The 72,089-nt window shown below is 40.5% G+C and overlaps 1 protein-coding gene across 1 annotated transcript; it reads left to right on the forward strand.

The window, feature by feature from the left end:
- The first annotated feature begins 20,384 nt into the window (after positions 1-20,384).
- On the forward strand, positions 20,385-36,316 carry LOC126439757 (uncharacterized). The gene is made up of 2 exons (XM_050090580.1): positions 20,385-20,978; positions 35,740-36,316. The coding sequence occupies exons 1-2, from the start codon at positions 20,392-20,394 to the stop codon at positions 36,269-36,271; spliced, it is 1,119 nt and encodes a 372-aa protein (XP_049946537.1). The 5' UTR covers positions 20,385-20,391; the 3' UTR covers positions 36,272-36,316.
- The last annotated feature ends 35,773 nt before the right edge of the window (positions 36,317-72,089 follow it).

Genomic DNA, 72,089 nt, shown 5'->3' on the forward strand with positions numbered 1-72,089 from the left:
GATTGTTTGTTAGAACGAGGAAGGAGAAGGAACGGGAACATCACACAAATTATGGAAGAAAAAGACGATTCCAAATTTATATAAAAATTTCGTAATACTACTTTTCGATCTCATGTTTGAGAGACTGGTGCGTATGAATGAAACGTGAAACTATTTCCTAACATAAAGCTTTTTGCTCGTAGTATGCCTAATAGGCATTTGATATTCGTAATTCGTGAATTATATTCTGTCTTGTTAAAAACATTTCCATTTGTGCCAAAACAGTTTCGTTTATTTGATGTGTTACAAAATTGTTGTAATATTAGAGAGGCCTATTTTGTTTTATCTAGCACAGTGATAAAATAGACGTAATCGGATCAGAAACCACACCAGTCTTGGGTATTACTTGTATTGACAGCTTATTCTAACAGCTTTTTCTGTATTAGATAACGACATTTCGATTTTTCATGTAGCAAAACGTTTGACGATTGTTTCGCAGAAAGGAAAGCACGCCATGTAAAGCTGTAGCAAGATTAGAGAGAAAAAATGCTGGGAGCTAAGGACTGAAGAAATGTGTAATGTCTTGCTTATCTCTTGTCTTCATTGGTTTCATGTATCTTATATTTAATTTTATATCACACAAAACAGCAAGTTATTAGCTAATAGGCAATAAAGAGTCCAAATTTTCTGAAAAGTTCTTGTTCTCCCGATTACAAATAATCCCGTCCGCTATTAATGAGTATTTTTTTAAGAGGGGCGGGCTGTCAAACCGACCGACTAGGAGCAGGAGAGGCACCACAGGACATCTCAATTTGCACTCTCCTGAATATAGTTTGATGACACGCATTACAAAATATACACGTTTCAATTCCACAGAGCGTATAATACGTCTTAACATTTCCTCGAAAACATGTTTTATGTTTCAGACTTTTCAGAAAGATATGCGCTACAAGATGAACATATTTTTGAAAGTTCGATTTTTTAGTAGTGACCCGGTTCGCAAATATCGTACATCCGGGGCTGATGTGCTGAGCAGTCAAGTTATAGTGGATAGTCTCCACGTGACCCGTGTTTACATTTAGTGATTCTGCTGTTTCCCCCTCGTTTACTCTCACGTCAAATGAAAACAAAACGGATATCTGTGGCCGGGAGCTATCAAGTGAATTATGATATAATACAGTACTGATGATGTTCCAAGAAAATTTTAATCCCGAAAACCACACTGAAATGCTTCATATCAAGTCGAGGTCTACTTCATTGGGGATCTGGACATTAAGTATGCACTTTAAATGTGCACAATTTAATATGGTTCACGAATTCCGATGCTCTTGCAGTATCCTCTCATGTCTTGTTCCTTTTATGACATAATGTGTGATCTTTTAATGTTTTACGTGTACGCACATACGGGCTTCCTACGTCATGATAGCTGCGCAAGCGCGGTGTCGCCTGTTACCTGCGCTCTCTGGCAACTGCAGGAACGAACCTCTTTCTAACAGGTCGCGGGAAAATATTCCGGATGGTGGTTTGAAAAGCGTTACTTTCAAAGTAAATATCCTTTTACTTAAGGTGAATTATGTGGAAGAATGTACCATGAATTTATTAAATCACAGAGCGTTTGACTCTCATTTATAGATAAACTCTTCGATGACGAGCCATTTAGAAGAATTTCGAACCCTGAAGATCAGACATTTATGTCATTATTAAAAATTTTACTGGCACATTTGTGTGACATATCTTAAAGTGTAACACGCGCAAAAAAGATCATTACATGCGAAAGCTTAACTTCTCTTGCAGCTTATTAACCTTAGAGACAAATATTACATGTGAAAGCTTTGCTTTTATTAGAGCAACACCATGTATATTAATTTAAACTATTAAATTTCGCTGTTTGTGTGTTCGTGCTACTTAACTGTGACGTTGTTGTTGGCTGACTACATCACGTGTCCTATGCTCTGAATATCTGCTGTCGTCTGGAGGCGAGATCACGTGACATGAGCCGTGACTGGCCTACAAAAGCACATCGCAATATCGATTTCAATGATTCGGAAAGTAGCATGCGGTGTTTGGTGGAATTCCAATGTATACTTCCGTAATACGAGAATACGCTGCGTACATGTTGCTGCACATCAAAGATATTTCCCAAAACGTGTGTTTTACCCCGAGTTTCGTTTTCTAAAGTGCCGGGAAATTCTACGCCCATGTATAAAACCATAACCATTAAAAGGATTGATTAGGGAAAATATACTCACTTAACACGGAAAACGCGTGTTTTCACCAGGGAGAAAGTGTATTTTTAACCGGGAAATCCGGGAAAATTCGGGAATTATTTTCCTTTAGATTAGATTAGTACTTGTTCCATAGATCATGAATACGACACTTCGTAATGTGGATCGTGTTAGGTTAATAAAAGGTGTCTATACAAGATATTACGTTTGACAAAATATTACATGACTGCATACGTTAAGGCAGTCGCCTTTCTCTGGGCCCCAGCTCATGCAGGCATCCCATGGCATGAGCTGGCTGACCGTTTGCCTGGAGAAGCAGATACTCAACACCCTCCCCCCCCCCCCCCCCCCCAACCAATTTCCTTTCACGATTCCAGCTGCGGATATGGGCATCTACGTCAAATCTCTCTTCGCCCAAAAGTGGAATGCCATTTGGAACACTACTACTCATAGTAATGAACTCCGCACAATCATGGGGCCTACTGCAGTTTGACGCTCTTCTTTCGACTCGTCTCGGACAGAGTCCACTATTTTACGCCGTTTACGCATTGGTCATACCAGGCTCACCCATTGTTCCCTCCATCACGACCCACACACGCAATGTGGTTGAGGAGCCAGACTGACGATATCCCACATACTGGTGGAATGTCCCCTTCTTTCGGCCCTTCGTCTCAAGTATAGTCTTCCTGATTCCTTAAATTTAATAGTAGCAGTCTATCGCCTGATGGGTGAACTAGTCATCAGTTTCCTCCGTGAAAATTGTTTTTATTTCCAGATATAAGGTTCTCTTTTAGTCTTGGAGCAGGGGCAGTTTGATGCTGGTTGGGGCTTCTTTTCGGTCTGTGACCCCGTGACCGCCCCTTTTTTCCAGTTTTTAGGTTTGGGACATGAACCCGTGGTCTAGGGGTAGCGTCTTCGATTCATAATCAAAACGTTTTCGGCCCCGGGTTCGATCCCCGCCACTGCCTAAATTCTGATAAATAATCAGCATTGGCGGCCGAAGACTTCCGGCATAAGAAGTCAGTCTCATTCTGCCAACGGCCTTGTCAAAGAGGGCGGAGGAGCGGATAGAGGTTCAGGGCACTATCTTGTCCTAGGGGTGGGAAATTGCCCCTAAAGGCGGAAGAATCAGCAATGATCAACGACATGAGGATGCAGAAGGCAATGGAAACCATTGCATTAAAGACACGTAACGTGTATCCACAGGACATTTGGCCTGTAATTGAAGAAGTGTCATGATTATCTCTCCATTGGCAAAAGATTCCGGAATAGTCCCCCATTCGGATCTCCGGGAGGGGACTGCCAAGGGGGATGTAACCATGAGAAAAAGATTGAATAATCAACGAAAGGATAACGTTCTACGAGTCGGGGCGTGGAATGTCAGAAGCTTGAACGTGGTAGGGAAACTAGAAAATCTGAAAAGGGAAATGCAAAGGCTCAATCTAGATGTAGTAGGGGTCAGTGAAGTGAAGTGAAGTGGAAGGAAGACAAGGATTTCTAGTCAGATGAGTATCGGGTAATATCAACAGCAGCAGAAAATGGTATAACAGGTGTAGGATTCGTTATGAATAGGAAGGTAGGGGAGAGGGTGTGTTACTGTGAACAGTTCAGTGACCGGGTTGTTCGAATCAGAATCGACAGCAGACCAACACCGACAACGATAGTTCAGGTATACATGCCGACGTCGCAAGCTGAAGATGAACAGATAGAGAAAGTGTATGAGGATATTGAAAGGGTAATGCAGTATGTAAAGGAGGACGAAAATCTAATAGTCATGGGCGACTGGAATGCAGTTGTAGGGGAAGGAGTAGAAGAAAAGGTTACAGGAGAATATGGGCTTCGGACGAGGAATGAAAGAGGAGAAAGACTAATTGAGTTATGTAACAACTTTCAGCTAGTAATAGCGAATACCCTTTTCAAGAATCACAAGAGGAGGTGGTATACGTGGAAAAGGCTGGGAGATACGGGAAGATTTCAATTAGATTACATCATGGTCAGACAGAGATTCCGAAATCAGATACTGGATTGTAAGGCGTACCCAGGAGCAGATATAGACTCGGATCACAATATAGTAGTGATGAAGAGTAGGCTGAAGTTCCTGACATTAGTCAGGAAGACTCAATACGCAAAGAAGTGGGATACAGAAGTACTAAGGAATGACGAGATACGGTTGAAGTTCTCTAACGCTATAGATACAGCAATAAGGAATAGCGCAGTAGGCAGTACAGTTGAAGAGGAATGGACGTCTCTAAAAAGGGCCATCACAGAAGTTGGAAAGGAAAACATAGGTACAGAGAAGGTAGCTGCGAAGAAACCATGGGTAACAAGAAATACTTCAGTTGATTGATGAAAGGAGGCAGTACAAACATGTTCCGGGAAAATCGGGAATACAGAAATACAAGTCGCTGAGGAATGAAATAAATAGGAAGTGCAGGGAAGCTAAGACGAATTGGCTGCAGGAAAAATGTGAAGACATCGAAAAAGATATGATCGTCGGAAGGACAGACTCAGCATACAGGAAAGTCAAAACACCCTTTGGTGACATTAAAAGCAACGGTGGTAACATTAAGAGTGCAACGGGAATTCCACTGTTAAATGCAGAGGAGAGAGCAGATAGGTGGAAAGAATACATTGAAAGCTTCTATGAGGGTGAAGATTTGTCTGATGTGATAGAAGAAGAAACAGGAGTCGGTTTAGAAGAGATAGGGGATCCAGTATTAGAATCGGAATTGAAAAGAGCTTTGGTGGACTTACGGTGAAATAAGGCAGAAGGGATAGATAACATTCCATCAGAATTTCTAAAATCATTGGGGGAAGTGGCAACAAAACGACTATTCACGTTGGTGTGTAGAATATGAGTCTGGCGACATATCATCTGACTTTCGGAAAAGCATCATCCACACAATTCCGAAGACGGCAAGAGCTGACAAGTGCGAGAATTATCGCACAATCAGCTTAACAGCTCATGCATCGAAGCTGCTTACAAGAATAATATACAGAAGAATGGAAAAGAAAATTCAGAATGCGCTAGGTGACGACAAGTTTGGCTTTAGGAAAAGTAAAGGGACGAGAGAGGCAGTTCTGACGTTACGGCTAATAATGGAAGCAAGGCTAAAGAAAAATCAAGACACTTTCATAGGATTTGTCGACCTGGAAAAAGCGTTAGACAATATAAAATGGTGCAAGCTGTTCGAGATTCTGAAAAAAGTTGGGGCAAGCTATAGGGAGAGACGGGTCATATACAATATGTACAACAACCAAGAGGGAATAATAAGAGTGGACGATCAAGAACGAAGTGCTCGTATTAAGAAGGTTGTAAGACAAGGCTGTAGCGTTTCGCCCCTACTCTTCAATCTGTACATCGAGGAAGCAATGATGGAAATAAAAGAAAGTTTCAGAAGTGGAATTAAAATACAAGGTGAAAGGATATCAATGACACGATTCGCTGATGACACTGCTATCCTTAGTGAAAGTGAAGAATTAAATGATCTGCTGAACGGAATTAACAGTCTAATGAGTATTCAGTATGGTTTGAGAGTAAATCGTAGAAAGACGAAGGTAATGAGAAGTAGTAGAAATGAGAACAGCGAGAAACTTATCAGGATTGATGGTCACGAAGTCAATGAAGTTAAGGAATTCTGCTGCCTAGGCAGTAAAATAACCAATGACGGACGGAGCTAGGAGGACATCAAAAGCAGACTCGCTATGGCAAAAAAGGCATTTCTGGTCAAGAGAAGTCTACTAATATCAAATACCGGCCTTAATTTGAGGAAGAAATTTGAGGATGTACGTCTGGAGTACAGCATTATATGGTAGTGAAACATAGACTGTGGGAAAAGCGGAACAGAAGATAATTGAAGCATTTGAGATGTGGTGCTATAGACGAATGTTGAAAATTAGGTGGACTGATTAGGTAAGGAATGAGGAGGTTCTACGCAGAATCGGTGAGGAAAGGAATATGTGGAAAACACTGATAAGGAGAAGGGACAGGATGATAGGACATCTGCTAAGACATGAGGAAATGACTTCCATGGTACTAGAGGGAGCTGTAGAGGGCAAAAACTGTAGAGGAAGACAGAGATTGGAATACGTCAAGCAAATAATTGAGGACGTAGGTTGCAAGTGCTACTCGGAGATGAAGAGGTTAGCACAGGAAAGGAATTCGTGGCGGGCCGCATCAAACCAGTCAGTTGACTGATGAACAAAAAAAAAAAAGATTTGGTCTCATCTTTTATGCATCTACTTTGTGTGCTTAATGTTGATTATTTTATAATTTGACTGGCTGACACGATCCCTCCACTTTTAGCAGACACTTTCTCCTGTTACTGACTGTGGAATCGCGGGACTGATGACCTCACAGTTTGGTCCCATAACCCCTCTGTCAGTCAATCAATCAGTGCTACTGTCCCTTAGTACGTGCTTTAATCCTCAACCACAAAATAAACAACTTTCTGTGAACACGTCCTTTCACATAAACCATTCAACGTAAAACCTCACAAAAACATTGAAACACGGTTCGCCCTCCATCTCGGGGCTATTAAGCAGCAGAAAGCACCATTAACCACAACTAGCATAAACTAATCTCACACTTCAGTAAGTCTGAGCTTTTCATGTACCAGGCGAGTCTACGCTCTACCAAAAGCGACGAAATAATCAATTTCTACACCAGCTGATAATCTTCTTCAAAAATCTTTTTAAACGACCAATAACTGCTTGGAACACATTTGAGTCCTGACCACATTGCAGACTAATTAACGTTTCCTACGAGGGAGCCGCCCTCATCACATCTCTCCCGAGGTTTACAACTCGAGTGATGTTCGGATACAACTACTGCTGAAATTCCCGAAGGACAAGCCAAGAACTACTGTCTGCGAACAGATATATCACGCTCTCGCTTTAACAATAAGTGTTTCTTCTATGCAGTCACCAGCAAGCGTTCGTTGCGGCCAGCTGCTTAGAAGTTACCTTTGACGAGTCATGTGAAGTTAGCACCCCTTTTTTTCGAGAAATATACATTTTTTTCACAGTTCTTTTTAGATGTGCCATAGTTCTAGAGTTCTTTCCATAAAATTTCAATAGTTCTGCAAAATGTAACGAAGAAAACAATACTCGAAAAAGTTTTCGTATCGAAAACATTCTCTGACAATTTCCGCAAAATGTAAAAAAGGACAAGAGTTCTGAGCACAGTTCTGAACAGAACTCCAAGAGTTCTATCGAAAACCCCAGTAACATTTTTTTGTGCAGCTAATAGCTTACGAGATAATTGCAATTTAAAGAGAAAATCTTCTCACTTACTGTGAAGTTCGCACCCTTTTTTTCAGAAATGTATACTTTTTTCAGATTTCTTGATAGATATGCCATAGTTCTAGAGTTCTTTGTACAAAATTTCAATAGTTATGCAGAATTTAGCGAAGAAAACAACATTGTATAACATAGCTGATTCAGGAACCCTTTCCTTCTGATACAATTCTTACTGTTGCCACAATAAATCACTTGTGCATAGATTCCAACTGTACTGATCATTACAAAAATACAACCATTGACCAGCGGCGCACTTTTCTTGCAGCGTTGTACAAAGCATTCGGCTTATCCGCTGTGAAAATACCACACTTAACGCAATTTTAAAATTTACGGTGGATGGCTTTCGTTTATCTACAATGTCAGCATCTATCGAATTATCTTCATGCAAACGTGATGCCTGGATCACTCACTTCCCCTTTTAGGTACGGAGGAAACTAGAGTTCAGTCTTGTGGAAGTCAAAAAAGGAAATGTGGGCATCCCTTCTTTTACTGATAGCAGACTCTAGAGAAATCTCCACGCTTGTTTTTCTTCATCATGCCAGCAAAAGAAAAATTCTCCGTTCATAGCTCTATTATCATTCCAGTACTAGTAAACCAGTTGTCCGCTTTCACATTTCGACCTGACTGATACATAGGTTTACACAGTCACAGAACAACATCAAAATGTTTATTGCTCAGTTGGTAAATCCTTCTGGTTGCAACACAGCGTATATTTCCAAATTGTACAGGTAAAATACTTAAGAATCCACACTTAAGAATCCATACTCGTTTGTTTTGATTGATACATATTGGCGAAAACTGTATCTTCCACAGAATCCTTCCAGCTTCTTGTCTACTGTAACATTTTCTCCAAGGGTGTAAGATTTGTGGTAGTTGCGTACAAACACAGTAAATATTTCCTGAATAGCTGTTAGCTTGTCTAATTGTCTCCTTTCATCACGAATAGCGCGACTGTAAAATCTAAGGCTCTCCAGAATAAATTTGAAACATTTTAAGTTCATTTGCGAGGTGAAATTTTTCAATGCCATCACCATCAGTTGCACACAGATCTTCCAGGCTTTATCTGCTACTTTTGTTAACAACAATTAAAAACAAGAGACTCATGAAGGCTTTCAGTTCAATATCATCTATTGATTTTACCCCTCTCTCACGCTGAAATGAGGCTTTGATGCTCTCAAAATTCTGATTGGAGTACAAAACTACAATAGACAAATATCGTTATCTATGAGGTAATTACAGCATCACAAATGCTGCTTTGGCTGCACTTATTGGTACAGGTAAATTTCGAATAATATTATGCTCTTCGAACAATATGCTTTGGATTTCTTCAACACTATCTAGTACTTCCCACTTACAATAATAAAATTCCTATAAAATAAAGCAACCACGCGCAGTGTATTAATCTGAAATTTGACGTTCAGACAGCGGACACTGACTATTAAACAGTTCAAACAGAATTTAAGTGCAGTTTACATTCTGGATTAGCTTTGTACTACTTACTACGTTGATAAACAAATTACTCGCTGAAATGAAATACGAAAGGGCACAGTGGATAAAAACGAGCAATCGGCTCATATCTCATCAAGAGAGCATTAGCGTCGATACTGAATCATACAACAATGAAACACACACATGATGTGTATACTTTTAGAATCAGGAAGAACCAGATGAATTATATTACGTAAAACAGTAATTGTTTTGAGCTCTCATGACATCCTGGACCCACTAACAGCTAAAAATATGCCCAGGACCCTCATGGATGACAGTTATGTGGCAACATCACCAGCCACTAGGATACATAAAAACATGTGCTGTGTGTAACGAATAAATTTGAAATTGCTGTCGTTAATATTGTTGGAAACATTTGTTCTAGTTAGAAAGGAAGTGTGGAAGTTTGATGAGTTACACTACAGCGAGAGTTAAAAGTCTTTACAATGTATAGAAATGTAAGTATATTTACTAAATATATCGTACAAACGAACTAAGTAGTATGTTTAAATCCTAATTCAATTCATGACTGATAGAGGTGTTATAATGTTGAGGGGATACAGTATTAAAGTTAATAAGAAGTTCGAAATTTGTAAATAAGAACCTCGTTTATTTGGTCCTCAGTAATCCGGATTTCCGGTTTATCCGGATTCATATTTTGTGTCCCTTGGTATTTTTCTCTTTTTTTCTTATAACACGAAGATGTGTAGTCGGTGAGGTACATAGGCTGCTTATCACTAGGCCGGTAATTTAGTCTAGTACTGAGTGATAAGGAACTCGGAGTGTGTGAATGACATTGTTTCTCAAGTATTGTACATTAATATAACGGTGTATTGATGCCCATCAAGTAAGTTGCATAGTAACCACGCCAACAGCACTCCACCACAGCTCATTGTACCTCTGGTGCGATTCTCGACAGGTGTGGCACCATCTGGTTAGTGGCGCATGTGAATGTATCTGCTCTTTCAGCCATCTGTTTGTTTTGCACTGACGAGCCTTCTCTCCTTGAATCATCTAAGCGTGCACATCCCAAGCTTCCACCTACAGTTACTACAGTCAGTCTTAAGAAGGTGTACTGGCATTTGTACAGTGCTGAACATTTAAACTTTTTGTATTTAGTAGAATATACATCCGGGTTTTCGATTTTCGGTTTTCCAAAATAAAAGTGAGAATTTACGATCGTACTCATAGCTGTACTTCCAGCAGTACTTTATCTCCTGCGTTCCCAATTTCGTAGAAGTTGTCCTACGAAAATTGCAGAAGAAGCACTCCTGGACGAAAGGATATTGTGACGATATTCTTTCGTCACAGCCTGGGGTTAGAGACCCGGTCCAGCACACAGTTTTTATCTGCCAGTAAGTTTCACATCGGCTCACACCCACTGCAGAGTGAACACACAATCTATTTCATAATCTACTGGCACCATAAAAATGTTATGAGGGTTTTTAAAAGAACTCTTTCGGTGCTATTCAGAACTGTCAGCAAAAGGGTTGTGCCAATTTATTATAATGTAGACCAAGTGGATCTCTCGAAAATGCTATTATCCCATTAACTGTTATCCCCACAAAAAATGTTATTACAGTTGTCGGTAGAACTCTTAGGGTCGTATTAAGAAATGCCATCAGATCTTTCGTACGAATTTATTACTTTTACATGACAAAAGTGAGTCCCACATTAATTATCTCATATAATGTCATCGTCACAAAGAATGTTATTATAGTTTCTGGTAGAACTCTGTGGGTGATATTCAGAACTGTCATCAGAACTATTCTACGAATTTTGCTATATTAGATAAAGTGAGTATCAGATTAAAACAATTATTGTATAAAGTATTATCGCCACAAAAATGTTCTTATCATTTTCAATGCAACTGTTCCGGTGCTATCCAGAACTGCCAACAGAACTGTTATACAAATTTATTTTTTCCAAACTGACAAATAATTTTTTACCATACCAAAATTTTGCCGAGTTAATGTTTTCTTCCCGAAATTCTGTAGAACTATTCGTGTTTTGAGCAGGGAAATCTAGAACTATTGCATATATATCAAGAACAGTGAAAAAAATTTATATTTATCGTAAAAGGGGTTCAAACTTCACGGGACATGCTCATAAGCATTCCTTAATAAAGGCAGTTACTACGTAACAAATTACCTGCACAGAATATGTTACTAGTATTTTCGATAGAACTCTCACAATGCTATCCAGAGCTGGCATCAGAGCATACGAACAGACATAATTTTTTTTTGAGTAAGTGTGCCCCACAATTAATCAATTACCATACAAACTATTATAACCACAAAAAATGTTATGATTATCGATAGAAGTCTTAAGGTGTTAACCAGAACTGTTCATCAAAACTGTTAAACGGATTTACTTTTTCTGTGGAGAAAGTGGGTCTAACATCAAAGCAGTTACCGTATAAACCATCATCGCCACAAAAAGATATTATTAGGATTTTCGATAGAGCTCTTGGTGTTCTGTTCAGAACTGTTGTACGAATTTACTTGTTGCGAAAATTGACAAAGAATGTATTCGATAAGAAAAATTTTTCGAGTATTGTTGTTTTTCACGCTAAATTCTGCAGGACTATTCCAATTCTGTACAAATAACTCTAGAACTATGACATTTCCATCAAGAACTCTGAAAAAATATATATTTCTGAAGAAAAGGATTCCAACTTCACAGTAAGTGAAGAGGTTCCCTCCTTAAATTGCAATTATCTTGTAACGTGTTAGCTGCACAAAAAATTGTAATTAGAATATTCGATAGAACTATTGGGGTTCTGTTCAGAACTGTTGTCCGAATTTACTGTTTGCGAAAATTAATAACGAATGTTTGCTACTCGAATTTTTTTGGGTATTGTTGTTTTCTTCGTTCAATTCTGCAGAACTATTCAAATTTTGTACAAAGAACTCTAGAACTATGCCATATCTATCAAGAGCTCTGAAAAAATATATATTTCTGAAAAAAAGGGCGCCAGCTTCACAGGAGGAGCTCTTATGGAATTCTTAATTAAGTTGCAATTACCTCTTAAACTATTACCTGCACAAAAAAATTTCTCTAGGATTTTCGATAGAACTCATCACGTGGTGTTCAGAACTGTTGTACGAATATATTTATATTTTCCGTAAAGAAAGTGTGTCCCATATTAAATCAATTTATCTCAAACCATTATCGCCATAGAAAAATGTTGTTGGGATTTTCGGTAGAGCTCTTGGGGTTCTGTTCAGAACTGTCCTCAGAACTGTTGTACAAGTTTAATTTTTGCGAAAATTGACAAAAAATGTTTTCGATACGAAAAATTTTTCGAATATTGTTTTCGTCGCTAAATTCTGCAGAACTATTGAAATTTTGTACAAAGAGCTCTGGAACTATGGCATATCTATCAAGAACTCTGAAGATAATATACATTTCTGAAAAAAGGGTGCCAACTTCACAGTAAGTGAAAAGATCTCCTCATTAAAATGCAATTATCTCGTAAACTATTAGCTGCACAAAAAAATGTTACTTGGATTTTCGAAAGAACTCTTGGAGCTTTATTCAGAACTGTGCTCAGAACTCTTGTACTTATTTACATTTTGCGGAAATTCAGATTATGTTTTCAATACGAAAATTTTTTCGAGTATTGTTGTTTTCTTCGTTACATCTTGCAGAACTATTGAAATTTTATGGAAAGAACTCTATAACTATGGCACATCTAACAAGAACTGTGAAAAAAAGTTATATTTCTCGAAAAAGGGGTGCTAACTTCACACGACTCCTTTGACGCACGCCGTAGTTCAGCCATCGGCTGGGCGTTGCAAGCTCGCCGACTTGACAGGAAACAACTTTCCTCGATCATAAGGTGTCAGACAACTGAAACATTTTAACACAAATATAAGAAACCTATATAAACAACTTAACAAACTCGTCATTTTCCTAGCACATAAACATACACTACTGGCCATTAAAATTGCTACACCACGAAGATAACGTGCTACAGACGCGAAATTTAACCGACAGGAAGAAGATGCTGTGATATGCAAATGATCAGCTTTCCAGAGCATTCACACAATGTTGGCGCCGGTGGCGACACCTACAACGCCCTGACGTGAGGAAAGTTTCCAACCGATTTCTCGCACACAGACAGCAGTTGAAACGTTGTTGTGATGCCTCGTGTAAGGAGGAGAAATGCGTACCATCACGTTTACGACTTTGATAAAGGTCCGATTGTAGGCTATCGCGATTGCGGTTTATCGTATCGCGTCATTGCTGCTCGCGTTGGTCGAGATCCAATGACTGTTAGCAGAATATTGAATCGGTGGGTTCAGGAGGGTAATACGGAACGCCGTGCTGGATCCCAACGGCCTCGTATCACTAGCAGTCGAGATGACAGCCATCTTATCCGCACGGCTGTAACGGATCGTGCAGCCACGTCTCGATCCCTGAGCCAACAGATGAGGACGTTTGCAAGACAACAACCATCTGCACGAACAGTTCGACGACGTTTGCAGCAGCATGGACTATCAACTCGGAGATCATGGCAGCGGTTACCCTTGACGCCGCATCACAGACAGGAGCGCCTGCGATGGTGTACTCGACGACGAGCCTGGGTGCACGAATGTCAACACGTTATTTTTTCGGGTGAATCCAGGTTCTGTTTATATCATGATGGTCGCATCCGTGTTTGGCGACATCACGGTGAACGCACATTGGAAGCGTGTATTCGTCATCGCCATCCTGGCGTATCACCCGGCGTGATGGTGTGGGGTGCCATTGGTTACACGCCTCGGTCACCTCTTGTTCGCATTGACGTTACATTTAAGATGTGTTACGACCTGTGGCTCTACCCTTCATTTGATCCCTGCAAAACCCTACAGTTCAGCAGGTTAATGCACGACCGCATGTAGCAGGTCCTGTACGGGCCTGTCTGGATACAGAAAATGTTCGACTGCTGCCCTGGCCAGCACATTCTCCAGATCTCTCACCAACTGAAAACGTCTGGTCAATGGTGGCCGAGCAACTGGCTCGTCACAATACGTCAGTCACTACTTTTTATGAACTGTGGTATCGTGTTGAAGCTGCATGGGTAGCTTTACCTGTGCACGCCAACCCAGCTGTGTTTGACTCAATGCCCAGGCGTATGGAGGCTGTTATTACGACCAGAGGTGGTTGATCTGGGTGCTGATTTCTCAGGATCTATGCACCCAAATTGCGTGAAAATATAATCATATGTCAGTTCTAGTATAATATATTTGTCCAATTCATCATCTGCATTTCTTCTTGGTGTAGCAATTTTAATGGCTAGTGGTGTAGATACCAAGTTGAGGTGGTACAATCAAGTGATGCGTTTTTTCCGGCATTAAGACGGTTTGGCGCATTACAACAAGCAGCTCTTTCCCGACATCAGCACTGATCGGAGCAAAAAACATCTACGTTCTAAAGCTGAGTGATCGTTTCCAATTATTTTAGATGACAAAACGGGCGGTAACTATGTTGAGATGCGTCTGTTGAGTGCTTTATGAAAACAGCTGTTATAACAACACACGGAACCAGATCAAGTTTGGCTTGAGGTACAAATACATACTGCGGAACCTGGATAAGTAAGAGTTAAAGTGACTGGGCAATGTTTTCCTCATTTGTAGATGTTCTGCATCCAATTTGTCACACGGGTTAAGATGGGACTTTCTTCGCTCTAGGGATTTCTTAATGGAGGTCTGCTACCTTCTCTCCATATTTACTTACATTTACTTAAATGTTGGCATACTTCTTCAACATCGATACTTCGAAAATTTTTCAAGCCCGTATTGTTTACAAAACCATTGACACAAATGTCCAAATGTGTGTGAAATCTTATGGGACTTAACTGCTAAGGTCATCAGTCCCTAAGCTTACACACTATTTAACCTAAATTATCCTGAGGACACACACACATACCCATGCCCGATGGAGGACTCCAGTCTCCGACGGGACCTGCCGCACAGTTCACGACTGCAGCGCCCCAGACCGCTCGGCTAATCCCGCGCGGCCCATTGACACATCTGAATCTTTCTAAAATATGAAAAAAAATGTTTTTATGCGTGTATTGACATCCAGCTAATTTGTCTTTATCCTTTCCTATACTGATATTCAAAAATCAGTGATTTTCCAAGATATATTTGAATGAACATTGGACATATCAAAAGATTAAAATCTATGTTAAAGATGGAATATAAAATTACACTCCAGTTACTTTTGAGTGCTGTTGGGCATTGTGTGGATGTCACTCAACCTGCAGGGAATGAGGAACTGGTGCGTTACCTGATACGTATCTGGACATCAAAGGGAATCCCTTGGTAGATCTCAACATGTTTACGAATGGAAGTTTTAGGGGCTGAAAATGAGTCTAGTGATTATTCAGAGGATTGTCATTTATTGTATGAACTATACAGGGTAGTCACATAAGACGTAACACCCCTTTTATTTCTTGAACTGATTACTCACATCGAAACGCAGTTTTCGGCAAATGTTTGATCGTCGAGGGGCGCACATATTTTTGTTTGGTTAATGTTTTTAGCGCTCGTATCAACGGAGATATTGAAGTGATACGTTTCTTTCAATGGAACTGTATACTTCTTGTTGTTAGTCTTCAGTCCTGAGACTGGTTTGATGCAGCTCTCCATGCTACTCTATCCTGTGCAAGCTGCTTCATCTCCCAGTACCAACTGCAGCCTACATCCTTTTGAATCTGCTTGGTGTATTCATCTCTTGGTCTCCCTCTACGATTTTTACCCTCCACGCTGCCCTCCAGTACTAAATTGGTGATCCCTTGATGCCTGAGAATGTCCTACCAATCGATCCCTTCTAGTCAAGTTAATGCCACAAACTCATATTCTCCCCAGTCATGTTCAATACCTCCTCATTAGTTATGTGATCTACCCACCTAAACCCACCATTCTTCTGTAGCACCACATTTCGAAAGCTTCTATTCTCTTCTTGTCCAAACTATTTATCGTCCACGTTGCACTTCCATACATGGCTATACTCCATACAAATACTTTCAGAAACGACTTCCTGACAAATCTATACTCGATGTTAACAAATTTCTCTTCTTCAGAAACGCTTTCCTTGCCATTGCCAGTCTCCATTTTGTATCGTCTCTACTTCGATCATCATCAGTTCTTTTGCTCCCCAAATAGCAAAACTCCTTTACTACTTTACGTGTCTCATTTCCTAATCTAATTCCCTCAGCATCACCCAACTTAATTCGACTACATTACATTATCCTCGTTTTGCTTTTGTTGATGTTCATCTTATACCTTCCTTTCAAGACACTGTCCATTCCGTTCAACTGCTCTTCCAAGTCCTTTGCTGTCTCTGATAGAATTACAATGTCGTCGGCGAATCTCTAAGTTTGTATTTCTTCTCCATGGATTTTATTACCTACTCCGAATTTTTCTTTTGTTTCTTCACTGCTTGCTCAATATACAGATTGAATAACATTGGGGAGAGGCTACAACCCTGTCTCACTTCCTTCCCAACCATTGCTTCCCTTTCGTGCCCCCCGACTCTTACAACTGCCATCTGGTTTCGGTACAAATTGTAAATAGCCTTTCGGTCCCTGTTTTTTACCCCTGCCACCTTTAGAATTTGAAAGAATATTCCAGTCAACATTGTCAAAAGCTTTCTCTAAGTCTACTAATGCTATAAACGTAGGTTTGCCTTTCCTTAATCTAGCTTCTAAGATAAGTCGTAGGGTATTGTCTCGCGTGTTCAAATATTTCTACGAAATCGAAACTGATCTTCCCCGATGTCGGCTTCTACCAGTTTTTCCATTCGTCTGTACAGAATTCGCGTTAGTATTTTGCAGCCGTGACTTATAAAACTGATAGTTCGGTAATTTTCACATCTGTCAACACCTGCTTTCTTTGGGATTGGATTTATTGTATTCTTCTTGAAGTATGAGGGTATTTCGCCTGTCTTATACATTTTGCTCACCAGATGGTAGAGTTTTGTTATACTTTTTATAACTGAATTTTATAACTGCATTGTCTTGAAGAGAATTACTGTGGTACAGAGTTTGTTAATAAAAAATTCGGTAAATTTTTTAGAATGTGTGAGCACAGTGGCCGGAATCGCCATTAGCGGTGCAAATAACGTCAAGCAGAGCTCTCGTGCTGCACCGTCAGAATGTCAACATGTTTACCAGTTTACTTGTCTGCCCTGGAGGACCATCATTTTTCCTTCAACATTCGTCACGTGTAGACATGTTACAATACGGAGAAGTTGGATATACTGCTTTTATATGGTCAATGTAAAATAATACGCTACAGCGGTAGAGAGCTGCCTATCCGGATCGCCAATGTCCCACGTCCCAAGCAATTGTACGAATTAAGACGCTAGTGCGGACAGGCTGTTTGAACGTCAAAAAGAGGACAAGAAAAAAGACTGCAGCTGCCGGAGAACAAGAAGAAGCTGGTATGGCTACGGCGCTAATGAATTCGCACAGTTGTACGAGACATAGGCTATTGCGAGGAATGTAGTCTCATTAGCATCCTGCATCGACGGAATTTCCATCCCAATCATCTGCCACATCAGCAGTTAATCGACCATGATGTCGAAAGTCGTACCGAATTTTGTCGGTTTGTCGTTCAGCAACTGGGTAAGGACTCTACGTTTTTCCAGCGCATGTTTTTTGGCCGATAAAGAAACATCTACTAACCACTCTCGTGTAAATTTGCGTCGACGGACGTGTAGCGTAAAAGTATGGCGTGGCATCATAGTAATTTACGTTGTGGGGCCTTAATTAATCTCAGGCGTTCTAAATGGGCTCTCGTACTCACTCTTTCTGACGAACATTCTGCCGGTTCCTGTAGAAGAGATACCGCTGTATACTCGACAGTGCGTGTGGGTGAAACCCGACGGTCGTGCAACTCACTCGTTCCGTGTTGCAACACAAATACTGAATGAGTACTTTCCTGGATGTTGGATGTGACGAAATTCTGTTGTCAAATCGTCTGCGAGGTCCCCTGATGAATCCTCTTTTTTTTTTTTTTTTTTTTTTTTATTGGGAGCACTCAAAGATGCAGTCTATGACAAAGCCCAAACTACGTCAGACAATTTGTATCGTCGAATGGCCAGTACATACTCTACCATAACATCCACTTCAATTACGCCTGTTCATCGTTCCTTCGAACGGCAACTGGCCTTGTGCTTTTCAGTCCATAGTCTACAGTTTGAACACATGCTTAAAGGATAAAGTTACTTCTCTGCAAGGTAAAATTTATGTGGTTTGGATGGTTACTAAATCATTGTTGGTTAATTATTTCATATACGTGTGTACGAAATTGCATTGCAGTGTCAAATAAGTCTACAGCGTGTACTGCACGTATCTGGTAACATTCATTAAGCGCTTCCGTTCAGCATGGAACCTTCCCTTAAGATTATTATTTATTTCGCGGCGTACACGTGGTCACGAAAGAATTTTTAATAGAATGCTTAGTTCAACGAATATATCCCCTAAGACATAATTTAGAGCAGTGTAGGTAGAGGCAGTTGTCAGGTAACGTGTAGCTTACCTCAAAGATGCGCACAGCCATGTACAGGAAAAGATTGGTCTAATATTCCTCTTCACATTTAGATACTGAAAGCAGTAGTTGGTTTTTGAAGCGCATAAGACCTCTTTATTTAAAAAAAAATGAAGTCGATTTCCTTGTTTCAGCTCCTGAAAATGTGGGAGGATGCATATATGCATAAATGTGAAATCATTTTCCCTCTGTGATACGCTAGAACCTAGCTTAAAACGTTTATATAAAACATCCGTAGGTGAACCAGTATCTAGGTCATATGTTGGTTGGAGGGGAAATAGTTTTATCCTCGGAGCGCTGGCTTGCCTTACGGTATCTCACATTTTAGGACATTTCTCGAATTTTTTTACGTCAGATTTCGACGTAAACATTAACAAACGCTGTATTACTGTAACTGCCTTTTCAAGCTATTAGACGCAGTTATAAAAAAATATAAGATTCGATTTAAAAAAGGAGACAGGTACCTAAAGTAATCCAAGGTTTCTAAGCAAACTGTTTGGTGTTAAATTCAGTAATTTTTTTGGGCGACAGTGTTCAAAAAGGGATATCAATTTATCAAGAAATATGTTGCATTTATCATTAGCATTTGGCTCGCGGTAAACATCTCCCCAATTAACATTTCTTAAACTTTCTCTGAAGTGCTCTAAAGATACCGGACTGACTAGCCTTACACTTTTACTTATTAGTTTCTGAACTGTAAACCGGGTGAAGTTGCGCATAATGATGTGATAATCCATTTATAACAGGGAATGCATGTGTTAGTTTGACATCCTCTTGCTGTCCAAATGCGTTATCTATTAGTGCTACTGTCTTGAGCTATATGTGTAGGGAAAATGATCACTAATTCTAAGTTATGTCATTAAAAATACTTCTAGTTCTTTTCCTATCAGAATTGCTCAGAAAGTTTACATTGACATCGCCACAGATTAATAAATTATTTTTGTCTGACAGACAGCATAATGAGTCGAAAATTTTTATGAATAGCTCCCAGACTCCTAATGGGGACCTACACAGATTTGTTATCAACACTACATTATCTAGCTATAGTTCACATGCACAAACGTCAAAGTGCTGACAGACATAAAATTTGATTACTTCTACAATTTTGTACATATTCGCTTGTTTTGTTTAATGGCAACTACTCCTTTATCTTTGTTAGATCTGCTAGCTTAAGATGCTAAATTATACCCACTGATAGTGACTCTTTCCTTCCTCAAAGTTATATGGTGTTGAGACAAATTGTCACTCTCACTCTTATTTTCGAAATCATTTAAACACACTGACGGCTCATCTACTTTATTTTTGATTCCCCTGACATTTTGGTGAAATAAATTGATACAGCCGTTAGCTTTATCCCTATTTTCTGTACAGGAAACTTCTTTTATTTTACTTTTTATTGATTATTGTGTCTGGACTTTGGCTTTAACCTATAAAACTTGTCTGCCTGATATCATTAACCACAGGGATCATACGTTGTGAGACTGTGGCCTCCTTACGGTATCTGCTAATAGAGAAGCTAACTTACCTTTCCCCTTCCTATTTAGGTGCAGGCCATGTGTAGTGTAACCCCACCCACCGATAGCATCAACTGGAACAGCACTCATGTGAGGTTTTGTCCAGTGTCTGGAGCATCCAGTTCAGCTCAGTGTAAACATGCCTTACATCAGTGTTTACCCAGGGCCGATCACAAACCCCCTAGATTTGTGTGCCCAGTATCTGCTATTTACCTGATCTTAGCTGCATAGCTGACCTACGTTTTCTGTGTGTTAGTAGAAGCAAACCACAATTTATTTCCTCTGCAGCGCGACTGGAAATTCCATAGATGTTCCGTGTGTGTTTCAGGCGTGGTAGTAATGGCAGAATCAAAGTCGAAGAAGGGCAGTTTTGGAAGCGACCTGTGCACACTGCTGGAATCTGGCAAAGGTGCAGATGTGACTCTCGTGGTGGGCGACTCTCACTTGCCGGCCCACAGTGTCATTCTGGCAGCGAGGAGTCCCGTCTTTGATGCCATGTTGCGGAACAACATGCTAGAAGCTACTAGTCGCCTTATCAAAATCACTGACGTGCAGGAGGCTGTGTTGCAGCAGATGCTATTGTTCATCTATACAGACACAGTTCCGGAACTGGAAAGATTTGCAGCGCAACTGTTGGCAGTCGCCGACAAGTACGACTTGCCCCTACTTAAACGGCGGTGCGCGTCGCGAATGGCGCTGGACTTGAGCGTAGAAAATGCTGCAGCTACTGCCTTGGTGGCCACCCTGCACCGCTGTCCAGAGTTGAGGAGCGCCGCTGTGGAGTTCATAGCGCGACACCCCGAGGTGATAACCGGCAGCGACTGGGCGCAACTGCTGCGGGAGAATGCAGAGGCTGCAGCAGACATCTCCAGTCTGGTGGCGGCAGCATTGCCACGGCCACCATCCACAGAGACATCGGGATACAGGTGTGTGTGTGTGTGTGTGTGTGTGTGTGTGTGTGTGTGTGTGTGTGTGTGTGTGCCCGTGCCGCCGTGCCCGCGCGCCCCCGCGCCCGTGCGTCCCCGCTTTAAAAAAGTTTACCATTTTGAAGGATAGTAGTATGGATCAAAACAAGGAACATATGTTCAGGAAGCATGAGCTAAGAAATGATTACCTTAAGAACTGTGGGGATTTGTTCCTCTTCGCTTTTGTGGAAAACATCCCTAGTGCAAGCTATTCGCTATTTCGAATGACTTATTGGAACAGAATGCAGTCGACAAATAAGAACACGTTCTCCTACTGTGGAACAGCGGAGTTGCTAATGTAATGTGCTTGTTATTGCATACGACTTGCAACTGTGAGCCATCGCCAAAGCAGGTGCTCACTAAGGCGTCCATTCACATTAGGGTGCTGTTCTTCGCGCCAGACGTCTTCGGGAATTATGCGCTCTCTGAAAAACTCCAGAGTTGGTCTAGCAGTACAGGAAAGTTATTCAATAGGAACTATACATTGCACCAGTCAACTCCTTCTGTAGATCGTGTTAGTCCAACTCCGGTCTGTACATTAATGGAAAATCTGCTCTGATATCTTGCCTCCGTTATAATTGTAACTGGAAAGATACTGCTACAGTGGAAAAACATTTGACAAACTTTAGAGATCCATGGATAATAAGAGGAATGTTTCCCTCATTGTGAAATGCATTTTGTAGGTCGATTGTAATAACAAAGAACGTGCTGTAGAATAGATGTTTCTTCATAGTAATGATGAAAAATTGCTCTCAGCTCTTAAAGTACGAATTTCAGAGCTTATGTTTATGGAGAAGGGTATACGTATCAATATCAGTTAAGAGACACTACTCCAGAAATAACGAAGTTGAAATGTACAAGCCAAAATGTACCTGAGTTCTGCCATGGCCTCGTGTAGCGCTCCGACTAAGAGCGCCCGCTTTCGAACCGTGATGACGTAAAATATTCCAACTGACTTCTCACCAGTACCCTGCCATAATTGCCTGTATTGGTGGACATGCAATGGTGCAATTAAATTTGATTCCAGGCGCCAAAAATCCTTTAGATGGTACAGTAATGAAGAATTCCATTTACGTACATGTTTTACAAGCTGCTACATTTACAACAGTTGTTCAAAATAGTGACCCCCCACCGTCACTGCAGGCATGGCATTGTTGCACAAAGCTCATGTCATACCACTTCTAATATCCTCTGTGTCGTTTCAACAGCGCTCTAGGCGTAAAGAATTGTCTGCATGGCGATCGTCTTCGGGCTCGGTAGGTGTCTACTATGAAAGACATTTCACATGGCCCCGCAGGAATAATTAAAGTGGAGTGAGGTCAGGTCAACATGCTTGCTGTGAAACAGTATCTTGTCTGCCTATCTCCTTTTTCCGGGAATGTCTGATCCAGATGTTCGTGGAAATGAGTGTTTGAAGGGAGGTGGGGCTCCGTCGTATTGTAACCACATCCATTGAAGAATAACAAGTGGGATATGTTCTGGGAACTGTGGTAACATGTCTGACAATACTGTGCACACTGGCCCATTAAGTGGGGAAGAAGAAGAAATGGCTCTAGTATGTAATCATCGACTCTAATTGGACACACGTAGATAGATAACCTGTGTTCATGGATTTTTACGAATGTAGTGTGGGATTCTCACCGGCACAGACATGATATTGCAACTTCTTCCATGAAAATCACACATAAATGAAGTGAGGATTGACTGTGATGAGCTAAAAGAACCATTGGCTGAATACGACATTAGGTCCGAAGTCAGCAGGAGTTAGAGCGTGCTCATTTTTCCTTAATACTGGAAATATAAAACTTTGAAACATTCGTTTCCCATTCAACTGGTAGTGCTGGCTGCAGGCGCCTCATCCACTCAAGATATGCTTCCTCTAAGTCTGTGTAGCTCATCCTCCTTGGTCGTTTTGTATTTTGGTACCAACTGCCCCGTTTCACTTTCAGGTTGAAACAATCTAGGAAACCTGATGCTAGCCTGAAATCGGCTTTGCTAATATTTGGTCCTGTACAACCTTTATGCTTCTTACATTTTCGTGAACTCTAGATTTTATCCTGTGGCTTTGTCCACGTACATGTTTTACATATTTGTTGCATCTCCTAAACCCTTACCTTAGTCTATCTCCATGTCCTCGTACTCTCTATTCATCTCCTCCTCACCCACACCTTCTCTACCCACTCCCCATATTCTCCCTTCTGTCTTCCTGTCTGCATCACGTCCTACTCCCTGCGATCTGTATATATTTCCTGCACCATCTCCCTATTCATATCCTCCTCCCATGTCTCCCCCCCCTTGTCCATTCCCCATTCCTTCCTACCCTCTCTCAGCCCATTATTCAACCTGCCTCCTTTCCTCTGTGCATACCCTCTGTCACACAGCCTTTCAGCAGGTGTGGCCATCTGTACATGGAGCCCCTGCTGAACATAGATAGAAAGGCAGATAACTTTTCACAACATGTCTATGGTGTCGTGCAGCATACACGTCAGGAGCTTGAAAACTGATTTTTTTTTTTTACCCACTGACGTGTAAGTTGCCCTACAAAAAATGTCAAGAAGGTATGCCGCATTTCCACACGATGAACCTGGCATCCAGGACAGCCTATATACGATGGGATAAACAAACATTTTTGCCAATAGCTTCACTCTATAAGGAAGTTATAAGCCCCCCAGTGCTTATACACATGAGGCCAACTATTGTTGCGCTACAGTAGGTTGGAATCGATCCAGGCGTTTGGGATTAGATTCCAGACATAAATAAATACACTTCGCAGTAGAATTTCCTGCTTCGCCGATGCTAGTTGTAACCTTCTGTCACTATAGGGCTGCAAATTGCAGTGCGTAACATGCAGTGTTCAACATAACTATGACGGTGCATGAGAAACAGCTTGTTGTAGTAGAGTTTCTAACCACAGTAGACGTGCCTGTAATTGAAATCCACACAAGAATGAAGGCTGTGAACAGTCGTGATCGTATAGACATCAGCAATTTGACATTGAGTCAAATTGGTAAAACCAGCTTTAAGGTACTCATCGCCCTCCCACTTAAAAGCCAAAGGAAGTTGTTGACAGGTTTCATGTCAGGAGTGAGCATTCAAGGGACTCACCATACATTAGTTTTCTGTGATATACCACACTTATCTAATAGCTGTGTCTGTATTATCCAGTAGTTCATCAAGCCAATTCTAAATAGTCTCAGCAGTTACCGCATGCGGTCGTCCACTCTCAGCTCCGCCACACATGCAAAACGCTTTACAGTGTGGGCAACCGCAAGCACAGTGTGGCATGTCAAGAAGTAAAACCACTTCAGCTGTAGGATTCTTTTAGTATTATGCACTATCAGTTTCACGGCACTTAAAGATGCATCTTCAGCTACAGCTGCGTCTTCAGGTGCAAACTAGTAAGTTCACGATACATAAAAAAAAGAAATTGAGACCCAGCGTTTGTAGCGAGTCCGTAATGCATTAGTGATGTCGATAATCATCACTGTCCACAGCTTCCATTTTTCTATGGATTTCAATTGTAGGTACGTTTTCTGTGGTTATAAACTAGATTGCAGCATGCTGTTTGTCACGAACAAACATAATTACGTTACACCCAGCAATGTTTAAAAAAATAAAATTTGGAACCCTGTAGTGGCAGAGGGTTGCAGCTTGCGTCAGTGAAGCTGGGAATTAGACGAGTAATATGCGTAACATGTAATACCTCAGATCAGCATAAAAATTCGGAGGCATTTCTGTTCACCATTTACAGTGATAATGTCAACCTTTAGGTTCTTAACCTGCTTTATCAGCTGCATCATAACACTTCTGAATTAGGTAGTCATAAAAACTTGTTTTAAGTGCTGAAATGTCTATCAATTCCAAGTGAAGGTGTAGTCTGTTGCACAGCTCGATTCCAGTTTGCAGTGGCCCATTTCGTTTTAATACTGTATTTGAATTTTGGACATTTATTTCCTTGTTTCTTGTGTTAGGTGAGTGAATGCCCTCTTCTCTAACTACAGGCTGCATATCACCAGAGTTACCAAAAGTACATTACTTGGCAAATTTATAAGCAGAGGGATGGAAGGCTATGGTTTTTTATAAATAGAGCCTCCAATGCACTTCTACGAACTGCATTCACCACAGCTCCTATAGTTCTCCTTTCGGCTCTGAAACGACACTTGCTAGCATTAGTTTCCCCCAAAAGATTGCAGCATGTTGCAATACAGATTCTGCTGCCACAGTACACAATTATTATTTTCTTTGATGTACAGCTTGAGAGGACTATTATACAGTAACAAATGGTATTAAGTTTATTGCTTATATTTACAACTGCCAAGATGAGAAACATAGTAGATACCATCGGTGTAACAAAGCAGCTTAAATCACTTAATAAAGGCAAGGTCTCCAGTCCAGATTGTAAACCAGTCAGGTTCCTCTCACTGTATGCTGATAAAATAACTGCATATTTAGCAGTTATATACAACCACTCGCTCACAGAAAGATCCGTACCTAAAGACTAGAAAACTGCTCAAAACACACCAATACCGAAAAAGGGAAGTTGGAGTAAGCCGCTGAATTACAGGCCTATATCACTAACGTCGATTTGCAGTAGGGTTTTAGAACATATACTGTATTCGAACATTATGAAGTACCTCGAAGAAAACGATTTGACACATAGTCAGCACGGTTTCGGAAAATATCGTTCTTGTGAAATACAACTAGCTCTTTACACTCATGAAGTAATAAGTGCTATCGACAGGGTATGTCAAATTATCGTATTTTTAGATTTGCAGAAGGCTTTCGACACCTTTCCTCACTCTGTGTGCCTACAGAGTATTGTGGATTCGTGATTTCCTGTCAGAAAGGTCACATGTCGTAGTAATAGACGTAAAGTTATCGAGTAAAACAGAAGTAATATCCGGCGTTCTGCGAGGAAGTGTTATAGGCCCTCTATTGTTCCAGATGTATATTAACGACATAGGAGACATTCTGAGTAGCCGTCTCAGACTGTTTTCAAATGATGCTGTCTTTTACCGTCTTGTGAAGTCATCAGATGATCAAAACGACCTGCAAAATGGTTTAGATATCTATATGGTGCGAAAAGTGGCAATTGACCCTGAATAAAGAAAAGTATGAAGTTATTCACATGAGTACTAAAAGAAATCGGCTAAACTTAGATTACGCGATAAGTCACACAAATCTGAAGGCTCTAAATTCAATTAAATACTTAGAGATTAAATTAAAAATAACCTAAACTGGAACCATCACATAAATAATATTGTGGGTAGAGCAAAACAAAGACTGCGATTCATTGGCAGGACACTTAGAAGGTGCAACTGGTCTACTAAAGAGAATGCTTACACTACGCTTGCCCGCCTTATTCTGGAGTATCGCTGTGCGGTGTGGGATCCGCATTGGGTGGGACTGACGGATGACATCGAAAAAGTACAACGAAGGACAGATCGTTTTGTATTATCGCGAAATAGGGGAGATAGTGTCACAGACGTGATACGTTAGAGTGGCAATCATTAAAACAGAGGCATTTTTCGTTGCGACGGGATCGTCTCATGAGATTTCAATCACCACTTTTCTCCTCCGATTGCGAAATATTCTGTTGGCACCCACCTACATAGGGAGAAATGATCACGATAAAATGAGAGATCAGGGCTTGCAGAGAATAATTATAAGTGCTCGTTTTTCCCCCGTGCTGCTCGAGAGTGGAACGGTAGAGAGACAGCATGAAGAAGGTTCATTGAACCCTCTGCCAGGCACTTCATTGTGAATAGCAGAGTAATCATGTAGATGTAGACGTAGATCTCTGTTGGACTTACCTAAATCTATCCTCCTCAATCTATTTCCAAGAAGTTTCATTGCACTTCAATTTTCTAGATTTCTGGGGAATAGATCCATAGGTTGGTCAACGGATACTTGCTCCAAATGTGTGCTAATTCGTAGTAACTGTTTTTTGTGTACCTGTTATCGGATTATTTGTACAGAATTAATCTGTAATATGTGAAGTGCATATCTTCTTTCTGTAATGCTTCTTTGGTCGCTACTTTTAAGAGCATGTTTGAATCGTCTGCTAAGATGGTGTATTTTTCAGCTGGCTGGTTGCAAGTCATTTACGAAGTCCCAAAACAGGACTAGTCCCAGAATGGAGCCTTGTGGTACACCATACTTAATATATTTGAATATAATTCGATAGATAAGCCTACTCACCAAGCGGTGGCAGGAGGAAAAATGTATAAAATTTAAGGAAATTTGCGAACTTCCAGAGCCAGTGGCTACTCCTTCTGGCAGAAGGCTTGAAGAGAAAGGAAGAGGAATGACAGATAAGGACTGACAAAGTTTAGGAAATAGGAAAACTTGAGCAAAGTCGCCCAGAACCTTGTCAGGGGAGACTCAGAGGGATGAGAAGGAAAGACTGTTGGGGACAGCACCATCCAAGGTTTGAAAACCTGAGAGCTTAAAGATGGAAGACTGGGTAATGAGGAACAAAGTACTGATAAAGCACTGTGCAAGAGTTAGTAAGAGTGGAAACCTAAGCACATTACAGGTGGCAGACAGATGGAGGAGGAGGAGGGGAGATAGCCAGGTCAGAAATTAAGTCATATAGAAGACTAAAAATGAAGAAAAGGAATAGCTGTTGAAAATAAATGCCGATACCAAAGAAATTTACTTAAAGGATAGATGGATGGTGAGAACCAAGCACATATTCTAACAGATCCTACCTACACAGTTCTGAGAATCTGGTATCATGAGGGGAAAGGGGGAAAATCCAGATGGCACATGTGGTGAAACAGGCATAGAGGTCACAACAGTTATATTGAAGAGAACGCTCTGCAGTAGGATATTGTATGCTGCCAGTATACACTCTGTTTGTGCCCATTCGTCGTAGCTGATAATCCTCTACCTTTTTCTGAACATCCACAAACCCAATCACCCTGGCTATCCCATCGTTGATGGCTTGAAAGCAACAACTGAACATATCTCTCTTGGTTGATAAACGACAGCAGCCTCCCTCCTGTGTTAGAGAGACCAACCATTTCCTAGATAATCTGAAATCTGTGTGTCCCATTCTCTCTAACCACCTTGTTTGTCACCACTGGTGCTACGACCCTCGTTACCAGTGTCCCCACTGTATGTGACCTGTCTGCTGCTGAATACTACCTCAACTACCTCTCATTTGATTCTGATCATATGACGTCCTTCCTGCTCACATTAATCAACTTTGTACTTACGAAGAACTAATTTATCTTTCAAGGGCAGATGTTCAAGCAGATCATGAGCGTGACTGTAGGGTCCAGGATAGCTTCTTTCTAGGATAACTTTTTCATGGTTGATAACAAAACGAGAGAAGGAAAGTTGCTACCCACCATGCAGCAGAGACGCAGTCGCGACTCAGCACCTCCGCTGTGTGGTGGGTAGCAACTTTCCTTCTCTCGTTTTGTTACATTCCATCCTGGATTTTCCATTGTTTGATTTTTCATGGTTTACTTAGAGAAGGCTTTCCTGCAATCAATAACCCTTGAGCCCCTTGTTTGGCTTGCATTTGGTGACGACATCTTTGCCATATGGAATCATGGTGAAGCTGGCCCCTCAAAAATTTTTGGAGTCTCCCAGTTAAATTTCATATGATCCTGCTCTGAGTCCTAAGCAACTTTCCTTCATGTTGATCTCGTCCTCAGCAAGGGTCAGTACACACTTCTCTTCACAGTAAACCTACAGACAAGTATTTACAATTAGATAGTTGGCATCCTTTCTATTTCAAACGTTCGCTTAGAACCAGCCATCAGATTTTTTCAGATGCAGACTCTTAGAGCAACACACCACCATTTTCTCCTTAGCCTTTACTGAACATTAGTATCCCACCAGCCCAGTTGAAAAACAGATTTCTCAGGCTACCACATCCAATGCTGGTTTTGCTGAGACCTCTGTAAAATAACTTATGAGCACACAATTTGCCCACCACTCGTAGAATAACCTTTTGTTGCCCACCCTCTCAATATACACAATATCCTGTGGCCACACCTTAGTGTTGTCGCAGTTTTTTAAATAAATCTATTTGGCACACACACGCTAAACCTTCCTCTATTATTGGTTTTGTTCCTTGTGATTAAGGCTATAGATGGCTACCAATACTGCATATATAGGTGCATTTATGTTGAGTCACACAATAAGGCCGAATTATTCCGAGTAAAATATTTTTCTTATTTCAGTATTTGAAAAAACATTATTTTTTGTTAAACATAACTCTACGATTTGGAACACCATGACAGTTTCATTTGCTGTAAAGCAGTGTAAAAAATTAAGTTATAACTTTTTAACTTGTAGGAGGCCAAATGAAGAAAGTAGCCGCCATGGAAATTACCTTTGACTTTCATTTGAATCTTCTCAGGAATACCTGTCAGACTGGTGAAAATCCAGTCTGCACATACGTGTGCTCAAGTGTGTCCAGAGATTCGTGTTCACTTCATTTCATTTCTCATAAAGCTCGATTAGAAACACTAGGTGATAAATGTAATTATTTACTTCATTTTTGTTCCGGCTTAAAATGAATGGCTAAATCTCTCGGGATTGATCATATATGGAATACAAGAGCCTGTCCAACTCCTGGGTGAAACAGTATTAACTTCAACTTCATTACTTTGCATAGTTCTAACCCGTGAACAGGTCGTCACAATGTTAAGGACAATCAGAGCACACAGCAGTAGTCCAATAACCAGTTGATAAACCATAAATTAACTCTTCCTTATGTCCCGTTTTTCTGGTAAGACAGTGCAAAAAAACGAAACCGTAAATATTTGTTGCATAGCGCAACACTCTTCTTCGCCGTCGGTTTTAACAGGGAACCTGTATATTTCTGCTAACAGAAATATGTAGCGCATGTCTGTGTGATGTTTATTAAAAATAGTGTAAAAATTTGAAGTAAATCTGGCATGAACTTGTAGAGATTTTTGGAGGAAACGTTTCCTCAATATTTGATACAACAGAAGTATGCACATCCAGAAAATAATTATTAGAATGTAACACTTTAGTTAAAACATTAAGTGGTAAGGTCTTCACTACACTTGCCTGTGTTTTTAAAGTGTAGCTACAGTACACCTGGGTACATGGCGTATGTGTGAAAAAAGCTTCATTTAGAAAAATTGTGTAGCAGACAGCCGGTTATCATTCTACAGTATTGTAGTTTCCTTTTAGTGTTTTGCAAAAATTCTATATATTCTGAATTGACAGCTGCATTGCCTGATACTAATTAAGTCGGTATTTTTCATGTGTATGGGGCCTTGGACACCAACCTGCGTTTTATTTACTGATGATATGTTCGCCTTGTTTTGGATTTGAGTAAACATGGTCTGACATGAGGTGGGCCACTCCCCTCTGCTGCCACCCAGCTCCATTAGTCCGTCATCTGCCACAGCATCTATTCTATGCCATTTCTTGAAAATCAGAATGGCCAGTGCTTTATTTTCTGCAGTCGCCAGAAGTGATTCGTTGCTTCATGGGTCAACGATTAACTGCTGCTAGAAGGGAAGAAAGTGGTTAAACATTATCTGTGTAGACTCTTGTGGTTATCTCATCTGGTCCAAAAGCCTTTGCAATACTAGGTAATTATTGTTCTATACCATGATCGCTTACCACAAAGTTGTTCGGATTTTTATAGTCGGATTGTCTGGCAATTCGAATCACTTGCAAGCTGAGATTGAGAGTGTGGTGGGTTACCAACACAAGTACAAGGATAGCGTACCAATAGGGACAGACAAACAAGTGGTTCCTGAAGAGGGGCAGCAGCCTTTTCAGTAGTTGCAGGGGCAACAGTCTGGATGATTGACTGATCTGGCCTTGTAACATTAACCAAAACGGCCTTGCTGTGCTGGTACTGCGAACGGCTGAAAGCAAGGGGAAACTACAGCCGTAATTTTTCCCGAGGACATGCAGCTTTACTGTATGATTAAATGATGATGGCGTCCTCTTGGGTAAAATATTCCGGAGGTAAAATAGTCCCCCATTCGGATCTCCGGGCGGGGACTACTCAAGAGGACGTCGTTATCAGGAGAAAGAAAACTGGCATTCTACGGATCGGAGCGTGGAATGTCAGATCCCTTAATCGGGCAGGTAGGTTAGAAAATTTAAAAAGGGAAATGGATAGGTTTAAGTTAGATATAGTGGGAATTAGCGAAGTTCGGTGGCAGGAGGAACAAGACTTTTGGTCAGGTGATTACAGGGTTATAAATACAAAACCAAATAGGGATAATGCAGGAGTAGGTTTAATAATTAATAAAAAAAAATAGGAGTGCGGGTTAGCTACTACAAACAGCATAGTGAACGCATTATTGTGGCCAAGATAGACACAAAGCCCATGCCTACTACAGTAGTACAAGTTTATATGCCAACTAGCTCTGCAGATGATGAAGAAGTAGATGAAATGTATGACGAGATAAAAGAAATTATTCAGGTAGTGAAGGGAGATGAAAATTTAAGTCATGGGTGACTGGAATTCGTCAGTAGGAAAAGGGAGAGAAGGAAACATAGTAGGTGAATATGGATTGGGGGGAAGGAATGAAAGAGGAAGCCGCCTTGTAGAATTTCGCACAGAGCATAACTTAATCATAGCTAACACTTAGTTCAAGAATCATAAAAGAAGGTTGTATACCTGGAAGAATCCTGGAGATACTAAAAGGTATCAGATAGATTATATAATGGTAAGACAGAGATTTAGGAACCAGGTTTTAAATTGTAAGACATTTCCTGGGGCAGATGTGGATTCTGACCACAATCTATTGGTTATGAACTGCAGATTGAAACTGAAGAAACTGCAAAAAGGTGGGAATTTAAGGAGATGGGACCTCGATAAACTGAAAGAACCAGAGGTTGTAGAGAGTTTCACGGAGAGCATAAGGGAACAATTGACAGGAATGGGGGAAAGAAATACAGTAGAAGAAGAATGGGTAGCTCTGAGGGATGAAGTAGTGAACGCAGCAGAGGATCAAGTAGGTAAAAAGACGAGGGCTAATAGAAATCCTTGGGTAACAGAAGAAATATTGAATTTAATTGATGAAAGGAGAAAATATAAAAATGCAGTAAATGAATCAGGCAAAAAGGAATACAAACGTCTCAAAAATGATATCGACAGGAAGTGCAAAATGGCTAAGCAGGGATGGCTAGAGGACAAATGTAAGGATGTAGAGGCTTGTCTCACTAGGGGTAAGATAGATACTGCCTACAGGAAAATTAAAGAGACCTTTGGAGGGAAGAGAACCACTTGTATGAATATCAAGAGCTCAGATGCAACCCAGTTCTAAGCAAAGAAGGGAAGGCAGAAAGGTCGAAGGAGTATATACAGGGTTTATACAAGGGCGATGTACTTGAGGACAATATTATGGAATTGGAAGAGGATGTAGGTGAAGACGAATAGGGAGATAAGATACTGCGTGAAGAGTTTGACAGAGCACTGAAAGACCTGAGTCGAAACAAGGCCCCGGGAGTAGACAACATTCCATTAGAACTACTGATGGTCTCGGGAGAGCCAGTCATGACAAAACTCTACCATCTGGTGAGCACGATGTATGAGACAGGCGAAATACCCTCAGACTTCAAGTAGAATATAATAATTCCAATCCCAAAGAAAGCAGGTGTTGACAGATGTGAAAATTACCGATCTATCAGTTTAATAAGTCACAGCTGCAAAATACTAACGCGAATTCTTTACAGACAAATGGAAAAACTGGTAGAAGCGGACCTCGGGGAAGATCAGTTTGGATTCCGTAGAAATGTTGGAACACGTTAGGCAATACTAACCTTACGACTTATCTTAGAAGAAAGATTAAGAAAAGGCAAACCTACGTTTCTAGCATTTGTAGACTTAGAGAAAGCTTTTGACAACGTTAACTGGAATATTCTCTTTCAAATTCTGAAGGTGGCAGGGGTAAAATACAAGGAGCGAATGGCTATTTACAATTTGTACAGAAACCAGATGGCAGTTATAAGAGTCGAGGGACATGAAAGGGAAACAGTGGTTGGGAAGGGAGTGAGACAGGGTTGTAGCCTGTCCCCGATGTTATTCAATCTGTATATTGAGCAAGCAGTAAAGGAAACAAAAGAAAAATTCCGAGTAGGTATTAAAATTCATGGAGAAGAAGTAAAAACTTTGAGGTTCGCCGATGACATTGTGATTCTGTCAGAGACAGCAAAGGACTTGGAAGAGCAGTTGAACGGAATGGACAGTGTCTTGAAAGGAGGATATAAGATGAACTTCAACAAAAGCAAAACGAGGATAATGGAATGTAGTCGAATTAAGTCGGGTGATGCTGAGGGAATTAGATTAGGAAATGAGACACTTAAAGTAGTAAAGGAATTTTGCTATTTGTGGAGCAAAATAACTGAGGATTGTGGAAGTAGAGAGGATATAAAATGTAGATTGGCAATGGCAAGGAAAGCGTTTCTCATGAAGAGAAATTTGTTAACATCGAGTATAGATCTAAGTGTCAGGAAGTCGTTTCTGAAAGTATTTGTATGGAGTGTAGCGATGTATGGAAGTGAAACATGGACGATAACTAGTTTGGACAAGATGAGAATAGAAGCTTTCGAAATGTGGTGCTACAGAAGAATGCTGAAGATAAGGTGGGTAGATCACGTAACTAATGAGGAGAGATTGAATAGGATTGGGGAGAAGAGAAGTTTGTGGCACAACTTGACTAGAAGAAGGGATCGGTTGGTAGGACATGTTTTGAGGCATCAAGGGATCACCAATTTAGCATTGGAGGGCACCTTGGAGGGTAAAAATCGTAGAGGGAGACAAAGAGATGAATACACTAAGCAGATTCAGTAGGATGTATGTTGCAGTAGGTACTGGGAGATGAAGAAGGTTGCACAGGATAGAGTAGCATGGAGAGCTGCATCAAACCAGTCTCAGGACTGAAGACCACAACAACAACAACAACAACAGGGACAAGAAAGGAGGCATGAAGGGCGCCAAAAACAGAAATAACAATCATCCATTTATTGCTCCATTACACACGCACGTCATGATACGAGACATTATGATTCCCACCCTCAAATCTATTATGACAAACAATATGTATCACGAAGGGCACAGAATGGATTTTAAGAAATTACAATGGCACATGAACTCCGCTATGACGAACAGTGTGCATAATGAGGGGCACACAATTTTTCCAATGTAAGAAATTAAAATAATACTAGCATAAAGTTAACTAAAATGCCTTGAAGGAAATGTTTATGGGAAGAACACGATGGGGCCGCAAGGGAGGAGGCAACACAATACTTAACTCAGGTGCACCAAAGCAAACAACGGACACCAGGCCGCGCCAATCACGGACATGTAAGGCACGCAACTGCTCTCTCCGTTGGGGTTCCACCGAAGTAATAGCAACCTGAAACATTTTAATACTTGTAACAGTACACTAGTGATCAACAAATTAAAAAAAAGAAAACATGACATAGAATAATTTAAGAATATCACATTATATCACTATGAACTTAAGGTCTTCAGTAATTAAGATTACGAAACAGGTAAAGGGGCATGTGCCACTATTAAATCTTCCCTAATTACACTACTAAATTTCTCAGTACCCAAGTTGCAATTAACGCAACAAGAATTAAATCATTTAAGTGATAATGTTTATATAATAATAATAAAATCATTTTATACATCAGAGGACCAAGAATGGGCTGATCAGTACACCCCAGTGAAGCGGTTCACACAAATGGCACTCCACGGCTCCGAGCACACAGCCCCATACAAAATGCAACACAACCACAGCGACCCGGCGTACTACCAGAACCACCAGGCAGTCGTACTAAGCCAAAACAAGGACCGACTTAAAATAACGAGACCTAGTCCGGGCCGGACAACAGACCAAATGCCGAGAAATCCATAAGAAACCTCAGCCAACTTAATACCAAAACAGTTTATGAACAATATGCAAAACACAAGACGTCTCAGTCCAAAGGCTTCCGTTTAGTCGCGAAGGTGGTTCCGACCCACCTGCTGAGGTGCCAAGCATCGTACGGAGTGCCGAATCGAGCTTCACCTTCGTTAACGGAAAGCGGAAGCACCACAAGACCAAATCTAACTGCGCAAGGCAACCTGTAAGGAGTGCCACTCGAAGACTACGCACTTGAAGATCAGACATAAAGCATCCTGACTGACGTGCCGCTGAACGACGCACTTCCGTCACCAGCGTCTAGTAGAGTAGGGAGAACAGCTTAGCCCATCGGTATACTTCCACGGGACGGTAAACGAGGATAGCGATCCCAGCGACGGAGAGACAGGACGACGAAATGACATCCCGCCGCACATGGAAGGTATTTCAAACTCGGGCTCGGCAAACTACAACAGGCGAGATTTTTCTCCCCTTGCGAATCAAGTTAAACGGCACACCACGCCGCTGTCCACACTATTAACCGTAAAATCACGGTCCGGTCTTCCCATCGGGCCCCACTCGGCGTCCAGACGCAAACAACCCCCGCCGAGCCGAACTGTCTCCACGCCAAGGCAGCCACCTCTTTCCTCTCCGGCCAGCGATAACACACGGAAAAAGACCGCCTAACGCCAAAGCGCCGTCTGAGTGAAAACTCAGCACTAAGATCCTCAAGTGACACTGTACAGTGGCTTATGGTGTGTGTGTGTGTGTGTGTGTGTGTGTGTGTGTGTGTGTGTGTGTGTGTGTGCGCGCACAGATGTAAGTATTCCCATGTCATTTCATGTGTTTCGCAGCAATATGCCAGACAGGATCAAGCAGAAGATGATGGCCAGACTTATGGAGGCCGCTCGCAGTGGGAGCGCACGAGAAGTGTGGGCGCTGCTGCTCGCCGGAGTGGCAAAGGACGCCCGAGACGGCAGAGCAAACACGGCGCTGCACCTGGCGGCCGACGGAGGGCACGCCATCACTGTGAAGCACCTGCTCGATGCGGGACTGGATGCCAACAGTGTCAACTCGAATAGGAGGACGCCCCTACACCTGGCAGCTCAGAGAGGGAACACGGATATAATATGGATGCTGGTGAGAGCGTCGGCACGAGTAGACGCTCAGGATGCAATGGGGCAGACTGCACTCCACGTGGCTGCGAGTGTGAACACTGCTGTAAAAGATGATAGAGTACATGTAGTGAATACACTGCTCCTGGCGGGTGCGACAAAAGATATAACTGACTTAAAGAAGCAGAAACCTGAGCATTTGGCAACCGTATCAACAAAAACAGCTTTCAACACTTTCAACACTGTTTCCAGTCCTTACATTGACTTGTAATAAAGTTTTACTTTATTGTTGTTGCTGTATACACTACATATTTAGCTAAAACAGTTAAGATTCCAACTAACTTTGATCAGGCACAGTGATCTAGATGTCATCGTGCAGGCAGTGAATTTCGTTTTAGTGTCTAATCCTCTCAAGAATAAACCAACTCTCAGCACACTACTTCTACTTAAACATCTACTTAAACAACATATATCTCCAGATCCAGATGTAAAAGGAATGAGATCCTCAAAAAGTTCGCACTTATATGAAGTTTCAGCTGAGAATCACACAAAACTTCATCCACAGACATTCGTAGCTTTATTTTGGAACCCTTAATCCATGCACACATTGCCTTAGTCATAGAACTGTGTAGTATTTTTGTTAGAAGTTATGATACATATGTGCACCAGTGAATCCAAATGTATAGTGATAAAGGCTATTGCATTTGAATAAAGTTTAAGCCCACAGTCTTTTAATTTTTTGTTTTATTCTGATTTCCGTGCTGTACACAAAACTTTCCTCTGTCCACAAACGACAAACGCTACTTACGTTGACAGTGTTCATTCTGGTAGCAGTGTTTAAATAATGTGGTTGGGCTCATACTGCAGGGTGTATACGACCTGGGACAACCGGGAGAACCTGGAAAAACCTGGGAATTTTTTAGAATTCTGGGATGTTTTAGTTTTCAGGTAATTTTTTGTAATTTTGACTGGTAAGAGATAATACTCTAACAAAAGATATTACTGCATCCCACTACTGCAGAATAATACTGCAGCAATAAAACATGAACGAGGGAAAAAAAATAAAACTTAAGTTGCAAAGAAATGTGCCATGTATACAACATAACACAGTGCTCATACAATCGTCTGCCAGTAGAAAAATGTGTCAGTCCTTAGGAAGCCTATGCAATGCTTCATAACAACGAATTGCATCCGATGAGCATGAACATTTCAAAACTGTTTACTCTGAGCAGTTACAAGCGGATCCATGCGCATGCGCAGTTGAGTTGCACATGTACCTTCTCCCGCTTCTGGCTACAAAAGTGTTGCTGTCAGCTGTATAACAGGGTGTATACGACCCGGGAGATGCGGAAAGAAACCCGGAATTTTTCCATCTGGGAGAAAACCGGGAAAATCCCGGGAATTGTTTAGAATTACGGGAATTTTTCATTGTTTTAGTTTTCAGTTAATTTTTTGTGATTTTGACTGGTAAGAACCAATACTCTAACAAAGGATATCACTGTATCCCGCTACTGCAGAGTAATACTGCAGCAACAAAACGTGAACGAGAGAAAAAAACTGAAAGTAAAACTTACATTGCAAAGGAAATGTGCCTTATACAACAAAGACAGTGCTCATACAAGCGTCTGCCAACAGCAAAGTGTGTCAAAAGCTTTAAGAAGACTGGAATTCTTTATAACAACAAATTGCCCCAATGAGCGTGACGTGACAACTGCTTAAATTAGATTCGTTTGAGCAGTTGCGGGCGGGCTGTTTAGCATCCGCAGTTGAGTCGCGTATGAGTAAAATCTTCTCCCGCTTCTGGTTACAGAAGTGTGGCTGGGCGCCACTACTTAATATTGTCACGGTTCGTAAATACAGTAAATCTGGGGCTGATGCACACAGCAGTCTGAGTTGGGGTGGGGAGTCACCACGTGACCTGTGTTTACCTTCAATGGTTTTGTTGTTTCTTGTTCGTTTATTGCTCTCGCGTTAAATGATATCAAACGGATTTCTTTGGCCGGGAGCTATCACATGAATTAAAATACGTTCGCGTAATTACAGAAGCCTAAAATATGTTGTTAGTTTCAGATTTTATTTTCACCTTTCTGTGACAGACAAGCATTAATCGCCTTACAGAACAATGAAGTTATTTTTGCCAGTTTGCTAAAGAGATTTGGCACACTATTTGAAAAGAAGTGTTTAATTTCACACTATTGGCTAGTTTCAACTGTTCGCTGCATTTCAAGTGCACGTATGGCATTATGCCATAATAAAGAACCAAACATGAGATAATAAAGTACTGGTACTCCAAGAAAATTTACATACGAATGTGCATTTTAAGCCGAATTCTTCGTTTTAGTATGGTTCACGAAATTCCGACGCTCTTGAAGTATCGTCTGATGTCTTGTTTCTTTTATGACATACGTAAGATCTTTTAATGTTTTACACGTACGAACATACGGGCTTCCTGCGTCACCATAGCTGCGCAAGCGCGCTGACGCCTGTTATCTGGCGCTCACTTGCAACTGCTGAAATAGGTCGCGGGAAAATATTGCGAATGGTGGTTTGAAAAGCGCGACATTCAAAGCAGGTTTCCTTTTACACAAGATGAACTACGTGCGAGAATGTACAATGAATTTCTTAAATCACAAAGCGTCTGACTCTGATTTAAAAATCAACTCTTTGAGGACGACCATTTAGAAGAATTTAGAGCCCAGAAGATCAGACATTTACGTCGTTATTAAAAATTTTACTGGCACATTTGTGTGATGTTTTTCAGGTGTAACATGCGCAAAAAAGATCAACATTCTATAGTAGTGGAAGCTTAGCTTCTCTTCCAGCTTGTTAATCTTGGAGACCAATATTATATGTGAATGCTATGTATATTAATTTAAACCATTAACTTTTCTTATTTGTGTGTTCGTGCTACTGAAGAGTGATCTTGCTATTGGCTGACTACATCACGTGTCCTATGCTGCCATCAGCTGACGAGATCATGTGACATGAACTATGACTGTCTTACAAAAGCGCATCGCAATCTCGATTTCAAAGTTTCGGAAAGTAACATGCGGTGTTTGGTGGAATTTAAATTTATACCTTCATAATACGAAAATATGCAGCGTACATATTGCTGCACATCAAAGGTCTTCCAAAACGTGGTTCCCCACCACCCCCCCCTTCCCCCCCTCCGTGAAATTCGTTTTCTAAAGTGCCTGGAAATTCTACTCCGGTATATAAAACCATACACATTCAAAGGATTGATGAGTTTTACTGTGCCGAAGAAGAGTAGACTGTCACTTAACACGGAAAAAGTGTTTTTCACCTGGGAGAAAGTGTATTTTTAACCGGGAAATATCCGGGAATTTTTTTCCTTGTCCACGTATACACCCTGTCAGAGGCATTTGAACCATTTTGGCCTATATCGATGTTTCGTTGAATGGTTTGCACACTGTCTCTTGTTGATGACCCAGCATTTAAATCTGCAGCAATCTGCAGAAGGGTTGCACTTCTGTCATGTTGAACGATTCTCTTCAGTTGTAGTTGGGCCAGTTCTTTCAGGATTTTTTACTGGCCACGGCAATGTAGGAGATTTGATGTTTTACCGGATCCTGATATTCACGGTACACTCGTGAAATCGTTGTACGGGAAAATCCCGACTTCATCACTGTCTCAGAGACAGTGCTCTTGCGCTGACTGCAACACCACATTCATCTTGACAGCCTGCCACTGTAGCAGCAGTAACTGATCTAACACCTGAGCCGGACACTTCTCGTCTTATATAGGTGCTGCCAACCACAGTGCCATATTCTGCATGTTTACATCTATATGTATTTGAATAAGCATGCCTCTACCAGTTTCTTCGGCACTTCAGTGTAATTGCATTGGGTGTCAATTAACAACTCAATTTTGGATTCAAACACTGTCGAAAGTTAACAAAACCAAACTGTACAACAGAATAAATAAACTTTTTATGTAACTTTATTATAGAACAGGAACAAAAATTTTGTGATTTTTCAGCTAACTGTTCACTGTATAGCCAGATTATATCGTTTGAACTTGGCTGTGAAGATTTTAGTTGTGCATGTCTTCTGACTGTGTAGAATAATTTCATTTTTCTAGAGGAATAACTGTCTAATTCAAAATTTTCATATTTTTCTCTGAAACACAGTGCTGTATTACGTTCTGCTCCTTAAAGAATAGACTTATAAATGAAACCACTATTTTGGTAAAACACAGTTTATATAGAGCAGGAGAAAATGCTAATAACTCACGAATTTTAACATAATTGACTCCTAAGTGTGTAGTTACGTGCGCCAATCAGCAGTTAATGTTTGTGTGTAGAACTGGAAAAAAACTAGTCACCTGGCTGTTTTTCGTATGTCACAATTTTTTGGGTGTAATACGTTGACTCTTCCCTTCGAGTGTTTATTGTTATCACTGTATACAGGAAAGATTTAGTGTGCATGTCTGGTGAATCAGAAATTTCTGGTGCTGATAAATTGTAATTAGCACTATACTCAGTCCCCAGCTTTTTGTATTCCAGAATTTTGTGGTCCCAGTTAGAATGCCTTCGTCTTCTGAATGTGAATTCCACTTCAATTTCCAATTGGAAGATTGTGTCACAGATGTAGTACAGAATATATTACTTAGAGGACTTTGACAAACTGACAACTGCAAACTGTGTAGAGGTTGCGACGTTTTTCAGTTACACCGATAATTTACTTTCAAACTTTATTAGTATTCTCCCAACTGTCGGCCACTCATATTCGTTGGCCGACTTACGTTCTGCAGTTATCTTAGGTCGATGGCACGATTGTTGATGTGACTCACCTGTAAACTGTTCACATGAGGAATAACAATTACTGTAAAAAATAAGTAAATCAATCCTTAACACAAAACCCCGACTTATCTCGTTTATTATTATTTTGGTAGAAACTTTAGATCCCGAGTATACTCGGGAAACTTAACAACAGAGCTTCGAAAAAGTAACAGCCCACTTATAATTTGTCTGAGCACCAGTTCGACCACTAGAGGGCACCTGGACCTGCATTTGTAGCCTGGATGTCGTGTTTTGGTTGATGTGGTTGTCATTAGATATTGTTTCTACTGTGTGCAGCTTTGCATGTCTGACAACTAAATGCACGCTTTCCTGGGTTTGAGATAGAATTTAGTGGCTCAGAAAGTGTAGAACAATGTGACGTTACCCCACTGGAGACAGTGACGACGGATGGTCAGTTGAGTGACAAGTCCTGCCAGTAGTACGAAATACACATCCACTGCGCACCAGCCAGCTGCTCAGAGATTTATGTTCACATCAAATCATTGTGAAATACATGTGTAGACTTTATTGTTACAAGAAAATAACAAATGACTTCAAGTTTTAGGATATTTTAGTCAAAGTCCTGTGCACTAATATACTCAGAAGTTTATTATTAGTGATTTTCAAAGTTCTGTAAGTCATTTTGAGCTTTAAAAGATACAGGGTGGCGCACGAAATGTGTTACCAATTGTTTCTTTCACAATTTACGACGCATTTCAGATATCCCACTGGGATCTCTACAGCAGTACCAGCGGAGCTTGGAAAAACAAATGAGTTACGAAATGACGTGTAATTCACGATACTGCCGCTAGGAGACTAGTAAGCAGCAATGGCTGACAATGGAAGACTGACGACACAGCAACGATCGGCAATTGTTACTTTTTCACGAAACGAAAAGCCTTGTTGTGACTCAGAGACGTTTTCGACAACAGTTTAACACAATGGGTCCCTTGCAAGAAGACAATCCACAGTTTGTACGATGAATTTGTACAGGAAGGAACAGTATTGGAAGCGAAGCGACCTCGGCCTAAGCCTGTTTGTTCGCCGGACAATATTGAAGCGGTACGAGTTGCTGTACAGAGAAGTCCCAGGAAATCGTGTAGAAAGGCAGCAGTGCAACTGGGAATATCCAGACGCTCCGTTCAACGCGTTCTTAAAAGTGACCTCCATATGTACCCATACAAGATGACCTGTGCACAGAAGCTCACTGAAGAACACAAGCAGCAGAGACTACTGTTTGCTCAGTGGGTGGAGGATAGGGAAGAATCAACAACGTATGGTTTTCAGGAGAGACACATTTTCATTTAGATGGTGTGTTTAACAAAAAAAATGTAAGCTTTCGGGCCACTGAAAATCCACAAGTGCTTCATGAATAACATTATGCTCAGAGGGTGACAGCGTGGGCAGCAATTTCCAGTCACGGACTCATTGGACCCTTTTTCATTGAAGAAACTGTGAACAGCGAGCGTCATTTGAGCATGCTTCGCAATAGCTTCATTCCACAGCTACTTGCTACTGCCTTGCCCTTCAACACGCAGTGGTTCATGCAAGATGGAGCAAGGCCACATACTGCAAACACTGTGTTGGAGATTTTACACGAGCGTTTCGACATGCGGATCATTTCACTCAGGTTTCCAGGTCGCTTCAATCATGGACAAAATTGCCCCCCCCCCCCCCAATAGTCCAGACCTCAATCCGTGTGACTCTTTTCTTTGGGGGTACCTAAAGGAAAAAATTTTCCCGAAACGTCCACGTGATTTAATGGAACTCAGAAGACTTATTCTTCAAGCTTGCAGTGAAATTACGGAAGACATGTGCCGTAGGGTAATCACTAACTTCAGTGTTTGTTTGAAGGAAGTTAGGAAACGAAATGGACATATTGAGCATGTGCTGAGTTAGAACAAATCTGCGTGGACGGCTCTTCATTGTAGTATATGTGCGTTTCAGATTGTGTTAACAATAAAGTTTACATTCAAAAACAAAATGGTAACACATTTCATGCGCCACCCTGTATCTTTAGATGTTTGTATGTAATGTTGTAATATTGCTACAAGAATTTGCTATGCTGAAATCGGGTGCTAATAGTAGAATAAAAGCGGGTTAAAAGCTGTGAGCTGTCTGGGGAGAAGTTAACCGTGCATTACTGCGCAACTGTTTCACCAGGTAACTAGTATAGGTTTACCACATTACCAATCACACTAACATTGATTATAATCTTCTACAGTCATACAACAACCGGTAATATATCTATATATAAAAAGAATTTAAATAAAAAGAAAGAAATCAGTTTATATTTGGAAATTTATTTTAAGATTGTTCATTGAAATTTCAGCATATTATACGTGAGTTATAACTGAGCTGGTGCCTTGTTTAAAGATTGTAAAAATGTGAGATTTTAATCCTACGGAACACATCAAATATGGAGCCAAGATTGGGAGACTGCATACAACCCTGCATTCACAAAACAACACCCAAAGAACGTTGAAACATAAGCAAGAAGAAATTAACCACAACCAACAGATTCAGTTTTCACCCAAAGAAATTACGTTCGTAACACAATCCTGTCCGTCATGTAATTACCACACACTGGTATACTAAATTCATATTAACTCTTTGTGAAATCTTCCCAAAAAGAATAGCTGAAGGCTAATTTGATGATTACACCACATGCTCCACGTGGTCAACTTGGTTTACAGAACGCGTATAACTCCACGGTAATTTTGATAATTAAAATAAATTCGATCGAAAAGCAATTGACAAAAGAAAAACCTTGAACTGGTTACTAACGTCTTACTATTAACCAGATGGGTCAAACAGTTATATAAGCACGTGGTACTGGTCTCGCAAAGTACACTCCACGTGGGTTGAACATAAAGAAAAGCATAAAGAAAAGTTGCTATATTGTAAAATATTGTCAAGACGAGACGTTATAATCACACAAGCATTCACATTTAAGATTGATGATCTTAGTTAGAGTTATTGATCAACACGTGGTTCCACTTTACTCACAAAGTAATGACAAAGCAACTACCGCAAAATAATCTGAACTTCACATGAGAATTACACTCCGCTGCAATTTAAAATAGCATTAGATATTTTAGAGCTAAATCTGAAATCAAGGTATTAAGTTTTCAGTTAGGCTGAACTTAAGAAATCCATTGTCCTACGGACTTAGCAGACACGCGCTTAGCCGGAGATCTTACCACTTCAGACGCTCGCCACGGTTCCACAGCAACTGCCTACTGCCGAGCGTGCTTCCTGAGGGTGGCTCACAAAGACAAACGGAAGTGGCCAGAGGGGCAGCTTCCTATACGAACATGACAACGGACGGACAGAACCATACTAAGGATAGAAACCTCTTTGCTTTTAGGAAGCGTAGCTACCTGTTCCGACATTGGTCCTACTGTTCTCTAGCAGACAGGCTTGTCTGCTACCCTCAAGCATGCAACTACAAATACATTTGCTCATTCATACTCTCACAAAGAAGGGAAGGGGGATGACAGTATCTTATCATATACAGTATATAAAAGAAAGCGGATGTAGGTTCCGTATGAGACTGTGTGACATGAATTATATATAAACTGTGTTTTAAAGTGTAGTAGTGTGACAGATCGTTCTTGTTTATGTGTAAAAGTAACACGTTCCGCTACTCAGTCTCCTCCCAGATAGTCAGAAACGCCACAGTAAATTTAGGAGAGGAATTTACTCCATAAATGACAACAGATTTAAGAAATTAAACATGAAAGGAATCCAACAGAGACCTTTCAATGTCATTCACTATAGGATGCTTTTCATTGACAAAATAATATTCTTTCGAACATTGAGGTATGTTGCTACTGTAACAGCTACTGAAAAGGTGCAGTTAGTCATGACTTGTCCGTGATTCATTAACAAGTCTGTAATCGTGTATAGTGGTAAAGTTCAACTGATGGTGAGAATGCTTCTTTTGTAGATCCCAGTTTCGCTTCTTCGATAAACATTGGACAGAGAAATATGGGGTACTTCAAAAAGACATTCAGTTCGACAAGACTTTCATCATCAGTGAAGACAGAAATTTGGAGTGAATTTTAGCTTGCACATTGACTCTTAATAGTTTACCTCAGTTCCAATTGCAAGTTCCCAGTAGGTGTCTCCCTTGCGCAGTTAGCCTGTTCATTGCCCACTCTGCCTCAAGTTGAGATGGCAGTAACGAAGTTTTGTATTTTCCATTTCAACTGTTGCTGTATTCGTTTTTGTGCTGTTACATTTCTATTAATTTATCTGCATTGGCATATTTAATAATAGTTTGGTGGAACTACACAAGTATGAATTTATTTATCTCTTGTTGTGATATCACCTTTCTCATCTCTGAAGTACTATTCTTGGTAATTCACAGGTTAATCTCACATATCTAAGTAGAGAACAGGATATTGTTGCAAGATTGTTTCCAATTCCAGAAAAAAAATTATACTTTATGTACTTTTTGTGAAATTTCTTATAAAGTTTTGCATCCAATGTTGAGCCATTCTACTGTATCTTCCTTCGTCGTCGTCGTCTTTGTTGTTGTTGCTGTGAGGCACCGTTATATCAAGTGGAAAGGCGCGTCGATCTTAGAGCATGAGATGTGGTAACCTTAAGTCATTGACAACACACAACACACAACGGTCACGGTAGCACCTGATTCCAGAATGGCTGCAATAGTTAGGAACTACCAACTACCCCCTCTTGACCGGGGCCCCAAAACTTAACTCGTAACGAGATCCCTTCGAAGCAAATTGTCATAACGGTCGTCTATAAAGGCTTCGTACAACGAGAAGAAATGTTAGTTTATGGAATAATAACAGATACGACCAAACTGTCTTGTTTCTTCTGTTTTATTTAACGTAACTTTGTTCAGTTTTATTTCGCATTCACACTCTGATGTGGAGTATATGCGAGTGCCTGAACCCTAACTCCCAAGTTCCATCGAAACCCTTTGATGAACGGTTTTGGTTGCTCGACACCAACAGTCAATGATAATGATGCGGTATTTTGTTATTGACTCTTGTAGTTTAGCCACCGGCCTCCACGAAAGTTTGTTAGGCGTAAGACACCTTTCTCTCCGATCCGCTATTATTAAGAGTTCGCGTATAAGCTAACGTTTTTCTCCTTTTCATAAATTGGAGCCCGCTCTCCGCGATATAATTAAAAAAAAACTGTCTCAATACCGCGTCCCTCGTGAGATGCGTATAGATTTAACCCGGAATTGACCGCCCTGTAGGTGTACTCAATTTAATGACCACACTTCGCTATTCGCGATTTCGTGTAACTAAATGTCCTTTTGTTATACCGTAGTTATTTAAAACTCGCCTCTATATTTTTTTCACAATGCATAATTAGCACTTCTTTATATCTAAGTGTAAACGAAAAAATTACTCCGTATCATCGGCTTCGTCGGTATAAAGCAAAACATCTCAATATGCCCAATTTTACCTCTTTTTATAGGATCGGCTACCTTACTTACTAGTTTACTACATATTATTTCCAATAACACTAAACAGGTATCGCCGTTATATTTTAATTGTAGTCAAAAGCATATTATTATTATTATGACCGACCAAATCATAACAAATCGGGCGGCGTGCGTTTTTAACTATAGCTTTACACTCGCCCAGCCTTTATTCATGCAATATTATATATGAAAATACAGACAGGACCGAAAGATCGATCTCTCTACCGTAACCAATAGAGGCAAATACGCTATTCAAGTTCCGTTACATCTATCTTGACTCGTATTGTTACACCATGCCCAGAGCATCTTTCATCTTAAGCCATAAGTTATCAAGAATACATGTTGTGGGGCAGTTGCGACACTGCAGTTGATCTTCAATGTCCTGGACTTCACCACAATCACATTTGTTGTTTGCTTCATCTTTAATAAGATTTGTTTTGACTGATACTACAACTCTTACGATGTTTTCTCCAAAACTTCCAGCTTGATGTATTGTTGCTGTTCATCTGTTGTGAGACAGGACAGTCGTGTGGGGGCACATTTAGCTAAAAAGTAGAGGTCCCCAGCAGAGCGATCGACTTTCTGAAACCAAATATACGGTGATGTAGGTTAAGATCCCAGGTATCAAACCTGCAGCCATTCATTCTGGTTGGCTCTCATTCACGAGTAACTGATAAAAAAAATTGGAATTTCACACTGTGGTCAATAACGTAAAAAAAGTCGTATTACTGCAACCTCCCAACAGAAAATTCTCATTTGTAACCTCCCTACAAAATTCTTTCTCATTTGAAACCTCTCTCCAGAAAATTTAATAAATAATATGAATAATTTTATCATTTAACCTCCCCACAAAAATTCTTTCTGATCTAATCTAAGCTCAAAATTCATTCACATTTAGCGTAACCTCAAAACAGAAAATATTAACATAAATGTTATTCACGTTTAGTGTAAGCTCAAAACAAATTCCTAAACCTCTCAACAGTAAAAATTATAATTCTGTCGTTCACATTCAGTGTAATGTCCCAATATAAAATGAATTCAGTAACCTGGTAATAAAACGATGTAACTAACCTCTCAATTAAATTGTCGTTCACTTATGACTTTTCAATAATTCACTGTGAATTTAACCTGGTAAATTTTGGACGACAGCAGTGCTGCGTCATGGCCTTGAAAGATGATTTTGAATAAAAAAAAGGAAAAATTCTTACCTCAATGAAGGCGCCGGATATATCTGCTCTTACAATAAATTTTTCTGGCACAGCTCTGTGCAATACTGGCTGACCTATTTGTCATTTATGAAAGGAAGCAACTGATTTTTCTATTGCAATAATCGGGATGATCATGGATCGGAGGAATTATAAAATTTTTTAAATTGAAATGAATGGTTGTTAAAAGTTACTTTTTATGAGGAAGATTATTATTACGAGAGTTCTAAAAACATTTACATGCGACTTGAGATAACATTATTACATACGGGCAAGGCTGCTTTTTACCTTATACAATAATACTCAGGCTCAGACATCGCTGCACCGCGACTGGGCCAGCCAACACGATACACCAGACCAGACCAGAGCAGACTCCAGACTAGCAACAACTTACTGCTACAGCTACACAGTTCCTACTGCAGTCAACACTACTCTCTGGTCAGAGATTTTCTTATACCTTGCATATCGCAGGAGCAATACACCTCTTACATAACCCTCCACTGGGGGGGGGGCAAAAATTTGGCAGCAATGGTGAGTCAATTGGACTTGCCATGAGCAACAAATTTATCTAAAATCTACTTAATTAAGTTGACAGTCCCAGAGTAATATATATATATATATATATATATATATATATAAAGTGCAGAACATGAAATGAAATAGAGTGCACATGCACTGAATACAGAACATATCAAGCAATGACAAAATGTATACATAATGAGTACAAAACATTTTAACAAATGACATAAAGTGCACACACACTGTATATATCTCTACCATTTTACAAGAACTAGGAAAGGAAAGGGAATGATTGCATCATGGTTGTAGCACAGTAGGTTGCACGTAGCTCCACTGAAAGTCCATATATTTCTACAGAAGCACAACACCAAATGAGACAATCTGAAGTTCTCTTCCCTGAAGTATTAATCAGTGTAGCCAAGACACTGAAACGTCGTATTAATATTCAATGTTATCATTTTGGTAGTACATTAGGTACACCAAACAAGTGGGACCATAATATCTCCATCGTTTAAGGTGGTGGACAGCATGATGTGTCAACACCACATGCCTGCAGAATTGATACTTTTCACCAACGTAGAATTAGTGCAAAATCCAAATGTAGTGCTCCATGATCATGAGGATGGACAGGACAAACGGATATTGCGTTAAGGTCAGAAGGTGAAGGACATTAAGTCTTATACTAGTTATCATAGAAAATTACACTAGTCTATCAACCGATTTGAGTAATTGTTGGCACTCATTGCCTAGTTACTAAACATTTCTGTACTTTGTATGGAGTATTACAGAACAGTATACGTAAGTCATCTGATTACAATAAATATTGGCAGTCATTGGCCAGTTACAAAGTATTCATATAGTTTTATAAAACATTATTCAGTATTATTCAGAACTCATCATTCAAAATGAGAGTTAATTACTGGCATAGCATTTATAAAGTATAACAAAAGTATTATTTACAGAAATTATTGGCATAGCATTTATGCATTACTACAAAACATCATTCAGTATTATTCAGAACTCATCATTCAAGTGACATAGGACATATTTAAAATGTAACACACTATAACTATTACTCAAGGTCTATTTTTTGTGCTAGCAATGCATTGCATTGGGATCGATAATTAATTACTGGGGGATGAAAATATTTGCTTTTGACTTATTGCTGCAAATAAGGATTAGTAACGTCATTCGTCGTGAGTCAGCTGTAGCAAGGTTATGAAATAAGTAGAGTATATGTGATCACAATCATGAATGACACACACAAATGGGTAAAAAAATGCAAGTACTAGAACAGGTTTAATAACTAACTGCTTATAGCACATTAATTTCATGAATAGCTTCTCCTGGAAAAAATACAAAATTGATTATTCAGCTGAAAGAAGAATCGCATATATGCTGAAAAGTAGTGAACTTCGAATTAACAGGTAATGAAACGTGTACTCAATATGTATGTTTTCTAGCTGTCCTTTCCAAAACATTCAGTCATTATACCATGCGACATAAGACCTAATGTCAAAATGAACTGCAACAAATACTTAAATAACTACATAGCATCTGTTAACTAATATATCAACTTCTTCATTATTCTCATCTGCAAAGAAAAACTTAAGTGGTGCGTTAAGTGGCCATATAAAATTCATCACTATCATCACCTGTAAACAAAAACTTCAATATTCATATCACCATAACTTCATTATTATCATCACCTGCAAAGAAAAACTTCATTAGTCATATTACCATATTCTTCATCACTATTCATCATCATTCATTATCATCTGCAAAAAGACACTTCATTATGCATATTACCATTTACTTCACATAACTACTCATAGTATAGAGTTTCTTATTTCTAGCATATTTCATCACTAAAACTAAGATCTGTAGTTCTGTCTGACAGCCTGCATCAATCGCCTCGTATTCTGAAAAAAAAAAAAAAAAATTAAGACTGCTATCACATGATGTGTATAGTATATTCTTGTTAATGCTTGTTAATGCTGATCCATTTACTCTTCATCACAAGGTATTCCATTTTCTTTCGTTCATTCTGAAGGTCAAATTCCCATTTCATAGTAATCCACTGTGGTTTGTTTAATTTATTTCTTTCACACGTTATTGCTTTGAAAATGATGAATAAGGATTAATATCTTGCATTTACATCTTATACCCATTAAATAAAAACTTGTTTCTAGTGATATAATTAAGCATACAGCATAGCATGACAGAAAACATATTATGTCAAAAACATAGTGTTCAGGTGTAAAAAATGTACACAGTCTCATAATGCAGTAGCCAAAAGTGTAGAATAGTCAAGATATTGAGATACCATAAGGAAACATGTTAAAGTCAACTGGTGTTTGTTATATGTTAAAGATTTCGTAGTGCTTACAAACAAAACAGGAAAACAATCATACATACACGAAAAATGGAAAATGTGCACGGTCTGATATATAACAAGAAATGACTTTCTTTGTGTTCAGCTTGTATGTTGTGTAGTTGATAGAGGCGAGAATTGAAGACTTTAATGGAGAAAGAAAGTCACAAAATTAATATGTCACTAGATAGAATTGCATAATTGGTCATAAAATCTGTAAGCTTATCTGGAAAAATGTGCACGGTCTGATGTGTAACGACAAGAAGAGCGACCTGCTAACCTTACCTTGCCAGGCACTTGCCGAGAAAAAATACGATAATCATCAGTAAGTAGTCACCTAAATATAATTGCATCATTGGTCATATAAAAATCAGAAAATGACATTACAGTGTGATAAATCATAAAGTACGTTCATTCAATAAAGGGTTTAATATTGGAGACATGGTGATTGCCTTTACTTCTTCTGGTTCGCAAAGTTTCGACGTGTACTACATTGGGGTGAGGAATGCTGCGAATTCTGTATGGACCTGCATATAGAAGCTCAAATTTACTGCATCTACTCTTTCCTCTGTTGGATAAATAATGTGTGCGTACTAATATCTTCTGTCCAATGTGAAAGTCACGGCATGTACAAACCTGTTCTTGCTGTCTTCTCCGGCGCTCTGCGGCACGTTTGATGTTGTTCAGCGCAATGTCAATTATTTCATGGTGTCGTAGTCGACGAGATGTAGGAAAGTTTACTAATTCTTTAATTTTGTTAGGTGGTTCAACATTTTTCAGTATAACAGATGGAGATAGCATAGTGGATTCATTTGCTATGGAGTTAATTACATCTTGGAATGACAGTATGTGTGTATCCCAATCAATGTTTTTTATAGCAGTATATTCTACATAGTTTACCAATTTCTTTCATTAGTCGTTCACAGGGGTTCGAAGAAGTTTCTTGTTCGTAACATACGTGTCCATATAGCAGATCGAAACTGTGGTCCATTGTCGGAAATTACTTTCAATACATACCCTACATGAAATAGAAAATGTTCTACAAATGCTTTCGAAACAGATTTAGCAGTAGCTTTGCGCAACGGAGTGAAGGTAACAAATTTTGAAGTGAGTTCAACAGCGACTGAGATGTAGCAAAAACCTCTATTAGTTCTGGGAATCGGACCAAAAATGTCTACAGTGGCCGTGTGTCTCAATTAAACAGGTACAACGGGATGTAACGGAGGAATATGTGAAGTCGTGTCTGACTTAGCTTTCTGGCAGATTTTACATGACGCTAAAACTCGTCGAATACGTTTCTCCATGTTGGCAAAATAACAGTTCTGTCTCAGTATAAGGAAACATTTCCTGGCTCCATAATGTGCGTAACTTAAATGAGTATACCAAATTAATTTATTAACAAGCTCGTCAGGAATGCATAATAACCAGTTGTTGCTTTCAGGGTAAGATCGGCGACACAGAATATTATTGCGTACAGTGTAATGGTTTCTAATGGTAACATTATTCCTATCTTGCCAAAGGTGTATAATTTCTTTCCACACGTTGTCTTTACTCTGCTCTTGTGCTATGTCTCGTAATGACGCCGAAATGAAATTTTCAAATGCAACTTGTTGAGTATACATGACGCTAAAATTTGCTTTTCAGAAGTTGGTTGCGATGTCTTGCTGATTGTTGCTGAGAGACGGGATAGTGCGTCTGCTACAACATTTTGCGTACCGGGAATATGAACAATTGTAAAATTAAATCCCTGTAAATAGAGTTTCCATCTGCTTAACCTGTCATGTGTAAATTTTCCTGAAAGTAAAAACTGTATAGCTCTATGATCTGTGTAAACGGTAGTGCGTCTTCCATAAAGAAAATGCCTAAATCTCGCAAATGCCCATACAACACATAATGTTTCAAGTTCTGTAACAGAATAATTGCGTTCAGCAGGTGACAGAATGCGACTTGCAAAGGCGATGTTTTTAATTACTGTAGAACCATCTTCTTCAATTTCCTGAAAAATGTGTACGCCTAAAGCGGTGTTAGAACTGTCAGTGGCAATGGAAAAATTTCTAGTAAGATCTGGATGTGATAAAAGTGGTGCATTCAATAAAGTTTGTTTCAGATTGACAGATTCAGAATGTGCTTGGCTATCCCAGGACCAAATAATGTTTTTACCTGTCAATTGACATAATCTAGGGGTGTCTAAAGCAGAGTAATGAATAAATTTACGAAAAAAGTTAATTGAACCCAAAAAGCTGCTTAGTTGTTTCTTCGTCGTAGGAACAGTAATGTCACGTAAAGCTTGAAGTTTTTCCGGGTCAGGCGTAATGCCCTCTGCTGAAATTACATGTCCAAGTAATTTTATAGAAGTTTTACCAAACTGCGAGTTACTGAGATTAACTGTGAGTCCTTGTGCTTGAAAAGTTTGTAACAGTTGTTCAAGAATCAAATTGTGTTCAGACCAGTTAGCTTCTGCAATAAGAATGTCGTCTACATACGTTGTGATTCTGTCTTTTAATTCCGTCGGAAGTATAGTATTCAAACCGCGAATAAATGCTGCTGAAGAAATAGTTAAACCGAACGGTAATTTACAAAACTGATAACAGTCACCAAAACAGAGAAAAGCTGTGTACTTTCTGCAGTTCGGATGGAGGTGAATTTGCCAAAATCCCGATTTCAAATCTAATGTGGAATAAATAGCCGTACCATGAAATTTCTGTAGTAGTTCTTCTAGTGTCTGTGGGCGATCTGTTTCATTAATAATAATGTCATTGATGTGACGCGAATCAAGTACGAGCCGAAGTGAACCATCCTTTTTCTTAACAATATGGAGCGGGTTTATGTACGGACTAACTGCCGGTTCAATAATTCCTTGGTCAAGCATAGCTTGCAATTCTTTCTTAACTCGTTCCGTGTGAATGTATGGAATAGGATAATGTTTGGCTTTAGATGTATCGTGCTGCTTAACTTGAAATTCATGCATAAAACCGGACATAGTACCAGGGACGTTGTCAAAAACTGGAGCTTGCTGTAAAAGAATTTTGTGTAGTTGAGTACGTTCGTCGTCTGTATTTGCATTGCTCTGTTTAACTTTATCAGAAATCATCTGCATAACGTCATAATCGCCTTCGTCTGGAGAATTATAGTTGTGTACGTACGTATCTGTGAACAATGTCAAATGACAGTCTATGTAACGCGATATAGAAATGACCTCTGTACGATTAATTGTTTGTTCTTCTGCAGATAAAGAGTGCTGAAATTCTAAAGCCAGTTGTACATTTTCATCCTTTAACATTAAATAGGAATTTTGAAAGTCAATAATTGCGTCGTGTTGTACCAAAAAATTCGTACCTAAAATAACGTCTGTTGTCAATAAGGGAACAATCCAAAAATTTGAGTGGAACACATGAACTGCAATACAAAACGATAAGTGTGTCTGTAACTTTACATCTACTCATTTACCAGATACTGCTCCTTTTACTTTAGTTTTGCCTAATGGTAATGTAGGATAGGTATTCTATTTGTTACATTCGTTGAAAGTTTCCTCATTTATAACTGACATAGGTGATTCAGAATCGATTACTGCTGAAAATTTGGATGAGCCAATCTTTACTTCAATGACAGGGTGTGAAATGGTTTTTTGAATAACTGGTTTTTCCTGCAAAAGAGTGTCTCGGATGTCGTCCAAAGTAATAACATATTCGTGAACAAGATGCTGTGTGTCAAAAGTATAGCTTACGTTGCTCGAAGATGCAACCTGTGCTGTATCTGGTCAAATTCTTTCTGACGTGCTATTATTTGCGGGAGGATGCTGTGGCATTTCAAATATTTGTACTGTTCTGTTATTTCTTCCTGACGTATTACGTTCGGGATGATACCGACTGTCTGGTTCATTCATGATAATCTGTTGTTGCGGATGATTTCGCTGCTGGTAAGACCGACTGTTATTAAACGTACGCTGAAAATTGTGTTCATTACTTTTACGTCTGTCATAATAGTCATTTCTATACGGTGCATTGCGATATGAGTTGAAATGGTGTGTTTTCTGTACGTACTGATTTCCTTGTTACTGTGCGTTACTATTTGGCGGAGCCGACGCTATACGTGTAGGCGGCGAAACATTAAAGCTTGGTTGACCTTGCACATTACATTGTTGGTTAGGTATTTTAACCGGCTGGTTTTGTTGCTGTTGTGGGGAAAAACCTCTATTGTTACCAAAATGCGGTTGCTGATAATTTTGACGATTGCTCAAAATGTTGTACATACTGATGATTACAATTTTGTCTGTTATTAAAATTACGCTGTTATTTCTTTTCATTCCTGGAGTGTCTAATGAAAATTGTCACTTTCGGTAAAACTTGTCATATCGGGTTTTCTTTACACGTTTCTTAATTCTAGATAGATCGATAGTTGAAGAGCTGTTTTGATAGATATAAAGGATAGTAGGAGAGAAGGCAGCAGTGCAGAAAACTAAAGATGAAATAGCACTACTACGGCTCAGGGCCCTGGGCACGCTACGGCACATATTCATCGAAGTGTAATGAATCCCCTGAGGTCAATTACGGGCTGCAACTAAATTTTAGTTTCTGCGTTACAGGCAATGGCGGTGAAAATTCAAAAGCAAATTGTCTTATCCTGGCCAATTCTAGTTTCTGCATTACAGGCCAAGCTGGAGAAAATACAAAAGCAAATTGTCGTATCCAGTCCAAAGCGTGTACCTGTGTTCTGTCATTATTAAGTACTTTAAATTTTTTTACGGATAAAAATTGCTTATAATCAACGTTATCGTCTCTGTATGTCTGAACAGTTTCAGGATTGTATGATAATCTGTTTGTCTGTGACTGTTCGGAATCTAACTCACGTACTCTCTGTAGATTACCTAAATTATACTGGCTGTGTGAGTCTGACAAATGTTCGGAAAGTGGCGTATGCTGTGATGTGTTAAAGGCTGAAATATTTTTCATCTCTGTCACCTCTTGCTGTAAAGTCGACAATTTTCTACGTAATGTATTATTAGACGAACCTATCTCACTGATCGTCTGCTGTAAATTTTGGAATTCGGGTGTTTGATTAAACGAAATCGGTGAAGTATCGTCTGATTTGGTGTCATTATTATTTTCGATAACGTCAACACGACTGGCCAATTCATCATATTTTTCAGTCAGTATTTTTACCTGATCATCGTTTTTAGTATCGCAAGCATTAATTCGGTCTTGTATTTTACGTGTGGTTCTGTTTAATTTCTTAACGTCTTCTTTGATGGCATCAGGATCCTGTATTAGTTCTAATTGTTCAAGTCTGTCGGTCACTGTCTGAAGGTCTAATGTGTGTGTGTCTGTTTTTGTTTTAAGATCGGAGATTTCATCATGCAATTCGGTGTTCAACTGTTTGATTTCGTCTGATACTGTAGCAATATTGTTGTCTACTTATGTTTTTGCTTTCGTAAACAATTTACGCTTATCTTCCTGTCTCTGTGCATTAATTGTTTCCATGACTTGTTGCTTTACTTTATTCTGTTCCTGTATAAATTTACGGTAACGCGTTTCACTGTTTTGTAGGTGGTGATTAAAGCGTTCGTCAATTTGGCTGTTCTGTTGGTCAAATTTCACGTCTACCTTCGCATCCAGTGTGCGTGAAGGTTCTGCTGACATTAATTTAAACTCGTCGCGTAACTGTGTTGCGTTTTCAGAGCATTGTTTAGCGACTGCACTAATATCATCTCTAAGTAAATTAGTAGTGGCTGCATGTGTATTACTTAATTCTTGAGCCACAGATCTAATTTCTTCACTACTGCTCCTAGCACAAGCCTTAATTTCCTCACGTAATTGTTCTTTAGTATCATGACATTGCGCGGCAACGGCTGTAATCTGTTCACTAAGCTGTTTGGAATTGTTATCTAGTTTTTCATTAAGTTGTTTGTAATTGTGGTCTTGCTTATCATTCGACTGTTTAAGACTTTCATTAATTTGTTTATATTTGTTGTCTTGTTTTTCATTGAATTGTAGCAATAATGCTACAACTTGATCCAAGTCAAAATTACCTACTCTATAATCTGTGCTGTGTGATGGTGTATCTACATGTGTCGCATTTTGCGTAACAATTTGGTCATCCTCTGATTCTTGAAAAGGTTTGCCAATTGGATGTGCACTGTTGGTCACTACACCGGAATCAAATAAATCTAACGTATTCTGACTACACTGTTCATTTTCGTTAGAAACATTTATCTGTTCGTTACGTAAATTTTGCAAATCGGGTGTGTCAAGCTGGACAGCGTTCATTGTAACGGAACGTGCCTCGCCATCAATTGTTACATTTACTCTGGACATAAGTGAATTTGTTTGCTCATCATTACGATCAAAATCATTACTAGTGATCGGTAGGCACTGATTATCTGTAATTAGGGGATTATCACTATTACTCTGAGTGTCGCTAGTATTATCTGTCAAACTATTCGAGTCGGCTATTTCACTCATTGCACATCGCGATGTACTGTTAACAGTTTTTCGCGGCATTTTTTTGCAAATCAAAATTAAGTACAAAAATGAAACAAAGGCAAAGCAAAAATGGAACAAACACAATTACAACAAAGAGCAATAAATTGCCGATGATCTGTGAAAGAAAGAGTGACAAATTAGTAAATGCGTTGCGCCAGATGCAAACTACATTTGAGTAAATAAGAGCAGATATATAACTACTTCTCAGAAATTCACAAAGAATACGATCCTGGCCGGTTGTCGCCAAGTGTAGCCTCCCCACAAAAAGAATTAAAATAAATAAATATTATTTGGTTAATGATTCTAATTTTTTGTGTAACCTCAGAACAAAATTGGTTCCATTTTATAATCTCCCTACAGAAATTCATTCACATTTAACCTCCACACAATATTTGTTTCCCATTTAATGTAAGCTCGTAACAGAAAAATTCCTAAACCTCGTAATAAAAAATAAATTCAGTAACCTGGTAAATTTTGGACGACAGCAGTGCTGCGTATGGCACTGTAAGATCATTCTGAATAAAAAGCAAAAATTCTTACCTCAATAAAGTCGCCAACTATCTGCTCTTACAATAGCTTTTTCCGGCACAGCTCTGTGCAATGCTGGCCTATACATTTCTCATTTATGAAAGGAAGCAACTGATTTTTCTTTTGGAACAATCGGAATGATCATGGATTGGAGAAATTAGTAAATTCTTTAAATTGAAATGAATGCTTGTTAGAAATTACTTTCTATGACAAAGATTATTATTAGGACATTTTTGAAGTTCTACATGGGAGTTCACATAACATTACTAGATATGCGCGAGGCTGCTTTCACCTTATACTACAACGCTCAGGCTCCGCCATCGCTGCACCACGACCGGCCCAGCCAACACGATACACCAGACCAGACTGCTCGCTAGCAACTACTTACTCCTACTGCTACACAGTTCCTACTGCAGTCAACACTGCTCTTTGTTCTCAGATTCTCTTATAGCTTACATATTGCAGGCAGCGCGTGAGCAATCCATCTGCTCGAGTGCGTTAGCAACAATTTGCTTAATCATGGACCTCTTACACAGTGATTGACATTAATCACTCTTAACGACCAATTTAAAACACATAGTGTTTTTCTTTTGACGTACACGGAAAACGACCGTCATTTAGGGTTTTTTTTTTTTGTTTTGTTGAAATAGGGGTCTTAAAACTAATTGAGGGTTGAATACTCATTTTAAAAATTTGATCATAAAATCTGCAATAAGAGCAGGGGGTACAAAGTTTGTGTTTTTACTTTACAATGGTTATCCTTTGGTGTCACTCGAGTCGTTAATAATGGAAAGTCTCTGTTAATATAGTGTTTTTTTTCTCTACACAGTTTCCAAAGCCCTCGGAGTTGGTGCAGCGGCCGGTAGTCGAACGTGTACGTGGAGCCAAACATGATCAAATATCCGTCGAATTTCATAATGAGCTTTTCACTCTGCAGCGGAGTGAGCGCTGATATGAAACTTCCTGGCAGATTAAAACTGTGTGCCGGACCGAGACTCGAACTCGGGACCTTTGCCTTCCGCGGGCAAGTGCTCTACCAACTGAGCTACCCGTCCTCGCAGCTTTACTTCTGCCAGTATCTCGTCTCCTACCTTCCAAACTTTACAGAAGCACTCCTGCGAGGTTCACAGGTCCTCAGTGTAAGCAGGAGATCCCATGTTCGAGTCCCGGTCGGGCACACATTTTCAGCTGTCCCCATGAAGGTATGTCAACAGCACTTTTCGGCAGCTGAGGGTTTCATTTAATTAACACTGTCGTTATATTTTCAAGACGGTGGACGACAACTTGTTATTACGCTCCGCAATCGCTAGTAGCACAATTGCATCGTTTGCGTGTATTTGGAAGAAAAGCGGCTGAGAATAAGGAAACATACTTGGATGAAACCCTAGGTATTACGTCGAGATGATAAAATCATTCAGCAAAATTTGTTACGAGAGCTGCTTTTGGAGGAAGTCAAGTCTTGCAAACTAATTGACGGAGTTGTCTCATTTTTGGTGAAAGTGTAGCTTAAAGTCCATATTAAAGATATCACTGTAGGTGTTCGAAATGGCCACCATTAACATCCACACGCAAATGGTGCCGCCGAACTGCAGCACGAACTACTGACTGCAACGTGTTCAGTTGGATATTTGAATGTCCGATGGATTCTCCAAGTTCATCCAATGTGCGTGGCTTTTGTCGATAAACGACGTCCTTCAGTGTTCGCCACAGGTAAAAGTCCTGAGGAGTTAGGTCTGGGGAACGTGGTGGATACTCCACAGCACCTCTACGGCCTATCCACCTTCCTGGTAGATTTTCGTCGAGATACGCCCCAACACGATTTTGGTAGTGGGCTGGGGCACCATCTTGTTGAAAGTAAACTCTTCCGTCTCCATACGTCTCGGATGGCAGGTAAAATGGATGTCTGAAGCTTCTGAAGGTACACCTCACCGGTAACTGTGCCGTCAAAGAAGAATGGCCCAATCAAGCCCCAGTAAGACAACCCACACCACACATTTACTCCTGGCAAATTCACGGCTATGTGTGCATGGACGGTCGGATTTTCGGCGGCCAAGTAGATGCACTTGCGGCGATTTACTGTACCATTGAGTTTGAACTGTGCATCATCAGACCACACAATCATCTGTGCAAACTCCTCATCGTTGCGCACCATGTTAGTAAACCACTCGCAGTACTCCATTCTACGCTCTGGGTCGTCCTCGTTCATTGCGAGTAGCAGTCGTGGGATGTAGCACTTCCACTTTGCTGTCTTCAAAATTCGACGAACACTTGAGCGACTGACTCTACTTTCACCTGCACACTGCCTCACAGACTTCTGTGGTGAGCGAGTGAATTGTTGTAAGACACGACGGGAGTTAGCTGGACTTGTTACTGTTACAGGTCGTCCAGATCGTTGTTTGTGTACATATTTAACACAACCTTCGGCTTCAAATTTGTCTCGAATGCGACGAATCGTTAAACGTGTCGGTGGCTCTGTTTGATACTCATTTCGCCATTGCCGTTGAACCTCATTAATGTTTTCGTACTTAAAATACCACTTTGAAACTGACTTCCTTTCATCGAATGTAAGCCTTGCGCCACCCATGTTTACTCGAGTAACTAGGTGCAACTAAGAACAAAACACTGACTATCTGGCGACTGTCATCTGATTAAATAAAACAACACGACACAATGCTTGTGTGACGATTGCCAGAACTACAAGCTACAAACTATTACACTACCAAAGATGAGACAACTCCGTCAATTAGTTTGCCAGTTATGGACTTTTAAACATTGGACACATTTTTTTGAACCCCTCTGTTTATACACTACTGGCCATTAAAATTGCTGCACCACGAAGATGTCGTGCTGCAGACGCGAAATTTAAGCGACAGGAAGAAGATGCTGTGATATGCAAATGTGCCTGGTGAAACGTTGCTGTGATGCCTCGTGTAAGGAGGAGAAATGCGTACCATCACGTTTCCGACTTTGATAAAGGTCGGATTGTAGCCTACCGCGATTGCGGTTTATCGTATCGCGACATTGCTGCTGGCGTTGGTCGAGATCCAATGACTGTTAGCAGAATATGGAATCGGTGGGTTCATGAGGGTAATACGGAATTCCGTGCTGGATCCCAACGGTCTCGTATCACCAGCAGTCGAGATGACAGGCATCTTATCCGCGTGGCTGTAACAAATCGTGCAGCCACATCTCGATCCCTGAGGCGACAGATGGGCACGTTTGAAGGACAACAACCATCTGCACGAATAGTTCGATGTCGTTTGCAGCAGCCTGGACTATCAGCTCGGAGACCACGGCTGCGGTTACCCTTGACGCTGCATCACAGACAGGAGCGCCTGCGATGGCGTATTCGACAACGAAACTGGGTGCACGAGTGACAAAACGTAATTTTTTCGGATGAATCCAGGTTCTGTTTACAGCATCATGATGGTCGCATCCGTGTTTGGTGACATCGCGGTGAACTCACATGGGAAGCGTGTATTCGTCATCGCCATACTGGCGTATCACCCGGCGTGACGGTATGGGTTGCCATTGGTTACACGTCTCGGTAACCTCTTGTTCGCATTGACGGCACTTTGAACAGTGGACGTTACATTTCAGATGTGTTACGACCCGTGGCTCTACCCTTCATTCGACCCCTGCGAAACCCTACATTTCTGCAGGATAATGCACGACTGTATGTTGCAGGTTCTGTACGGGCCTTTCTGGATACAGAAAATGTTCGACTGCTGGCCTGTCCAGCACATTCTCCAGACCTCTCACCAATTGAAAACGTTGGCTCAATGGTGGCCGAGCAACTGGCTCGTCACAAAACACCAGTCACTACTCTTGATGAACTGTGGTATGGTGTTGAAGCTGCATGGGCAGCTGTACCTGTACAAGCCATCCAAGCTCTTTTTGACTCAATGCCCAGCCGTATCAAGGCCGTTATTACGGCCAGAGGTGGTTGTTCTGGGTACTGACTTCTCAGGATCTGTGCATCCAAATGGCGTGAAAATGTAATCAGATGTCAGTTCTAGTAAAATAAATTTGTCCAATGAATACCCGTTTATCATCTGCATTTCTTCTTGGTGTAGCAATTTTAATGGCCAGTAGTGTAAATTACTTACGAACAGATGAAAGTGTATGTCAGTACTTGATCAGTAAAGTGGCTTCTCATTTAAAAAATCAGGATACTCTCTTGAGAAATGCTATACATGCAGAAGACAGGCAAACTGTGACACTGCGCTATCTTGATACAGGAGAGAGCTACTCCTCGTAGTTTACGGTACAGCAATCAAATATCACATTGCACATTAACTCAAATAATTCCAGAAGTCTGTGAAGCGATTTATAAAGCATTGAAGGGGGAATATGTGAAGGCCGATTAATGTTTGGTACGCTATATGGGCGATAGCATGCAGTGTGTCCCTTGCTCACCCCCTATCCTAGTAGAAGCGTAGAAGGAACAAACCAACTTTGAAGTCAGAGACGTGAAACAGCTGTAGCGACGCCAGCGCTCAAAGCGGCTACATTTGACATTGCAGTGAACAGAAGACGAATGACTTTTATGGTCAAATCTACAGCCAGGCCCTACATTTGATCATATTTATATTCCGACTGGCGAGATTTAACAAAGTTCCCTATTACACCATCAAATTTATTTGACGTAAATATTTTACATATCAACTTTAACAAATAAATATGATAGTGTAGTACCGGCCTTAGAGGAACGGCTGGCCCAATGAGAGTGTGTCGAGTGCCGACGGCTGCAACACTCGCAGGCGGGAATCGCGTCAATGGGGGCGCAAGTGACTCTCAATTAGCAGGGAGTAAATTAACAATAAGCGATACATACGAACACAGACTGAGCCTTAATATGTATAACTGGCAATGAAAGAAACCAACTTTCAGACATTTTCATTATAAATAGTTATTTTGTTATTACTCATGGTCCTAATCATTAGAAATTTTGGTCTTACGTCAAAGCGTTAGGTGGATCAAAACAAAATGTCCAGATACACTGTGACCAAAATGGTACTGAAACAGAGGATGACAGACTAAAGACCGAAATACTGAATGTCTTTTTCCAAAGCTGTTTCACAGAGGAAGACTGCACTGTAGCTCAAAAAAATGGTTCAAATGGCTCTAAGCACTATGGGACTTCAATTCTGAGGTCATCAGTCCCCTAGAACTTAGAACTACTTAAAGCTAAGTAAACTAAGGACATCACACACATCCATGCCCGAGGCAGGATTCGAACCTGAATCCAGACTGAAGCGCCTAGAACCGCTCGGCCACTCCGACCGGCTGCACTGTAGTTCCTTCTCTAGATTGTCGCACAGATGACAAAATGGTAGATATAGAAATAGATGACAGAGGGATAGAAAAACAATTAAAATCGCTCAAAAGAGGAAAGGCCGCTAGACCTGATGGGATACCAGTTCGATTTTACACAGATTACGCGAAGGAACTTGGCCGGCCGCGGTGGTCTAGCGGTTCTAGGCGCGCAGTCCGGAACCGCGCGACTGCTACGGTCGCAGGTTCCAATCCTGCCTCAGGCATGGATGTGTGTGATGTCTTTAGGTTAGTTAGGTTTAAGTAGTTCTAAGTTCTAGGGCACTGATGACCACAGATGTTAAGTCCCATAGTGCTCAGAGCCATTTGAAGGAACTTGCCCCGCCTTCTTGCAGCGGTGTACCGTAGGTCTCCAGAAGAGCGCAGCGTTCCAAAGGATTGGAAAAGGGCTCAGGTCATCCCCGTTTTCAAGAATGGACGTCGAACAGATGTGCAGAACTATAGACCTATATCTCTAACGTCGATCAGTTGTAGAGTTTTGGAACACGTATTATATTCGAGTATAATAACTTTTCTGGAGACTAGAAAGCTACTCTGTAGGAATCAGTATGGGTATCGAAAAAGACGGTCGTGTGAAACCCAGCTTGCGCTATTCGTCCGCGAGACTCAGAGGGCCATAGACACGGGTTCCCAGGTAGATGCCGTGTTTCTTGACTTCCGCAAGGCGTTTCATACAGTTCCCCATACTCGTTTAATGAACAAATTAAGAGCATATGGACTATCAGACCAATTATGTGATTGGATTGAAGAGTTCCTAGACAATAGAACGCAGCATGTCATTCTCAATGGAGAGAAGTCTTCCGAAGTAAGAGTGATTTCAGGTGTGCCGCAGTGGAGTGTCGTAGGACCGTTGCTATTCACAATATACATAAATGACCTTGTGGATGACATCGGAAGATCACTGAGGCTTTTTGCGGATGATGCTGAAGTATATCGAGAGGTTGTAAAAATGGAAAATTGTACTGAAATGCAGGAGGATCTGCAATGAATTGCCGCATGGTGCAGGGAATGGCAATTGAATCTCAATGTAGACAAGTGTAATGTGCTGCGAATACAGAGAAAGAAAGAGCCTTTATCATTTAGCTACAATATAGCAGGTCAGCAACTGGGAGCTGTTAATTCCATAAATTATCTGGGAGTAGGCATTAGGAGTGACTTAAAATGGAATGATCAGATAAAGTTGATCGTCGGTAAAGCAGATGCCAGACTGAGATTCATTGGAAGAATCCTAAGTAAATGCAGTCCGAAAACAAACGAAGTAGGTTACAGTACACTTGTTCGCCCACTGCTCTAATACTGCTCACCGGTGTGGGATCCGTACCAGATAGGGTTGATAGAAGAGATAGAGAAGACCCAACAGAGAGCAGCGCGCTTCGTTACAGGATCATTTAGTAATCGCGAAAGCGTTACGGAGATGACAGATAAACTCCAGTGGAAGACTCTGCAGCAGAGACGCTCAGTAGCTAGGCACGGGCCTTCGTTTAAGTTTCGAGAACATACCTTCACCGAGGAGTCAAGCAGTATATTGCTCCCTCCTGCGTATATCTCGCGAAGAGACCGTGAGGATAAAATCAGAGAGATTAGAGCCCACACAGAGGCATACCGACAATCCTTCTTTCCACGAACAATACGAGACTGGAATAGAAGGGATAACCGATAGAGGTACTCGAAGTACCCTCCGCCACACACCGTCAGGTGGCTTGCGGAGTATGGATGTACATGTAGATGCAGATGTATGTTAAAACTACTTCCCCATAAACTGTTTTTAACAGATTTGCTTAAAACTTGAGTGGATAATTGTAAAAAACTTTGTAGCTTAACCTGCTGGGAGGCCCATGGGTGTCCAGTGATGTGACTCATCATATGTTACCCACGGTATTCACCCTTTGGCTGGGGGTCTGGTACAAATTGTGGTGATGGCTCGCGGACTTTACAGTAGCCACACCCATGCAATAATGGCAATGACCAGCAGAACTACAGGCACAGGCATAACGCTTGAAATGACCACTCGGCTTCAATAATTCTGAGTGTGCCATTCAGAAATGTGTGCGGTCGCAAATGGAGTGAGGAAGGAACGCAGTTTGGTGACAACCAACAAGGATATAAGTTGTACTTCTGTCACTGAAGGTTAGGCATACGTTACCGAAGTGCGAGGCGTTCGATATCTTTGTAGGGCTTTTCTTTTATTACGACACTGTTGACGCCTTACTGCAAAACCGGAGTAAGCGAGATGGATCACTGGAAAAATACAGGCTTAGAATCTGACAATCTTGGTACTGTCGTAGAGCTTAGTTCCGGTTAGGGGGGAAACCACATTAGGAGGTTCAAAAAATTCTGATTCTTTTTTTTTTTAATTGCGTGAATCGTTAGCTTAACTAGCCAAGAATACGCTGTCAAAACTTCAACGCTAAATACGAATTCGTTTAGATTTTATGAGCATAGAACCGAGCAAGACGTGAGAAAATCAATTGTGACGACATAGTATGATTACCATGGATGAAAAACTTCTACACGAGTATTGCCCAGGGGGAGAAGACAGCTGGTGCGCGTGGCAGAGGCGAACAGCCTTTGGAATGGAACACGAACCGCACCCTACTCCGTTGCACCCTGACGTACAGAAGGAAATTCTTCCAATGTATGAAGATTTATCAAGGGGGTGAATTACTGGAGAGTTGTATAGGTGGTCACACACAAAATGCGAACGAGAGTTTTAATTCCACTATTTGGCCATTAGCTCCTAAACACTTGCACTCCGGACTAAAAGTCGTTGAATTGGTATCGTATTTAGCAGCGGGCTTATTCGATGCCGGAAATTCATCCCTTCTGATGGTCATGAACGAGGCAGGAATTGTAGTGGGCACGCAAAGCTTCAACTGTGCCGAACAAATGGATAACAAGCGCGTGAGCCGGCAGAATCGACGTAATGCGTTGGAAACGAAGGAAAGTGGGACAACTCAGAAAGCACTGCTGCAAGCGCAAAACAAAGCCCACGAGGAAGAAGCAGAATTGCTATACGGTGAAGGAATCGCAGATTAATCGGTAAGCATTGTACATTATTGTTAACGTGCTTGAATTTCTAGTTTCCGAGAATTTATTTTACAAACGCATTTATCTCAAAATGACTTTTTTCACGTTTGCGTGCAGTCTAACTCAAAAAATGTAGAACCGATCATTATGAAAATTGATAGACTGATTCTTTATAAAATTACGAATTATATGAAACAACTTGTGAGATAATATATTGATTTTAAGGGCATTTTTCTTTGCATAATTAGAGAACAAATCGTGAGAATCTAAGTAAATTGTTTCAGCGCCTGCAAATTTTTTAATTTTCACCTGCACGTGTTCCTATTCTTAGAAATTACGTTATTAAGGTAAAATGTTATGTACTGACTTGACAGAAAATCCTAGGAAGTAGATGTAGATTAATGAAAAATCAAAACCTTTTCGATTTCAGATGAAATCGGAATGGCTACACTGCACGCAATTGTAGATCTATATACACAATTTTCAGCGGTCATCACAGCGTAACTTTGTTATTTTTTGCTGAAATTATTCAAAAAAATTCACAAAAGCTGCTCGAAACATGAATGAAATGATATCAAAATTTTATTAAATTCTAATTCTTCCCAGCCAAAAGAATTCCCAAAAAAATAGTCTCAAACAGCCTCCTAGCCTCCTAACGTGGTGTAGCTTTTAATGCGGCTACCTCTTTATCGACAGAAGAAAGAAATAGAGAATCTACATCTACATGGATACTCTGCAAACACATTATTATTCCAATCTCGTATAGCGCGCGGAAAGAATGAACATCTATATCTTTCCGTACGAGCTCTGATTAACCTTATTTTATGGTGGCGATTGCTCCTCCCTACGTTGGTCGGTGTCAACAAAATATTTCCGCATTCGGAGGAGAAAGTTGGTGATAGGAATTTTTGTGAGAAGATTCCATCGCAACGAAAAACGCCTTTCTTTTAACTATTTCCAGCCCAAAATCTGTGTCATTTCTGTGACACTCTCCCCCATATTTCGCGATAATACAAAACGTGTTACACTTCTTTGAAGTTTTTCGATGTACTCCGTCAGTTCTGTCTGGTAAGGATCCCACACCGCGCAGCAGTATTCTAAAAGAGGACAGACAAGCGAAGTGTAGGCAGTCTCCTTAGCAGGTCTGTTACATTTTCTAAGTGTCCTGCCAATAAAACGCAGTCTTTGGTTAGCCTTCCCCACAGCATTTTCCACGTGTTCCTTCCAATTTAAGTTGTTCGTAATTGTAATACCTAGGTATTTAGTTGAATTTCCGGTCTTTAGATTAGACTTCTTTATCGTGTAACCGAAGTTTAACGAGTTCCTTTCAGCACTCATGTGGATGACCTCACACTTTTTGTTATTTAGGGTCAACTGATACTTTTCGCGCCATTCAGATATTTTTTCTAAACCGTTTTGCAGTTTGTTTTAATCTTCTGATGACTTTATTAGTCGATAAACGACAGCGTCATCTGCAAACAACCGAAGACGGCTGCTCAGATTGTGTCCCAAATCGTTTATATAGATAAGGAACAGCGATGGGCCTATAACACTACCTTGGGGAACGCCTGAAATCACTTCTGGCTGACAACACGGCAATAGAGTAAGTAATGAAAGTGGGAGGGTCAAAAAATCAAGTGCAGCAGTATGCGGTCACGGGCAACCACCGGCTATTCCAGCAGAGCGGATCCACATTTACCGTGGCCCGTCAGTAGCGTAAATAACAGAGTCGTCTGAATCGATCCACGCCTACTTTTTTTTTTATTCCACAAAATCAGTAACAAAAATGCCTACAATGAAATGACATAAATAAGGTGACAGACAATTGCAGTGACGAAAATTCAGCATTCAAAGAATGAGTCTTTAGTAGTAGCACAATTTATTTAGCACCTTCACTGTCACCTTCAGCTGGCGGCAGTTCAGCACGGCACATTGTCTTCTTCTGCAGCCTGAGGTTCATCATCATCATTTCCCACACCCAAATTAATCATTCAGTAAATCCTGTCTACCGTAGAAATCAGCAGGTGCGCTGTCTCGCGTCGGTCGATAGATTACGCGTTTCGGCGTTTGTGTTTGCCTAGGGGTGTACTGGCCACTAAATGAGTTTTTCGCAAGTTGGTGTGCCTTATTTTGGCACACGCGGTAGGGATTTTGGCATCGCCGAGACAGTGATTCTGAATATATGCTGGTGTAGCTAACTAGTACCAGTTCTCATGGGCTAATCATTTTACGAGGGCCGTTCAGTAAGTAATGCCTCACATTAAAAAAAAACGACGACGTTTGGAACAGCATGGACTATCAGCTCCGCGACCGTGGCTGCGGTTACCCTTGACGCTGCATCACAGACAGGAGCGCCTGCGATGGTGTACTCGACAACGAAACTGGGTGCACGAGTGGCAAAACGTCATTTTTTCGGATGAATCCAGGTTCTGTTTACAGCATCATGATGGTCGCATCGGTATTTGGCGACATCGCAGAGAACGCACATTGGAAGCGTTTATTCGTCATCGCCATACTGACGTAACACTTGGTGTGATGGTATGGGTTGTCATTGGTTACACGTCTCGGTCACCTATTGTTCACATTGATGTCACTTTGAACAGTGGACGTTACATTTCAGATGTGTTAAGACCCGTAGCTCTACCCTTCATTCGATCCCTGCGAAACCCTACATTTCAGTTGGATAATGCAAGATCGCATGTTGCAGGTCCTGTACGGGCCTTTCTGCATACAGAAAATGTTCGACTGCTGCCCTGGCACAGCACATTCTCCATATCTCTTACCAATTGGAAACGTCTGGTTAATGACGGCCGAGCAACTGGCTCGTCACAATACGCCAGTCACTACTCTCGATGAACTGTGTTATGGTGTTGAAGCTTCATGGGCTGCTGTACCTGTACACACCATCCAAGCTCTGTTTGACTCAATGCCCAGGCGTACGAAGGCCGTTATTACGGCCAGAGGTGGTTGTTCTGGGTACTGATTTCTCCGGATCTATGCACCCAAATTTCGTGAAAGTGTAATCACATGTCACTTCTAGTATAATATATTTGTCCAATGAATCCCCATTTATCATCTGCATTTCTTCCTGGTGTGGCAATTTAACGGCGTGTAGTGTATTATTGAATTCTTGTGTTCAGAAAAAGAAACCGTGGTGAACGTCGATAAACGTTTGTGTGCAGTGTATTTCGACGCTGTAGTTAATTGGAATACAGTTGGGCCATGGGTAAGAAAAGTTACAGCCTCAGGAAGTGCAGAAACAGAGCTCCACGATCAGCCACGCTCGGGACGTCCTGTAGCAGACACTGCTCCAGACGTGCTGAATCATACGGATGCCGTTATTCATGCCGCCCAGCTCATCACAACTCGACAATTGGCGGTACAGTTGTCGGTCAGCATCGGAAGTCTGCAATGATGGAGACTCTCGGATATTCAAAGAGGTACGCACGATGAGGTCCACGAATGCTCACAGCGGACCACAAGATTCAAAGAAAGGCCTGGCACCCTTGGACTTCCATCTCTTTGGGCCGCTTAAAGATTCTCTGCTTTGAAGATTACGAGAGTGTCAGTCACGCAGTGAAAACATGGCTACGCCTACAGCTTTTACCAGCAGGGAATACAATCTCTCCAGGACGTTGGCGTACGGCTGTAGAACGTGATGGAGACTACGTAGAAAAATAGGACGTGGATGAGACAGGTTGATGTATGTTGTCACCAAATTCTGACTTTTAACAATGAATATTTTGTGAGAAAAAAATGTGGGGCATTACTTATTGAACGACCCCGTACGTCTCCCGATTCACTAAGGATTGCTACTATAGCTAAACTGTTAAAGTAACATGCGTCATCCCGTGGACTGTGAGCTTGGATTCAGCACGAAAAGCGTATGTTGCACTGCGTGCATTTCTCTCAGTGGGAGAAAATAAGTATTTACATTATTTAGATGATGAAGTAAGCCCTCCGGTTTGGAATGTTTTCCACAAGTGCTGTTTTCAAATGAGCAAAGTTACAATAATATGAATTGTATATATTTGCTACATCGCAATACCTCTGTTTGAGCGTACTCTAATTGCATTGATCATTTTCATACATGACATTGTTGTTGTTGTGGTCTTCAGTCCTGAGATTGGTTTGATGCAGCTCTCCATGCTACTCTATCCTGTGCAAGCTTCTTCATCTCCCAGTACTTACTGCAGCCTACATCCTTCTGAACCTGCTTCGTGTATTTATCTCACGGTCTCCCTCTACGATTTTTACCCTCCACACTGCCCTCCAATACTAAATTGGTGATCCCTTGATGCCTCAGAACATGTCCTACCAACCGATCCCTTCTTCTAGCCAAGTTGTGCCACAAACTCCACTTCTCCCCAATCCTATTCAATACCTCCTCATTAGTTCTGTGATCTACCCATCTAATCTTCAGCATTCTTCTGTAGCACCACATTTCGAAAGATTCTATTCTCTTCTCCAAACTATTTATCGTCCATTGTTCACTTCCATACATGGCTACACTCCATACAAATACTTTCAGAAACGACTTTCTGACACTTAAATCTATACTCGATGTTAACAAATTTCTCTTCTTCAGAAACGCTTTCCTTGTTATTGCCAGTCTACATTTTATATCCTCTCTACTTTGACCGTCAACAGTTATTTTGCTCCCCAAATAGCAAAACTTCTTTACTACTTTGTGTCTCATTTCCTAATGTAATTCCGTCAGCATCACCTGACTTAATTCGACTACATTCCATTATCCTCGTTTTGCTTTTGTTGATGTTCACCTTATATCCTCCTTTCAAGACACTGTCCATTCCGTTCAACTGCTCTTCCAAGTTCTTTGCTGTCACTGACAGAATTACAATGTCGTCGGCGAACCTCAAAGTTTTTATTTCTTCTCCATGGATTTTAATACCTACTCCGAATTTTTCTTTAGTTTCCTTTACTCCTTGCTCAATATACAGATTGAATAACATCGGGGAGAGGCTACAACCCTGTCTCACTCCCTTCCCAACCACTGCTTCCCTTTCATGTCCCTCGACTCTTGTAACTGCCATCTGGTTTCTGTACACATTGTAAATAGCCTTTCGCTCCCTGTATTTTACCCCTGCCGCCTTCGGAATTTTAAAGAGATTATTCCAGTCAACATTGTCAAAAGCTTTCTCTAAGTCTACAAATGCTAGAAACGCAGGTTTACCTTTTCTTAATCTAGCTTCTAAAATAAGTCGTAGGGTCAGTATTGCCTCCCGTTTTCCATATTTCTGCGGAATCCAAACTGATCTTCCCCGAGGGTGGCTTCTACCAGTTTTTCCATTCGTCTGTAAAGAATTCGCGTTAGTATTTTGCAACTGTGACTTATTAAACTGATAGTTCGGTAATTTTCACATCTGTCGACACCTGCTTTCTTTGGGATTGGAATTATTATATTCTTCTTGAAGTCTGAGGGTATTTCGCTTGTCTCATACATTTTGCGCACCAGATGGCAGAGTTTTGTCAGGACTGGCTCTCCGAGGGTTTTCAGTAGTTCTAATGGAATGTTGTCTACTCCTGGAGCCTTGTTTCGACTTAGGTCTTTCAGTGTTCTATTAAACTCTTCACGCAGTATCATATCTCCCATTTCATCTTCATCTACATTCTCTTCCATTTCTATAACATTGCCCTCATGACATAATAAAATAAAAATACGTTTCAAAGTTGTAACATCCACCAGATAAATTTTAGCTACAGTGCGACGAGAGGAAATTATGTCTCTAACAGTTATAAACATTATCTATCCGACATATAGAAAAACAGTGAAATAAAACAAAGCGATGATAAATATTAATTATTTATACAACATTTTATGATGTAATTTGACATATCGATGTGTATCATACAAAGGCAATGATAATTGTAAATTCCTTTAATGATGTGCGTTTGTCTTCCTTTGTTATTACCTTTGTTTGGTTGGCTTTTGTAGGTTGCGGACGCAAGACGCATATCAAACTGAGGTCTGTTAAGAAATTGTAATTATTTGTTAATTATTACTTGAGAATAGAGTTCATTATTGTCATAAATATGAGTGAATTATTATTTGTAACTTTAATTAATATTAAGCACTATCTGTGTTAATTATTTCTTGCCGCTGCAAGGAGCGCAGCCATTGATGATAGCGATTTGTATCGCATTTTTATCTGTGTCTCTTACGAAAGTATTAAAGGTTTGCTTGATGAAAATTAGTCTAAATAGTCCACAATATGAAAGTAAAGTTTAATAAGCATTAATTCAAATACTTATTCCGTTAAAAGGAAATATACTCTAACAATAGAAAGTCTCTATCAATTGTCTGCCGCCATCTTAACAATTATCTCAG

Source organism: Schistocerca serialis, unplaced genomic scaffold, assembly GCF_023864345.2.
Source record: "Schistocerca serialis cubense isolate TAMUIC-IGC-003099 unplaced genomic scaffold, iqSchSeri2.2 HiC_scaffold_1343, whole genome shotgun sequence".
In the NCBI taxonomy this organism is placed as follows: Eukaryota; Metazoa; Arthropoda; class Insecta; order Orthoptera; family Acrididae; genus Schistocerca; species Schistocerca serialis.

What these genes read in the sequence shown, in the direction of transcription:
- LOC126439757 (XM_050090580.1), top strand. Translation starts at nt 20,392, where the DNA reads ATGGCAGAATCAAAGTCGAAGAAGGGCAGTTTTGGAAGCGACCTGTGC. An exon ending in ACAGAGACATCGGGATACAG is followed by an intron (nt 20,979 to 35,739) that starts GTGTGTGTGTGT and finishes TGTGTTTCGCAG; the next exon opens with CAATATGCCAGACAGGATCA.